Source organism: Rhipicephalus microplus, chromosome 5, assembly GCF_043290135.1.
Source record: "Rhipicephalus microplus isolate Deutch F79 chromosome 5, USDA_Rmic, whole genome shotgun sequence".
NCBI lineage: Eukaryota > Metazoa > Arthropoda > Arachnida > Ixodida > Ixodidae > Rhipicephalus > Rhipicephalus microplus.
The window spans coordinates 18,478,029-18,550,117 of NC_134704.1; the positions used below are offsets into that span (position 1 = coordinate 18,478,029).

General features: G+C 45.3%; 2 protein-coding genes across 2 annotated transcripts in view; one reads left to right on the top strand and one right to left on the bottom strand.

The window, feature by feature from the left end:
- The first annotated feature begins 10,151 nt into the window (after positions 1–10,151).
- On the top strand, positions 10,152–42,588 carry LOC142817213 (uncharacterized). Its single transcript, XM_075894270.1, has 3 exons — positions 10,152–10,295; positions 10,454–10,873; positions 38,805–42,588. The coding sequence occupies exons 1-3, from the start codon at positions 10,152–10,154 to the stop codon at positions 39,168–39,170; spliced, it is 930 nt and encodes a 309-aa protein (XP_075750385.1). The 3' UTR covers positions 39,171–42,588.
- Positions 42,589–68,719: 26,131 nt separating this feature from the next.
- LOC119173985 (uncharacterized) overlaps positions 68,720–72,089 on the bottom strand; it is a 3,755-nt gene continuing 385 nt past the window's right edge. Inside the window, exons 2-3 of the mRNA XM_075894931.1 lie at positions 69,727–71,776; positions 68,720–68,890 (exon numbers count right to left, since the gene is read on the bottom strand). Coding sequence (XP_075751046.1) covers positions 68,889–68,890; positions 69,727–71,776 — 2,052 coding nt within the window. The 3' untranslated portion in view covers positions 68,720–68,888. The remainder of the gene's footprint in view (positions 68,891–69,726; positions 71,777–72,089) is intronic.

A 72,089-nucleotide genomic window follows, 5' to 3' on the forward strand; every position in this document is an offset into this window, starting at 1 on the left:
GCCTGTTTCTACTGATATTGCGAGTGTCTCCATCCAAGACAGCTTGCTTCCTTCATCAGGACCCATCAACATGACTGCGGAGCAGCGCAAATATTCGTGGATTGCGTCTCTAATGGATTACCTATCAAAAAAGTTTGCCCACCTGCCATCTCGAGCGCTACACCGACAAGCCTCTCACTTCGCCATCCGTGATGGAATACTTTATCGCCGCAACTACCACCCTGACGGTCGCAAATGGCTACTCGTCATACCCAGGCATCTCCGTACCAGCATATGTGCTGCTTTTCATGCCGATCCGCAGTGTGCGCACGCCGGTTTGTTTAAAACCTACGCCAGGCTACGTTTTCGGTTTTATTGGCGCGGTATGTACACATTCATTCAAAAGTACATTCGATCTTGCACAGAGTGCCAACGCCGCGAGCACGATCCTAGCCGTCCTACTGCACCAATGCAGCCGTTACCGTGCCCACTGCGACCATTAGACCAGGTTGGAATAGACCTTTATGGTTTTCTACCATATACATCAGCTGGAAATCGCTGGATTATTGTAGCGATCGACCATCTCACGAGATATGCAGAAACAGCCGCTCTACCAGCCGCAACGGCACGTGACGTTGCGTCTTTCCTGCTGCAACGTTTTGTTCTGCGTCATGGCGCTCCACGTGAACTTTTGAGCGACCAGGGCCGCGTCTTTCTCGCGGATGTTATTTAAGAACTTCTTGCAGAATGCCATGTGATTCACCGCTGTACTACCGCATATCGCCCTAAACAAATGGCTTGACCGAGCGTTTCAACCGTACTCTTGGCGACATGCTTTCTATTGATGTCGCCTCCGACCACGCCAACTGGGATCTTATCCTTCCTTACGTAACGTACGCTTTCAACACGGCACTTCAAGCGACGACAGTCTTTTCTCCATTCTTTTTACTTTATGGTCGAGAACCATCATCTCCAATTGACACCATTCTCCCCTACCGACCCGACTCATCCGAAGGCACACCAATTTCCGAAGCCGCGCGGTATGCGGAAGAATGTCGGCAATTAGCTCGCACCCTTACAACACAACAACAAGGGCTACAGAAATTTCACCACGACGATGGACGGTCCAACTACCAGTTTTCGCCCAACTCTCTTGTTTGGTTGTGTGTGCCCCCCAGTGCTGCTCCTGGTACCTCTACAAAGTTTGTCAGCAGGTACCATGGACCTTATCGCGTCATAGAACAAACTTCCGCTGTTAACTACCTCATCGAACCCCTCACGGCCACTGTGGACCTGCGTCGCCGAGGCCGCGAAATCGTACATGTGAATCGCCTCAAACCATATCACGAACCACTTGTCCTCACGACACCTTAGAACACTTACTTGCCACCATCTTCCGCGAGGGGGAAATATGTAATGATGAATGTAGTGGGTCATGCAAATCTCGGCAAACATATTGTCAGTGCTAAGCACAAGACACTCGGCCCGGACTGTCGCTGATTTCGCTAGCTAGGCCTACGCTCTTACCTGGTCTCGAATAACAGTTTTGACTGTCTCAGTTCTTTATTGTAACATATATATATATATATATATATATATATATATATATATATATATATATATATATATATATATATATATATATATATATATCGAATGAACTTGCAGATAGCACATTTGAAAAGGAAATTGTATTTACTAACGTTTTGGCCGTGGCACGGCCTTCGTCAGAGTAAGTAGGTATGATACAATGCAGCCGCTTTTATAGGCTCACGTGATGAACTCTCGGTACAGCAGCTAAGACAATCAAAGTGAAAAAATGGTAATCTGTTAAAACCTTGTGTTGACATGACTGACATGTGACGGGTGCATGAATATACAAGTTTCAAATTTCCTTGCAAATGAGACAAATGTCTGAACCTTTATATCAGAGCTGTATAACGCGATGTCATGCAGGCATATAAAGAACGTACACCATTGCACCGCAACCTTACTGACAGAGAGCAACAAGCAATTGAATCCCTCGCTAGTCGTAATGACATAATTATAAAACCTGCAGATAAAGGAGGCGCCATTGTTGTAATGGACAAAAGCAACTATATCAGCGAAGGCCATAGGCAGCTCAGTGATGCATCATATTACAAGCAGCAAGATCATGACCCAACAAACGAGTTCAAAGATATTGTTCGGGATAGTTTGACTGTGCTCTTTAATGATAAAGAAATGAGCTATGGCACTCTGAAATCCCTAATACCGTTCAGCCCAGTAGCTGGCAGGTTTTACCTTCTTCCCAAAATTCATAAGAGAGATAATCCCGGTAGACCGATAATTTCTGGAATTGGAACAGTGACTGAGAACCTTTCCCGTTATGTAGATAGCCTCATCAACACCATTCCGTCCAGCTTTTCTTCTTACATTAAAGATACCAATAACTTTCTATCAGATATTGTTGACCTACAGGTTCCTCAAAATTCGTTTCTCGTTACGTTAGATGCGCCCCGCCGCGGTGGTCTAGTGGCTAAGGCACTCGGCTGCTGACCCGCAGGTCGCGGGTTCGAATCCCGGCTGCGGCGGCTGCATTTCCGATGGAGGCGGAAATGTTGTAGGCCCGTGTGCTCAGATTTGGGCGCACGTTAAAGAACCCCAGGTGGTCGAAATTTCCGGAGCCCTCCACTACGGCGTCTCTCATAATCATATAGTGGTTTTGGGACGTTACACCCCACATATCAATCGTTACGTTAGATGTCATGTCACTATACACTAATATCCCTCACTCAGATGGCATCGAGGCAGTTATCTGCGCGTACAACGATGGCGACACCGACAAACCAGTGTCCGCATCTACGTTAGCTACGTTGCTTAAGCTCATTCTCGAACTTAACAATTTCGAATTTGATGGGACACATTATGTTTAAGTTAGCGGTACATCTATGGGCACGAGAATCGGACCAAACTACGCAAACATATTTATGGGGCTCCTTGAAAACAAATTTCTTGCAAATTGTGAATATAAGCCATTTTACTATAAGCGGTTCATCGACGACATTTTCCTAATCTGGCACCATAGTGAATCGCAACTTCTTTCTTTCATAGCAGATATTAACAACGCTCATCCAGCGATTTCTTTTTCGCACTCGTATTCACCTGTGAACATAAGCTTCCTTGATGTCATGGTCACTCTGCGTAACAGGAAGCTGATAACTGATCTTTACAGGAAACCTACGGATAGGCAGCAATATCTTCACTTTAGTAGTAGTCACGTGAAACACAATAAAACTAGTATTCCCTACAGCCAAGCAGTCCGTTTTAAAAGAATATGCTCTGATAGCAACGAATTTTCCCGCCACTGCGAACAACTTCGGAGCGCGCTCGAAAAGCAGAGCTATCCGGCCAGCATAATCACAGACGCCATCAAACGTGCCGAAGAGCTCGACCGTTCAGACCTGCTGAGTACTAACAAAAGACCCAAAGATTGTTCGCGGACTAATCTAATTTTGACATATGCGGCCTCAGCTCCAAATGTGGACCATATCTTAAAGAAACATTTCAACATATTAATACAGAGCGAGCGGCTCAAAGGAATCTTTACAGAACAACCACGCGTGGTCTACCGGCGGTCGCGGAACCTTCGTGATTTACTAACCTCATCTAAAACCACGTGTTCACATCATGAAGGCTGTCATCCCTGCAACAAACCACGTTGCAAAGTGTGCGCGCACATGACATCTAAAACAGTTTTAAGTACATCGTCCAGTTTTTCTTTAAAGATAAATGGGAACTACACGTGTGATAGTATCAACGTCATCTGTTTTCTCGAGTGTTCAACATGCGGAGCTCAGTACATAGGTCAAACAGAGACAAGTTTCAGAATTCGTTTTAATAATCACCGTGCACATGCCGTAAGCCTCCCTAATCTACTGCTGTCGACGCACGTCAGTATGCCTGGCCATGGTTTCGACAAAATTAGGGCCACTATTATTCAGTCCGGTTTCAAGACAAATCACGATAGAGAAGTGAGGGAATCCTTCTTGATCCACAAATTCAACACCATTCGTTCAGGTATCAATGAAAACGGAGGAAAGCTCACCTGCCTCACACTATAACAACACGACTTCTTAGATTAGTAAAATATTTTAGTGTATATTAAAATGTATATTAATCAACCATGGTTTCTTTACTTCACAGCTCTTTTACATGTCCTGATTTGATTGATTTGTGGGGTTTAACGCTTTTACATGTCCTGCCAACCATACTGTGCTCCACGTGTTGATGCGCAAGGAAATTTGAAACTTGTATATTCATGCACCCGTCACATGTCAGTCATGTCAACACAAGGTTCTAACAAATTACCATTTTTTTTCACTTTGATTGTCCTAGCTGCTGTACCGAGAGTTCATTACGTGAGCCTATAAAAGCGGCTGCATTGTATCATACCTACTTACTCTGACGAAGTTCATGCCACGGCCGAAACGTTAGTAAATACAATTTCCTTTTCAAATGTGCTATCTGCAAGGTCATTCAATATATAAAATACCCGGACCTGTCGTGCCTTCCCTTCAATTTCTATATATATATATATATATATATATATATATATATATATATATATATATATATATATATATATATATATATATATATATATATATATATATATATATATATATATATATATATATATATATATATATATCACGTGAGGACGACGCATTTAAAGTCATTATAACACCACAGATCACCAAAACGTAGGTACCAGTATGAAATCACTGCGCTGGCACGTGACGTCATGTAAACTGATGACGTCATCACATTACATTTTGCCTTGATCAAAGGGGTCCGTTCCCGGAGGCCCCAGTGCTAAACTGAATGAGGTGCCTCCTATCTCTGAACCAGCGCAAGACCACTTTAGGAGCAGACCTATTTCGGAGGGTAGCAGGGCAGGATCGATCCTTCGAATGCCGGTGTTAAACAGGCAAACTCCGTAGTGGTATTCGATCGTACATTGTTATTGTCGGGCAAGATACCGAGTTATATTACTGGGTGGAAAAGTCTTCCAAGATTTGGCCTATCGCACTACGTTCTTTGCGTAGACTGCATGGGAGAAATGTGACCCGAAGGCCCTATCCTTTAAATTACCATCTTGGGGTATTACCAGTTATCCACCTACCACTAAACTTTGTGCGTAATGCCGCGACGACAGTGGTCAAATTATAAGTAACATCCATGGTGATGGCCATGAATGACATGGGCTAATATGTCCATTAATGAACCTTATGCGCTTTGAAGAATGTTAAAAAAAATTGTGGTGCAAATAGCCCTTACCTTCTCCATCCCCTTCTTTCTTCACTCCTCAATCGCGAAGTTGCCGGTAAGTTGTGTTCCGTCCGGCGAAACTCCTCAGGTGTATAAGCAAGCCCCGCTACAGTACACAGGAGAAGCGAGTGTCAAACAAAAATTAGCAGGTGAAAACGAAATGCGAAGGAAAGAAAGAGTCATTCGGAGAGAGAGAGATAAAATGGGAAAAGAGAGCGATAGGTAAAAAGAACAAAATAAAAATAGAGAGAAGTAAAAGGCATAAAAAGATAAGCGAATAAAAAAAACAGAAATACATATTAGAGAAAGAAAGAAGACAAAAGAAATAGGGGAAGTACGCGATAAAATGAAAGATGGAGAAAATAGAAAGACAAGACAAAAATATAGACATAAAAGAGATAAATAGAAAGAGAAAATAAAAAGAAACAAAAACTGACATAGCGAGAAATAGAAAGTAATACAGATTGAAAGAAAGAAACCGATACGAAAAATAGGTGCAAGAAACAGAGAGGAAAAGAAAGAGAGAGCGTTAAATAATCAAGAATAAAAAGAAACAAGGAAAGGAACGCAGTTGGGCGCTTCAGGCTTGGCAGCACTAGTACGAAACGGCCACAATTGTTCTTAATCTTTTACCCGGATTTAACGTAGCCCTCTCTCTCTTCGAATTCACTGAGGACCACTGTGCGGATGTCTGCTGGTCAAGTTAGACAGGTACGTTGTGGCAGCCAGTACAAATTTTTTTCGTTTCTGTGACACTTTTTTTCATATATTTAGTTTAATATTTAACGACCATTAACTTACCCGTATATACATGAAACAACACACGCATTAACAACAGTAAATTTGAGTTTCATTTTCATCGATGCAAAGTGCTAGTCCTATCGATTTCACGTGGCTCGTGTATTTTTTACGTTTTATTTAAAAGAAGAAATTATTTCCTGTACACTCGTCTTATGCTTTATACCTGCATCAATTCAAGTGGTGCGCTAGTAGGCGCATGTAAAAAAAAACAATGCAGCAGCTTCGCACAAGAGGTGCCAGGCCTGATGGCAGCGTGACACTCACCAGGATTATTTGTTTCTGTTCGGCTTTTACCTTTATTTCCTTCTCCAATTTTTTTTTCTGTTTTTCCGGTCTATATTTTCTTTCTCTTTAATTCTATTTATTTCTTCACCTCTCTTTACCTGTTTCTTTTTTTCTTTCTTGGTTTTTCTATACTTCGCTTCCTACTTTTCCCTTTCTCTTCTTGTCTTTTTCTTTCTTGCTCGCTTCCTTCTTTTTTTTATCTTTATTCATGGTTTCGCTGGCGTTACGTCAAGCGACGAGAGCATACGACGTTCGGAGCCGCTAAAGTTCTCGGTACTTAAAACCATCGTCAAGGCGCTCAAAAAAAAAAACAAGACTTCGCCTTGGCGTGAGCGCGTGCTAAATGTGCTACAGACGATATGCAATTCGCGGTTTTGCCTCCGTTATACCATGTTATATACGACTGCATACGAAGACGGCACACGACCGCCCGGACGCCTAAAGTGCTCCGCGCTTAAAAAAATCATGTTGTACAGCACACATAATGCGTTAACATCTCTGAACAGTCAAAAGACGCAAGCTTATTTCATGTCACTGTTCAAGCTTCACAGTGTCGTCACCTGCCCTTCGCAACTTCGCTTGTCCCTGTCCCATCTTTTTTGTGTCATTGTCTTCATTTGCGCACACCATTTTACCTCGGGATATGTTAACTGAATATCGATATTTAAAAAAAATCAGGTTCCGCAGAGTACAAATGCTTCTTTACATCAGTTCCCGAAGCTCAAGTAAAGATGCAAAGGAATATAAGTTCGTTTGCATCATTACTTTGCATCATTACTCAGAAGCATATCCATTATGGACTCGCTTGTATCTTCGATGACTCACCAATGTCCCTTCGTGACTGCCTTCGATCTGTGGCGCGATTTGGGAAAAATTCATTGTAGCATGCGTGATTGATTAGAGTGGGTGGTACTATGAACGTCTGATGTTTCTATTGTTTCCTACGTCTTCAAGAAAGGTACTTAGGTTTAAAAAATCTACGAACATGCTTCAAAGCGCATTAACAAACAAAACAGACAATAAAGGTAAGCCAGACTTGATTATCGCTCGCATCAAACCAAGGTTCATTCTTAGAAACCCACCAGGTTTTATCTCCCAATGAAAAGCTAAACGCCACACAAAAGCGCATTGGGGTGTGATATCTAAACTAACAACCACATAAATCCTCCCTGATTAAAACAACAACATAATAAAAACAAAACAACTTCGGCATATGATGTCAAAACAGAGGGGACAACATTTTAAGCTTGTCGTATACGTTCCGGTTGCTAATTTATTCAATATTTCAGTGACTTCGTTTATGCGCCAAACCAATGAAAACAGGCACGCTGAAAGACGAAACTTGGGTTGTCCTGTTTTGTTTTTGTGCTATACTCTATTTTGTATTTTTACAGCGAAAGCAGTTATGACATCAAAACTCTGGTCACGCGCGGTGCCGTAGTTGTCCGCCACCGCTGCCGCTGTCCGTAACCACATCACACGACAAAAGAAGCTAGTACCAATGACACAGTGGGACTCGAACCCATGTTCGTTTGGTGCCGGTGGTGTCGGTGCTTCGTAACTTTGTTTACGAAGCACCATATAGGCAAAAACCATGCTCTACTTTATATTGCAAACGACTCATCAAGGTATGCCTCCTCCCAGTTCAATAGAAGCATTTCTGAAGATAAAAAGAAGCCTCACCAGTTTCCTTCGTTACCTTGCTACGGATACAAAAAAAAGAGAGAGAGACCTTTTGTTTAGGTCAAGTTTTCTCAGCAGTGTGTGATCTTAAAAATAGCAATTATATATCAGTATAATGCATTTATTATTCATTTTGATGTACAGTATATACAAATATTAATCGTTGCATTCTTGAGAGAAAGAAGAAGGAAAACAGAAAGGTCAAGCAGGCTTGCGCCCGCTTTACTATCCTACGCCGAGGAGAGGGGATTAATGAACTGAAGAATAACATGATACAAAGACGTGAGCATACAAAAAATTTACGTCAGCTAGAACAATAATTCTGTAGTTAGTGAAGAAACTCAGGCTGTCACGTTCCACTGTAGATAGTCGAGTCATGGGGCCTACTGAAGGCTTGCAACTACTGGACATTAATATCCAGTGCCTCTTGTACGGACTTAGCGTATGTTGATTTCAGTTTGCCGACAAACGCGCAAAAAGTGTCTAACAGGCATTTCAACGAATGATTTGCCTTCTTCCGACAACGTGTGAGTCGGAGGTTCAGTGTTCAGTGTTGCTTATGTGCACTAAATCTGCATGTCACTGCGACTTTGGCAACCTATAGGCCCGTTTGCGTCAGTTGGGTCCATGCTTTCCTTATTGTACGACTTTTCAGCAACCGTCGCAAAGCACTGATTTACTAGGACCACCGTTAGCCGAGGCATGTCATGTTTGCCTCATAATCACATTACATAATGTCGCTAAACATGTTTCCCGCTTACTTATCGTGTTCGAGAGAAAACTATGTAAGCTTTTCACCTCGCGCGTGATACGAAAAAACCACCGAATTTTACTAAGTCAAAGCACATCATAATAAAAAATAGCGAAGCAATAACGCGAGCCACGATCCCCCAGTTTCCATGGCAGCGGGAATGGCATGCCTCCCTAATTCGCGAGACAAGTCACCCAAAAACCTTCGCCTATAAACGGCGCCCGTCGCTACACCTCACGGGAACTGTGCGCCAAAGCGTAAAGTAAGAAATGTCGAACGATGATGACAGCAACGCTCATGTCTGATTTAGCACACCCCACGTTTAACATTTTTCATAGTTTCATATCACGACGAGAATATGAATGTCAATAATAAAAAAGTGAAAACCAAACCAGCTCTCGTTCCCAGCGACGCCTTCCCCCGCACCCGTGTCTCTTCTGTTTGCAGAATGAATTTTGATGAGAGTCATTTATCTACCGTTTTCAGGCAAGTATGGGCAAAAAGCGACGACCAAAAACCGCGATGTTCGTAGCGTTCAATAAAAAAAAGCTGGAGACCTCATTTTTTCGCTGGCGAACCGACATTATTGTTCTATTTGTCCATGCGTTCCCCGCGCCGATCCCTCGAATCATCTATAAAACCCAGGAGGGCACATGTAGGCAACCGTAAAAAAAGCATGCACCTAACAAGAAACGACTGTCACCTAGTCGGGCTATAAGAAAAGTGAAACCTAAAAGCGAAAGTAAAACTGGATAAAGCAGGTGAAACCACATTATCAAGCGAGATGGAGGACCCAGTGTGACCCCCTTCCACTATATATATACTGCAACCGTGCGCGTATGAAAAGCAGTGGGAAAAGGGGCAAAAAGGTTTAGCAAATGGCTGCAGCGGCGGCGGCGACACAGTTGCCAACCAGGTCGCCGGCGCATTTTTCTCTTTCCAGTTTCAATCGAGGCTAGTGCTCGGGTCCGGTGCACGAGTACGGACGTCGTTGCGATCAGTCGCGGGCGACTCGGCTGGACGAGCCGGATGTGGCGAGCGAGAAGACGGGCGGGTCCGGCAGAAAGGAACCGGACGGCGTGCGGCGCCGGCGGATCGTACATCTAGCCACCACACCAGCGGTCACTACTCCTCAAGACCCCACCGGGAGACATTTCGTTCGGCGAGAAGGATCCTAGTGTGTAGAGGAGGTCGGAGATAAGCGTCACACTTTCCCGACCCCAAGACACAGACGTACCGTGAGCCGTGGGACATCCTAGGGAAGCGGCGTATAGGGACAAAAGGAGGAGTAAACGCGAGGAAAAGGGAGAGCGTGTTCGCGTGTCTGTGAAAAAGGGGGATGTGCCGGGAAGGGCTTTCCCCACGGCCGCCGCCTCGCTCGCCCGCCGTTGTCGTCGTCTCAGCTCCACCTGCCTTTTCCTCCCACGTGGTCTGGCGTGAGTGCGTGCGTGCGTCGGGACCAAGTCTTGGAGGCATCGCGCCCGTGCGTGATCCCTAATCGGCCACGTCATGAATAAAGGAAGAAGAGGCGGCTGAAAACGAAGGGGAAAAGGGGAATCAAGGAAGGGCGGGGTGACGGACGGCGAACGAGGGGCGTCGGCCCGCGGCTGGGCCGCGCTGGCGGCCGCGTCGCGTCGTCAGGACGCGCGGGCCAAGGCGCCCGCGGCGGCGGCAGTATTGGCCGTGGCACCGGCGGCCGAAGCCAGAGCGCGCCACTCGGTCTCCGGGCCTCCGACGGGAGCGGCGGCGGCTCGCTCCACCAAGAAGCGGCTCTCGGCTGCGGTGCACGCGACGACCACGCTCGCGCTCGACGCCGGCGTCGTCGCGGCCGCAGTCGGCAAGAAACGCACGGCATCGGTGCGTCCTGAGGTGATGCTGGGCAGCGCGGCTACCCTGGTCGGCACCGGACCCGCGCCGCCTTCTTCGACGACCAACGCCGGAGGTGTGATGGTGGTGGACGCGGCCGGTGCCAGGCGGGCCGGCGCTGGGGCTCCCTCGACGACGATGATGCGGGGAGGAGGAAGCGAGAGGGACCCGAACGTACTCAGCGAGTACCTACAGGTAAGCTGTGGTGGCTAATGAGCGCATGGTGTTCCTGATATCGCAATGTCACCATTACTCCGAACAGCCTCGCTTCTTTAGGCTGGCAGAATTATTTATGTGCACGCCACAGGATTTTTTCACCATGCCCTATGATTCTCGTCAAGAACCTTCAGGTCAGCCTTAGTAATTGCTACTGGTTTTGCTTAGCATAACATACTGAAGAACTTAACTGATTAATTTGAATCGGTAATGCCCGTGTCGGGGTAAGCTACCACCACGGGGCACAAACCATACACCAGAGCTGGTGTGTGTAAAGGGGGAGTGCTTCGGATACACAGAGGTACATTGTTATCTCATAAACGCTCCTAAATTTCGAGCAGACTGATAAATATTCTGACGATCTTCCAGGTGTTCCATAATGAGTTTTCAGCTTTCGTAATCATTTTTTAAACGGGCTTTTATCCGACTACATGGCATCTCAAATTCCCTTCCGCATCCCCATACGCAGTAACATGCCAGCGATATATAGACGCCGGCGAAAATCTGTTTTCCTAATAAACAGTCTCTCCTTTTCTCCCTCTTAAATTCCCGTGAAGCTGTTGTTCTGGCCTTTTTGAGATGTGGAGCACTTTCAGAACTGCTATCTTTGCTGCGTGCTCAGAAAAGCAAAAAATGACTGCACAGATTATCGGACCAGGAGGACGAGGTCAGCTTGTGCGAACGAGAGTACACTTCGGCTTGTACTTCACCTTGCGTATGTACTGCTGACATCTTCATGGTCTTGTACTTTGCCTATCCGGCTTTATACTGTGTTATTCTCATCTTCAATCGCAAGGGACCAGACGTAGTACACCGGGTTAGCGTCTTAGCTAGTCCCTTTATGTTCTCCTTTCACATCTTTATGCCCATCTGTATACACCCTGCCTGTGCACGCTTCCTGTTGAAGATCGGCTCTTTGGAACTTTGACTACGGTAGTTTCGTGCGACCACGGCAACTGAAATACACACCCGTAGTTCGTTATTTGTTGCACGAATGTGTTCGGGAATCTGAGCTGTACACTTCTTCAATAGCTACTTACAGTTTGGTAAATGGCATTTTGGTGGCGTCTTCTCGTATTTTGATTAAATATCGCCATCTGCATGTAGTACCTGAGTGCTGACAGTCCCCACTCCTCACCACCACTCCCTAAAAAAGCACCCGTCTACGGACACTACATTTTCCACGTTGTTTAGTAAGTGAGGCCGCTGAAAAAGGAATGAGGCTTCCCCATCCACACATCACCGCATCAGATGCCCAAGGTGCATAGGCATGCGCAGGAAAGGGGTGGGAAGAGGGCCTGTAGAATTAGACTGGGTGCCACGAGTCGGGAAACTCCATAACTTAATAGGGTGTTGAGGTGAGCTTGCTGGTACGGATCCATTATAAAGGCTACTGCTGGCACTTGGTAGTACAAACCGTTGGCAGTCAGCGCATGTCCTTGTTCTCGCCTTATGTGTTTGGGTGTTCATTAGGCGCTGTTTTTATAGTAGGGAAGCGACGAATATTACGACGTGTATGTGCCGGATTGATAAGAGGGAATAGAAGTGTGGACTTGGGAAGAAGAAGATCTCTCGGCAGTTTTATCCGGTGCGGCCTCGCCATCCCAGCTTCCGTTCAATAAACCCCCGTACCAATAAACCCCCTGTAACAGAGTGGTGGAAGGTGCTGGGTACAGTATACGTCGACGAACCACGGAGCCACAGCTGTTCGAACTTCGCCGGAGCCGTCGTATTGCCGGTCTGCCACCGACACCAACTGCCATGGCCGAGAGCGAAGGTCACGCCTTCTCAACCACACAAAGGTCAGTGCCAGCTGCACCTCGATATCACTATATGGAACCCCGCCCGTTCGCGGGAAGAGCAGGAGAAGATGTGGATGCGTGGCTGACACAGTACAAAAGGGTGAGCCGGTACAACTGCTGGGATGCCACCGACCAACTGGGAAATGTCGCGCTGTTTCTCACGGAAACAGCTCTGATGTGGTACGAAAACCACGAAGATTCCTTAACAACGTGGGATCGTTTCACTGAAGAGCTCAAGAAATGCTTCGGCGACTCTGATTCAAAAAAGAAGAGCGCGGAGCGCACGTTGGCTCAAAGAGCTCAGACTCCTGGAGAAACGTGTACCACCTACATAGAGGAGGTCCTGATGCTCTGCAAGATCATAGACCCGTACATGACTGAAGAGGACATGGTCGGCCACCTTCTGAAGGGTATAGCAGAGGACGTCTACAACTTTTTGATAGGCAGGGAAGACCTCACTTCCGTCTCCGCCGTCCAACGCCACTGCCGTACTTTTGAGAAGCTAAAGACCCGTCGTATTGCCCCGAAATTTGGTAGGCTGGCAAATGTAACAACGGTCGCCAGCGTCGACGTGAGCCCGCCCGCCGACCTTGCCGCTACTATCCGGACAATAGTGCGGGAAGAACTACAGCGACAAGACACACTGTTCCACGACACCATCCGTCATACGCCTACCTGTTCATCCTACTACCCGGCCCCGTTCGCTCCTCTGCCACCATCAGTATGTGTGACAGACGTTCGCGAGGCTAGGGCTTCGTGGCCACGCCGAGACTCATTCGCGTCTGACCAGCGGTATGACCAACGTCTTCGTCCCGGCCCCGCCCCACAGAGGCGCGCAGCTCCCGTTCAGCAATCTGCTCCACCCCGTTCGGTTAGGCGACCCTACACAGCCCAGCGCTCTCAGCAGTGGTTCGGCGAGCGACCCCTACCCATCTGCTACAACTGTGGCGTCGAAGGCCACATTGCCAGGTACTGTAACTACCGGCAGCCGCCGAGGTACGACTGCCCACCGAGATCCCACCTGTCCGACTTTGCACAAGCATCAACGTTCCCTGGAAGCGCATCTTACGAGACACCAAGGCCGCTGCGAAACCGTTCTCCAGCCTCTGACCGCAGTCTGACACCCCCGCCAGCCCCTCGCTCCAATCGGTCGCCGTCTCCTAGGCGCCGCTACCCTTCGCCGCCTCCGGAAAACTAGGCAGAGCGGCCGCTGGGGGTGAGGTCGCTGGTGATTCGCTGCAAGAAGAGATACCTCCACCGGTGCTTATGTTTAAAAACAAAGTGCAAGTTTTTGTTGATGGTGTACATACGATGGCTTTGGTGGACACTGGAGCCACCGTGTCGATCATGAGTGCTGCGTTCAAAGCTCGTTTGGGAAGAAAGGTGACCTTTTTGTTGGAGAAAGCGATAACGTTCTGTGGCGTGGGCGGCAACTCGTTGTGTCCGATTGGTGTTTGTACCGCGGCAGTGTTACTGAGTGATCAAGTGTTTGTGACAGAATTCACGGTTCTTCCGCGGAGCACTCATGACATCATTCTAGGCATAGATTTCTTGCGAATGTGCGGAGCCACTGTAGACTGTCGAAATGGCGAAGTTATCATAAGTGACGCTGTTCCTCATGGACTTATCGAGAATTCGGGTACGGAAAGCGGTGCGCTCCGAGTCTATGAAGATACCGTTATCCCGGCCTTCTGTGCTGTGCGCGTTCCAGTAGCTTCTTCGCATATTAACGACAATAAGACCAGTTTCGACGCGCTAGTGGAGCCTTTCCATCTAAGTTGTATAAAGAAGAACACGTTGGTACCCCACAGCATAGTTTCAGTGAGTGAAGGTCGTTCAGACCTTTGGACAACGAATTATTCAAACGAACCGGTGCTGCTACCAGGAGGACTTAAACTAGCGTCGTTTAAAGAATACTCGCCAACAACAGTAGCTGTCCTCAGTGACGTTCGACGGGATGAACAAGTGACCGCCTGCTCAGACAGTTCGAAAGTTTTACCTATGGTTGATAAGGCGCTGACTGCCGACAAGCGCAGAATGCTTGTGGACGTTTTGTTAAAGTACTTGCAAGTTTTTGATTTCTCCCAGAGTGACCATACGCCTTCCATTCCTCCATTTCGTATACGCCATAGGATAAATACAGAAACAGCACAGCCAATCCGACAAAAACCGTACCGAGTATCGCCGTCCGAGCGCAAGATAATAGACAATCAAGTGCGTGAAATGCTCCAGAAGGGCATCATTCAAGAATCATCGAGCCCTTGGGCAGCTCCTGTGATCCTTGTGAAAAAGAAAGACGGTACCTGGAGATTTTGTGTCGACTATCGCCGTTTGAACTCCATCACGAAGAAAGATGTTTATCCTCTTCCACGAATTGATGACGCCTTGGACTGTCTCCATTCGGCGTCATACTTCTCGTCTATCGATTTACGTTCAGGCTACTGGCAGATTCCCATGCATCCAGCGGACAAGGAAAAGACTGCTTTCATAACTCCAGACGGACTTTATGAATTTAACGTGATGCCGTTTGGATTATGTAATGCTCCTGCCACATTCGAAAGGTTCATGGATACCATTCTGCGTGGCCTAAAATGGAACGTCTGTATGTGCTACTTAGATGACATCGTGATCTTTGGGCGCACATTTCGTGAGCACAACGAACGCGTGGACATTGTTCTGGAATGCATTAGAAACGCTGGCCTTGTTCTTAATTCGAAGAAGTGTCATTTCGGCGAGCGACAAACCTTAGTACTTGGGCACCTTGTGAACAAAGATGGGATCAGGCCTGACCCGAGCAAGACAGCAGCTGTGAAAGCGTGCAAACCACCTCGCTCAACGAAAGAGCTTCGCAGCTTCCTAGGCCTGTGCTCGTACTTTCGCCGATTTATTCCCGCATTCGCCGACGTTGCCTTCCCCTTGACCAGTCTGCTACGTCAAGGTACTAGCTTTGAATGGACACATGACTGTGAGACGTCTTTCAACCAACTCAAGTTCTTACTCACATCGCAGCCCATTCTCCGGCACTTCGACCCTTCGGCGCCGACCGAAGTTCATACTGACGCCAGTGGCATTGGCATAGGTGCAGTTCTAGTACAACGACACAGTGGAAAGGAACATGTCATTGCGTATGCCAGCAGAACTTTAAGTAAACCAGAACGGAATTACACAGTGACTGAGCAAGAATGTTTGGCACTCGTCTTCGCTGTACAGCGATTCCGTTCATACCTGTACGGTCGTCCCTTCCAAGTGGTCACAGACCATCATTCCTTGTGCTGGCTTGTAAGCCTCCGAGACCCATCTGGCCGCCTGGCACGCTGGGCCCTCCGCTTGCAAGAGTATGACTTCACGGTGTCATACAAGAGTGGCAGGAAGCACGCTGACGCTGACTGCCTTTCGCGGATGCCGCTTACTACAACACTTTGCGATGCCGACAATTTCGATCACCTAATTGCGTCAGTGACTCCAGTATTCCCGGACAAGACCACCTTTGAAAATGAACAGCGGAAGGATGTCAGCTTGGAGCCATTATTTGCTGAAGCACGAGCGTCCACTTTGGCCGGACGCTTTTGCGTTCGTGAAGGATTACTTTACAAGAGGACCTTCTCGGCCACGGGTTCCCGCTTCTTGCTGGTGGTGCCGCACACACTCCGTTCCTCCATTCTGCGCGCCATGCACGACGACGCAACTTCGGGTCACCTGGGAATGACGCGAACACTCCTTCGTACACAGGAGCGATTTTACTGGCCACGCATGCGCCAGTCAGTTGAGCAGTACGTGGCCAGTTGCACTCAATGCCAGACGCACAAATCAATCACGACTGCTCCGGCTGGACTTCTACAGCCTGTGACGCCTCCCAGCACTCCCTTTGAGCAAGTTGGCATTGACCTCGTGGGCCCTTTTCCACGCTCGGCAAAAGGCAACCGTTGGATTGTAGTGTGCGCCGATTACCTGACCCGCTACTGCGAGACGGCCGCCCTGCCATCTGCGACTGCTGGCGAAGTATCCTCCTTTCTCCTGCACTCTATCATACTGCGCCACGGACCTCCTCGCGTCATAATAAGCGACCGCGGCCGTCAGTTTACGGCAGACGTTGTTGAGGAACTGCTCCGTATGTGTGGCTCGGAACTTCGTCATTCGACACCTTACCATCCACAGACGAATGGCCTTACTGAACGAACGAACCGGACACTGGTGAATATGCTTTCAATGTACGTGGCGTCCAATCACAAGAACTGGGACGACGTCTTACCGTTCATCACGTATGCCTTCAACACTGCCCAACACGAAACCACCGGCCACAGCCCTTTCTTCCTTCTTTACGTTCGACCCCCTCGTTATACCCTGGACACTATCTTTTCGTTTTATGACAATGACGATCCTTCATTAGCTGAAACACTATGCCTTGCAGAAGAAACTCGGCGTCTTGCCCGTCTGCGTACTATAGCATCGCAAGACCGCTCAAAGCTCCGCTACGACAGCAAGCACCGCCACGTCACATATGAACCGGGAGACCTTGTAATGGTGTGGAAGCCTATCCGCAAGCGTGGCTTGTCCACAAAACTTCTCGCCCACTACACTGGCCCATTCGTTGTCCTTGAGCGCCTCAGTGCAGTAGATTATAAAATAGCACGACTGACAGCTAGTGGGAGACGATCAACCAAGACCGAGGTTACCCATGTGGCTCGCCTCAAAGCTTTTAGACTGCGGGACGATGCATGAAACGCGCGGTGCGCTTCGTCTGCGAAGGGGGAAATATTACGACGTGTATGTGCCGGATTGATAAGAGGGAATAGAAGTGTGGACTTGGGAAGAAGAAGATCTCTCGGCAGTTTTATCCGGTGCGGCCTCGCCATCCCAGCTTCCGTTCAATAAACCCCCGTACCAATAAACCCCCTGTAACAATATTAAGTGCTAACAGGGGAGAGGGTACTTGTGGTGTAATTATTGTAGGAGTAAATATCAAAACATGGGTGGTCAAGCATCGCTGTAAGATGCGTTCATTCCCCAGTGGGCTTAAACAGTATGATAATCGGGGCCATGACATCAGTGACGATGATCGGCACCCCCAATGTCTGTTTTGGTTCGATATATTTAGCGAATAATAACTTGAGCTTGTTATTTTCTCGGAGTTTTATCCCAAGAGGCACTGCAGTTAAACAAGTACGAAGCATTCAGTGATCTTGTCGTGCGCGTAATACTTGTTAGTTCGAGCGCTAGTGAAAGATTTTGTATCAAGTAACCTTGTCTTTTGAATTAGGGTGTCACTTACATGCACTGGTTTCTAATCAGTTACACGCGTAATGCTGGTTTTTGTTCGCTCCAGTCGGTTTACGTTCATTATGAAGCGGAACGAATGGCTTGACAGGCAAGAAAATGAACAGGGCAGCGGCGATGACTGGAGCTCAGTCCTGTTAGTGCTCTCACCTGGCCCATCATTCGTGCAGTTTCGTCGAGCACGTAGGCGTGTTTATGTCTGAAATACAAAAACAAAAGTCTCAAATATATTTAACATTTTCAACACTTGGTTCCTCTTCACCACGTTACATATCTTTAAACATTTACACTTTAGCAGACGTTATTTAACAACACATGCGGTATCCACGAATATTTCCATTTTCGCATTAGAAACTGAGAGACAGAGAGCAGATTGGAAAGACAGAGAGCCCAACCAGAGGAAATATAGTGAGCTAAACCTGTACTCGGGAATAGGAAAGAGACGCAAAAGAACGGAAAGCGTCTGTAAGGCACCACTGGCTACACTGAAATATTTCAACTGACACCTCCCCTTCTAAACATTTCATAACTAACCATTTACAATACTGCATGCATATAACGACGAGTGAACTAGCGAGCTTTTGTCTTACACGCGCATAGACCGATTCGATCATCGAAGCCATGTACAGAGTTTATTTTCCGGCCACAAGTTTACGGCTTCAGTCTTAGCCACGTATGCCACTTTTCGTCGCCGGTCGAAGTTCAAACCAGGTGCACCATCCATGGCTTGCGTCCAAGAACCTCAGGAGGTCAAAATTAGTCTGAACTCCCATATTGTCACGTTTCCCGTAATCAGAACCCAGTCATAGGCCCTCAAAACCTCGTAATCATACTTTGCTTAGGTCGGCGTATAACGAACAGGGAATTTGTGCACCAGTGCAACATGGTTTTCAAGAGAAGCAAACTACTACATCGTTGTAGCGATATATGCTAACAACAATCACTGGGGCTTTACGTGTCTAAACTGCGATATGACTATGAGAGACGTCGCAGTGAAAGGCTCCGAAAATTACGACAACTTGATGCTTTTTAACGTCGACGTAATTCTAAGTGCACGAGCCTTCAGCGTATGGCCTCCATCTAAAGGGCCACCGCGACAGGTTTTCGATTTCACGATCAGTAGTCGAGTGATATAACATTTAGTACACTGCGGTAGGTGCAACAGGGTGTAAACATAAAACAGTTGTTGCAAAATATAATTAATATGTAATGTCCCCTTTGGGCCCTTAAGGGGTATTATGAAGTAAATAAATTAACGTGATAGTATTAAGGGAGTGCCGACACGATTGCGAGACATTGCAAAAGAAACCTTTCACTTTTCTTCGGTATACAGTGTTGACACTGTACGCACCGGAGTAGGACACCACGTATAAAATATTTTACTTTCACCATAAAGTTTTCGTAGCTGAGCATCAGCAAGCCAGCCCCACAGCAATGGACATTAACACGACACGTCAGAACAGTTCCAGTGAGTTTGCGAATTCTGCATCTTACATGCAGCGAAAATCCCAAAACTTACTGTCGAGTTCAGTGGACAGCCTTTCGACAGCGAAGCCGAAAGCATTTTTATAAGGTAGTGGTGTGACAATTTGTTCGATGTACTCCCGGCACTACATTACTCTTTCTGGGATTCTCAACCCCGGTGTTTCTATTTAGAGCAGCAAACTAAAAATAAATAAATTTCACGTCTGTTTTCCTCAGATATTCAAAGGATGGCGTCGGCGCTGTGGCTTTGGGCGAAAAATTAGCCTTGTCCTTGAGCTAGAATTTGATACATATGCAAACAAAGAACTAATAAAAATTCTCGGGTCAAGTGAGTGACCGAACCTGCTTCTTCTGAGTGGCAAGCGATTGTTCTACCACAGAGCCACGCTCGCGCCCAAAATGGCTTCGTACGAAAACACTACATGAAAGTCATCTAGCGCAAGAAGTCTCCTTAACGCATGCAATGTTGCCTGGCAGAACTGCACGATCACGTCGGGTGACAAAGCATGCTAATTGTGCAACTAGTGGCTAGTTTAAAGGCCTACCCACAACAAAGCATGCGAGCATAATTAATCATTAGCAGCGAAAGCATCAACAACGTGCGCAGCTGCGTATGTGCACATGTTGCCTTACGGACGCGTGAAGGGCATTTAGCAAATTCGCAAAAGAAAAAAAACTATGTCGTAATAGGCACTTTGCAAAATTTAGTTGCATATGGCATTATAGGATAGTTTGAAACGGCCGGTTTACACGCGCACATATATCCCTATCCTTGTGCCATGGTTGAAGTATCTACCGATAAGCGAAGCCCGGCTTGCGATTCAGAATGCGGTGAGCACGGAGCCTGATTACGCTACCAGGCTCTGCTCTGGAAGGCGAAGCTCATAATAATGATTGCTGGGATTCGACGTCCCCAAACCACCATCTCACTGTAAGAGAAGCTGTAGTGGAGGGCTTCAAAAAAGTCACAGCTTTGCCACAGAGGCGAAGCAATGAACGCGATAGCAACAATTTGAAAGGTCACGCACAGAATGGAAAGCAGATCGAAGCGTTCCCTGCCTTTTTGGCGCACAAATTGCGCACCAAACGTACTCACAGGTACGGATGCACGCGAATAGGCGTCTCATTTGTTACTTCGCTGAGTCTGAAAAGCGTGCGCTTTTGGCGAACGGAGGCTGCAATGATTGCAGTGACCTTTGTGTGCCCAGTAACTACAGCAGAATCGTTCCACTTAAAGCCTGAGGCCAGCCAAGGCGTACGATTCTCCCCTTCTCGCCACCGCGAGATAAGGGTGCGCGATGGAGCGTAGCTCCCCTTCTCTAAGCCGGGCAAAGTACACGTAGGAGATTAGAGTGGGCGCCGATGCGCGATGTGCCAACGTGTGCTCATTGCGCCATATTTCTGGTAATGCCGAAAACGCAGCAGCGGTAAGTGGTATATATAAATAGCTTGCCGTTTGAACGGTAGAGAACGTTCTCCGGGTCGCTCAGTAGTTAACGCCTCGCTATCACGACGCAGAGGTCCGATGTTCGATTCCACGCGCCGGAGTGCTTTTTCTTATTTTTTTCTTGCGTTTTCATATATATATAAATACGTATACATATACGGTGCTTTAATAATCATATGGTGGTTTTGGAACGTTCTACCCCACATGTCAATCAATCAAATCAACATATACAGTGCATGGCATAGACGCCGACGTCGATGCCAATGCCGGCGGCAAAATCCAGACGGGAGTGTCCATATAACTGCTATTGCAATAAAATTTCGACCACTTGTGGTTCTCTAACGTGCAGCTCAATCTGAGTACATGGACCTCAAGCACTTTCACCCCCATGGAAAATGCGGCCACCGCGGCCATCGAAAAATGCGACCGGAATTCAATCCCGTGGCATGCGCGCCAGTAATCGACATAACCAGTCGCGACCATCGCGGCGGGTTGAAGGCGAAACTTCAGCGTCCTGCAAATGTTTTCTATTATGGTAGATGGTTTTCAGTATTTGCCATTTAGTGATCATCCCTCCCTTCCACTGCAATCAGCGTAGTGGCTTTTTTCTGTACCTTTTCAGAAAGAACGACGTGTGGCGTCCTTGCATCTGCCTCGCGTGGCCATTGGTTACGCAGCGTATAGAGGTCATCGCATCAATAGCGGCGAATGCGTTTTGATACCAAAATATCTCTGACAGCAAGTAAAGTGCACTAACCACACCAGGAGTGCACGAAAGTCACTACGCAACTCTCCCCACCCTTCAACCCCTGCATGTCGAGCGGTGCAAGAGCAGCGTATGTTGTTTATAAGGCTCTGCCTGTAATGAGATTGGCCACCCACGTGCCGCGCGCCATTTTCTGGAACGCTCGTATATACATCACGTGAAAGCCCCCTTGCAGGTGAACTGTGTGCTTTACGCAGAAGCACGTCGCCGTGCACTCACACAAACACGAGCATTGACAAATCGATCAGCTCCCAGCTGACGAGCCGAATGCCCGCACGCCGTCTTCGCCTGATTCTTGTTGGCGACCTTGCTTTCTCCACACATCGAACGAGTTCTTTTTTTTGTTTGTTTGCATTTTTAATATCGTGTACGCGAGGCACCTTCGCGCCAGCATTGCTCAAGACGTGAATCATACAATAGGCTTCCTGCTGGTCCCAACATTTCTTCGCTGTGCTTCATTTTCTTTTTTTTAATTTCCCGCCATTTATGCTTCTTCGTGTATTCTTACACCTTTCTCAAGGCTTTCATTTACTGCTTCGCTACTTGCCTGCTCGGACTCTGTGCGCGTGTGACACAAACGAGTTAAAAGAAACTCCGCGTAATGCAACTTCCAGCAACAGGCTGCTTTCTTTTCATTGAAGCATACAGTCCAAGTCGATAACGGAAGGAGGCCCAACGCACTACAAGTCCCGTTGTGGGTCATTTGCCGATCGTTCAGAGTCGCGGACGCGCGTGGTTGGTCGTTTCCCGACGTGAAACCGGAGTACACCCCCAGTACAGCTCTGTCCGTTCGGAACCGCTCGAAGGCTAACAAAGGGTCAATTATTAACGCAGGGTACCCGGTACAATCGTTTGTTTACAGTTCCTCGATGGAAGTTGGGAATAGACCGAGCTGCAGAGAACCGAAGCTAATATACCATATGCGAATCGTACTGTATTGATAACCGCATTGATTAGCTTAGGTTGAATTCATTTAGTGCAGTGTTACCTTTCAGGTCATCGTAAATAGTGCAACGAATAATAATAATAATAATAATAATAATAATAATAATAATAATAATAATAATAATAATAATAATAATAATAATAATTTATTTAACGTGCCCAGGAACAACCGCAAGGTCGTTGTGCAGGCGCACGCAAAAATAAAACTATAAAAATAAACTATACAATGAAGTAGTCTTCAGAAATATCAAGAAAAAGAACGCGTAGACATAGGGAAATGAACACAAAAGTGGAGGAGTAAATAAGACAGGACAAGAAATATTGAAGGGGAACGAAAAATTAGATGGCACATATAAAACTATATGTGCAAGACGGAGAAGAGAAGATTTTGTACATTGTACCATACTATGTCAAGACAGTGCGAAGTTCAGAGAATAACAATGACTGTGGACCATGAAAAACGTCAAGATCAAGAAAATTAACATTATAGAGACTTTGTATCCTGTGAACGGTAGAGTGTTGGAAGAAGCAGGCAGGTACATGAAACGGTCTATCCTCTCTTGTTAACCTTACGCGGAATGCGAAGGTTAGCACAATCGAGAAGTACAGGGCAGGATATGATACCATGGACTAGCTTGTAAAGAAATAACAGGTCAGAACGATTTCGTCGGCAGTGAAATCGTTCTGATAATAACAACAACAACAGCAACAACAACAACAACAACAACAACACTAATAATAATAATAATAATAATAATAATAATAATAATAATAATAATAATAATAATAATAATAATAATAATAATATGCGACGTTTTACGTTTCCAAAACCACGACATGATTACAAGAGACGCCCTAGTGGAGGGCTACAGAAGTTTTGACCCTCTGGTGTTGTTTTTAACGTGCACTTACATCACACAGTACAAGGCCCGGGCCTCGGCACTTTCGCCTTCTTTGAAATGCGATCGCTGCAGCCGGAATCGAACCCGCGACCTCACCAGCCGAGCACTCTAGCCACCGAGCCACCGAGCCACCGAGGCGGACTAGCGCAACGAAGCGGGATAACGGGAAAAAAAATGAACTCAGAGGAAGTGAGAAAAAATAAAGAAGAATGCTAGTGAACGTTACGTTTCATGAGAAAAGCTGGCCAGGAGTTTGCAGTAAGCGATACGTCGATTCGGCTGTGCAATGCAAAAATAAAATTTTGCTTGTCTCGTTTGATAATTTTCTGTTTTATTATATCTTTGTTCGTTGTACTGATCTGCCTGCACAGCTTGAGGATATATTAACCTGTGGATCCGCTTTCAATAAAACCAGTTTTCAGTATGCGCCAATGTGCGGCTTCTTTTCTGATGTCCTGTTTCGTTGCGCCATTGGGATAAATTTATTTACCAAACGCCGACCCTCCGAACTTTCGACTCTTTGCTGTGTTGCCAATTTCATTACGTGCAACAGCGTTTCGGCCTTCTAGCGCATGCCAGACGTGAAGATTGGGTGGCGTCCTTTAAAGTAGAAGCAGCTTTAAATAATCGGGCCCTTAAAGAAATTTCTTGTCGATGCAGTGCGTTTGAGAAGAAACAAATATCAGGGCGGTGACAACTTGTAATGCTTGCCTTACCCAAAACGCAATGACAAGATTCCATGGTCACAAATGCCTTCGTACGGTATACACTGCTCATAAGAGAGCATATCAGACTTTTATCAATCAAGCCAGATGCCGGACATGTAATATGAACGTCGAGCAGCCAATGGCGAGTGCTACTTAACCATGAGAACCCTCTTGAATTCGACCCAAGGTTTGCTGGCAAGCATTACGATAACAGAATGCGTGCGTGTGCATTTCTATGCCGTTTCAATTAGTAATAATTATTCAAGCGATGAAAATTATCACGCTATGTTGCTCACGCCATATGCTCAGTTACGTAACTAACTAGGAATCAAAGGCCATTCATTATAATGAATTTTTGCTCGCTAAATTCACACTGAACGCCATCAGAACTATGCATTTGAGAGAGATAATGGAGTGTCGGTTGGGAAGTCAGTGACAACATAGAAAATTAACGGTAACATAAAAAAGTGTCTTTTGTGATATACACTAAACATATTTTGTAACTAAGAACTTAGGGCCCCTGTAGTTTCTTCATGCGGTTTTCTCTGTTGTAAAGGTTGCGCATCAGCTATCCCGCGGTGTGCTGTGTGCATTTCTTGCTGATAATATGCATTCATGTAGCACACAAGAGCGTTCGTGAGAAAGTCGTGACTTAAGAAATCATTCGTTATTCGGCAATTTCGTTGTGGAGGCCTTTGACTGCGTCTCGTCGTCGGTCTCTTTCTTGAATCTCGGACATTTGGACGTTTTTAAAATTGTTTGTTCCATGTGACAGACACTGCAGACGACCGTGCTGTACTCTCTGCTCCTCCAATGTTCTGTCCCAGTGTTCGCACGTGCGGCCAGTTAATTGAACACTTGCGACTCGGGCTAGCAGAGGGCAGAAAGGAGAGAGACATTGTGGGCGGGACGGTGGCTAATTGGCTTCATTGTATTCCGCTAACGATTCTGCCGTGCACTGAAAGAGCCGGCGCCCCGGCGCCGCTTTGCACCTGCTCCTCATTATGGAGCCGAGTAACGAACGCAGAGGAAGTTTATTAAACGCGTTGAGTTGTCCGAGTGGACAATTGCTCTTTCTTTGACACTGAACTCCGGTGCCTCGAATATGAATATTCCACGTCTTATTGCTCCGCTAGTTCTTTCCCATAAGAGGTTACTATGGGGCTGTTTTCGTTTGAATTATACGCGTGCATAGGATCATATTCACGCGCAGGGCTCCCCTTATCGGGCGGGGGTGGGGGGGTTTCACAGCACCCCTCCCCTCCCTATTTTGTGGCATTACAAGGTGGCATTCCGTCTTTTCCCGTCTATTGAATTACCATTTGAAAGAATGCGTGTAGGATAGCTAGCTATAACAAATATTGCACGACTAAGGGGGAAAAAATTTGGAAAGATGGTGGAAGAAATTTTGTGCGTGCACCTATATGGCGCACAAATATTAGCGCGTGCGTGTGACGTAGCATAATATTCGAAGCGAATGATTTCTAAACTTTTACCGAATGAATGTTTGTTGGTTTATTTGTCCTTGCATTAATTTAGACCAAAGAACGTGCGATCTTTCAATCTTCGAAAACGGGCAACACAGAAAGTGATCACTGATTATACCTCGCGCATGCGTGCAATCATAGATAACTGCTGTTTTCATTGGTTATATCCTGTCCTCATTTCACCATGTGCTGCTGATACGTTCTGAGCGATTTTGCATGTTCAAAAGGTTTCAAATGTGCACCGAAAAATTATCGCAGCTTCGGACTGGTATTTCGAAGCTTGAAGGAGGGGCGCAGTTGAGTGGCCTTCCTTTTCTTTCTATTTATTTTGCTTTCTTTCTACTTTTTTCTCTTTGTTTTCTGTATAATCTTTACGTTTCTAAACATTTAATTATTTCTCTTTCTCATTCTTTCTTTTCAATTTCTGTTTTATATTCTTCGCTCTTTCTCTGTCTATCTCTATCGTTTTGTTTTTATTCGCTTTATTTGTCTATCTCTTTCTGTTCCCCCTTCTCTCCATCAGTTTCTTTTTCTCTCTTTTCCTAATTCTCTTTGTTTTTCTGTCTTTTTATTATTTTATCTCTTTATTTTCTTTATTTCTGCCTACTTTTCCCTTCCTGATTTTTTTCTGTCTTTTTATTTTTATCTCTCCTTTTTTATCCTTCTCATTTTCCGATGTTCAATTTTTTTATATCACATGCGCCTGCTGTACACGGCAGTGCGGCTTGACCCTTTCCTGCGGCACATATTCATTTGAGGTGTTTTCTTGTTACGCCACACAAACTTGGTCTAGGTGGTCCAGACGTGGGAGTCGCCCGCTGCGCCCTCAATAAACTTTCGCACCCACCCTCCCACATGAATTATCTTTTTCGCATATCCATCGTTCTTTTTTCTCTCCTCTCTTTCTTTATTATTTATTTATTTTTGTTTCATGAATTCGATACTGCCGCACGCTCCGTGTCCGATCCGCCGTAGTGGGTTGTGCCAGTCTTCCGAGAATCATTATCGTCGTTGTCATCATCATCATCATCATCATCATCATCAGTATCAGTATCATTATCAGTGCTGCACAAACTAGGACGAGCTAACATAGTTTCTCTGTTAAAAGCAAAATACACTTTCAAATAATCTCAACGCGTGCATCACAGGCGCTCACTTATGAACGTTGCACATAGTAGTCGGTGCGTGATGGCCCAGAAGTTCAAATTAGGCTAGGTTCCGATGGATCCATATAGCACTCATAAATTGGCATTCAGTGAACACTAGTAATGATAGTATTTAATTGATTATTTAATTATGTGCTTCTACTGCAGTGATTAGGAGATTACCCATTTGGAGAATAAGCGTTGGAGCACTAATTGATTAGGAGATCAGGCTATTAGATTTTGGTTCGGAATGGTTCTTAATTGCTCCTTGAAGAACGTTTTCGCCGCAGTCTTTGTAGTTCCCGCCTTCCGGAATATTCCGTAACTTCATTCGAGAAACATTACATAACTATTCCCGTGATGCTACTGTACGTTTGCTTGGCAATCCACTTAACATGGCTCCATGGTCTCATGAGTAAATAAAGAGCACCTAGGATTGTACTGTAGTACAATCCGATGTATTTTCTCCTTACTGCGTTTATAGTTACTTTCTAGCCGAAAGTAACTCATTAGAAACATATCAAAGCCCACTTTCACTCGTCTCGGCTTACAGTCCCGCCGTATGCTCTTCCGTGACCACGCGAAACGACACACATGTTCACTTCCGTGATTCAGGGCTTGCACAAAAAATTAAAAATGTCCTGAACGCCACTGTTGCAATTACGCCTAGAACAACGATCCGTCCAGCAAATATGTGCCTATTATAGGTGCTTTTGCGAGTACAAAGAAAACGTGTGCTCTGGGAGCGTACACATGCTTTTTATTATTCTTATTATTTGAAGCTGCGCTGCACACTTCTTCAAATGAGACCTTTTAACGGAATTTTTCTCATCGGACCAGTGAACGCAGCAAGCCCCGCCCCCTTCCCAGCGAGATTATACATTATTGAGCGCCCACAATAGGCAATTTCAAACACGTGCGTCAACTTTGTCACGCCTCAATGTGCTCCAGTGAGTGGAAATGGACGCTGCCACTCTCTCTTCAGCTTATTTTATTATATTTTTTTTGCATTGGGTGGTTACTGTCGTTATTTGAAATAGTTCCTGTTACACTATAGCGTGTTCCCAATATGAACCGTTCATCATGCCCGTTTTTTAGACGCCACAGAAGTAGAGCACACATGATGTAACTTTATCACTGATCACTCACATTGAAAAGTATGTTGTAGGCCCGTGTGCTCCGATTTGGGTGCACGTTAAAGAACCCCAGGTGGTCGAAATTTCCAGAGCCTTCCACTACGGCGTCTCTCATAATCATATGGTGGTTTTGGGACGTTAAACCCCACATATCAATCACTGAAAGTATAAGTAACAGTTTCGTGCAGAGTACAGCCGAAGTTGCGAAACAAGATTCGACTGGTATACTATATTTTGAATAACGCTGTTGTGTGCAGTAGCAACGAAGGTAAAATCACTGCTGTGTGCATGCCGTGTGATCTGTGCCCTTACTTGCTTACCGACCTATCATTGGTGTCAGAAGTTCAGGAAAACTTCGATTTCACAAAAATTTCTGACTGCATTCGATCGAACTAAATGCTCAGTAAATGTTACCGTTTTTTTTTTTGGGGGGGGGGGGGTACAGGTTGGAAGTCAAATAAAGGCTACCTGCCGGAAAGAGGAAATCACTTGGTCTCGAAATTTATGGCGCTAACTGTATTTAACGCATGTTCATAACATGACATGATAACCTTATGCAAAGAGTGTTAGAAAATAACAGAGTTTATATCGCAGCAAGGTTAACGGAAAGACGTAATTACTTTTATGCTTACGTATATTGTTGCGGCAAAGAGCATGAGAAAGCTAGCTCGGGCTCATGTAAAAAATGTCTGGCATAGCATTGTTGCAGTGTCAAATAAGTCTGACGACAAGACCGTGCCTGTTATAAGTGTGCTAAAATGCACTCTGTGCAGAATAAACAAGCCCCTGCAGCGGCAATATATTGGAAGGGAGGCGGAGCGAAATGCGTTCAACGTTCTGCCGCGTTATAAAGCTTCCCGATAAGGGGTACACTTAATAATAATACGGCTCTCTTGCTGCGCCCATGTAATTAAGGACGAACCTCACGCCTACCTATCGCAGGTGCCGGCACAAACCTGAAAAGGCCACACACGTGTATATCCATCGGCAAAACAACGAACTAAAACGTGTAAACAACACACTATACTCTCGCAGTCCCTCCTTGCAGAAATGAAACAAAAGGCAAAAAAGTAAGCCGTCTAGCGCGATGAATATCTACATTTTCTTCTCTTCTTTCGTGCGACTCTTCTGTGTATTATATAATTTCTTACACGAGGCCACAACAAACGTGTCGTGTTCCAAAAAGCGACAACTCGGCGAATAATGACTCCCCTTGAAGCGTCGTCCTTCTTGGAGCGTGTACCAACCCGTACTGTTCCATCGATCGGCACTCTAGGCTGAACGCTGTGCTGTCCTTTTCTGCGTATTAGCTGTTGGCAGCGCACTCGCTGTTCCCGCTGCTTTTTCAGTGTAACACCCGAGCGGGCTTTGTGACCCGTAACCAGCTGCCCGCTTACAGGAGGCCTTGTACCTCATTTGGGTGAGAGCGTACGAAGCTGCATGAGGGAAAGGGAACTGATTCTAAAGCGTCTATAAAGGGAGAAGGAGCTCAGTGGAAGAGTTGCTATTAGGCACACGTGAAAGGCCACCAGCATACGTTTCTTTTTTTACCTGAGTGAAAAAAAAAAAGAATCCACGCCGTGAGCACGAGATTTCGCAGCTTGGCGCGACCTACTTTAGAGCAATATTTGGATTTTGTATTGCGCTTATTTGCTTGGCCGCGCGAAGCTCCTGCCTGTGCTCTGAAAATGCGGTGGTTTTGCGAAGGTGCGGGTCCATCGCTGCAACAAGAAGCTCACGTACGGTCTCTGGCGTAGCGTGTATTGCGCGATAGTCTATGGTACATGAAGAAAAATAACAGTAATTGACAGTTACTCGTGTGCATCGTCTTTGCTTTTAAACAATTTCTTTTTCTAGTTGGATTTTTATTTAGATTAGTCGCGCGGTGATTCATGTTGGCTTTGTAATCCTTATCTATGGTCGAATCAATAAGACATGCGCTGAAGGCACGAACGTATAGTGGGCGATGCTTCATCACGAAATCATTACGACGTTTAATTACGCTTCAGGAAAACGGTGGCAAGAATCACATCGTGAGTAAACAAAACAAAGATTGCATAAGCGAAGCATTGATGTTAGATGTATACATATATGTACACATAAATATAGCTAACAAACGTATACATATATGTACTCATAAATATAGCTAACAAACGCACAGCCGAGCGTTGAGCTCGTGTGATTGCCTGCATGACCAGAAGCCGCATTCGGTCTGATCCTGTTCTTTCGACAGTGTACGGTTTGCGCATAGTCGTGCGAGAAAAAAAAAGAAAGTAATCACGTAATGTAAAAGGGAAGCGTGACACATGCATGGCTTTTTTATTTGTTGCTTTCGGGGAGCGCTTATCACAAGCGCGGTGTCAGGATACCGATCGCGAGGAACTACATTGGTGTTTACTTGGAAAGTTGAATGCCAGCGTCAGGGACATGTTGACGGAAGCATGCTGGCGTCGCTCACCGCAGTTTTGCTTTGCGCCCTTTTCTTGTTTTCCCTGGGGCGAGAAGTTTTTGCAAGGTTCTGTAGGGTCGGCGTGATCAACATAGTTTGGCTAGAATTACTGGAGCAAAGAAGACAGAGTTAAGGAAAGAAACATTCTGAGATGCTCTATAAGCAGGAGAAAAAAAAAGAGAACATCAGATGACAAACATGCTGTGTGTACTCTGCAAAAAACTAGGCCGTTTGCAAGCATATATATATATATATATATATATATATATATATACTTCTTGCTCCTTGGTGAAACGCTTATGAGCCAAATTTACAAAGTGACCTTAAAGTGGCAAAAAAATATTAAACAAATTAGGAAGTAGACACGTAATCATACCTAACGCGCACTATTATGTATTTCGCTGAACGATTTCGCTAAAAGGAACATTGCGTTCAACCATGTGCTTACGTTGTGCCACTGCAGTAAGCCTTTGGACAAAAATGAAGCTGTACGAGCAACCATGCGCGAAAAATACTTTTATTGCTGCGAATTACATTTCTTGATGTGTTCTGTGCTGTCAGCATCCATATAATCACTGCGCCTGTGTGACCCTGATACTGGTGAACCACAATCCTTAATTTAGATACGTGCTAAGATAATTGAATCTTGGGAATATTGACCTCAAAATACAATGGCATAATTCAAATAATATTGCAGGTACTGCGTGGTACAGCCTCCTTTTTTTTTTACCACAATGCGCGAGCGGTGACCGTTCGGTCAATATGCGTAGTTTAACAATGCTCTGCGGTGAAATCAACGAGAATGCGTGCATGTGCCTGATGAACGGTCCAGTGCAGCTGCCTTCTGCGAGGCTGTTCCGGGACTGGGACGCCGGGGATCAGCGCTTATTAACCCGGCAGCAATAAAGAGCTCGTAGATGTAGATGTAGATGTAGATTCTAAACTCGTGGCTCACACCCGCTCTGGGGGATCAGTCAAGAATTGTGTAACTTATCAAAAAAACGAATGTATATAAATAATACTGGCGAGATGAAAACTAACAGAAATATTGTTTTTTGTAAATTATTTTTGAGAAACAATTTTGATGAATTAGTTCCTACTGACTGAGCAATAAATTATTGATATCAGAGAAAATATTTCCATAGCCTACATGGGTTAACTGAGAACCCCTTGGCATTGAGGTTATTAAGTAAATCTCTTAGACTGTGCAATGAAATCTTGCATGGCCACGCAGACTGTCCCGTTGCTGTGCCCTAGAGTATGTGCACCTAAGGATAGTAAGTTTGACGTTGTCAAAGCTAAGCCAAAGATTCGTAATGGTATTTCTAGTGATACCTTTCTTAATGTTGAAAACTTTCTACAAGAGATGAAAAAGTGCTCCACTGTTTCCTCTTCTCCACAAAAAGAACAAAGTGGAGAGGGAGTCAAGCCTGCTCTAAACAAATAAAAATTTAATAAAATCGACAGTGAAATCGAGTGATTAAAACTTCCAACCATCGGTTATGACATGAGGAAGTTTTCCAGGGTGTCATTGAATAGTTGAAATCCAGAGAATTTTTTAAATGTGGTGTAAAGAATTCTCGCATCATCACTTGCCTCTGAAATCTAGAAGCTAATATAAAAGCTGTTGTAGGGGTTTTATTGATAGCTGGTCCGTCCAACGCCGCTTTCGCTAGTGCATCAGCTGTTTCATTTAGAGTTATGCCTCTATGTCCCGGCACCCATACTAATCGCACCTGGGTTAAGTGATTCGGTACTGGTGAGTTGAATTCGCCTAATGCTTTCGAATCACCGGATGCCATGAGTGCACTGCAGACTGACAGGGAGTCTGTTATTATTACGGCGGAATTCATTGGTGTTGGCAGTTTTCGAATGGCCAATACTACGGCTAAAAATTCTGCAATAAAGATAGGTGTGAAATCTGGAATTCCGAGGGAAAAGGTGGTGACAGATGCGTGAGCTAGCCTTCGGTGGCCTTTCATGACAAAGAGATCGCGCTTTTAGATAGGGGTTAGCCATTTTATCATTGTGTCTTTTTTTATCGGACACTTTCCTAGAACTATGTCACGTTGCTCACATTTGCTCTTAAAAGGTTGCCTGTTGTATATATTATCATATGTGCCACGAAAAATAAAATCAGTTGGTAGTCAGTGCTCGTGTTGTCCTCTTTGCTTTCCTTGCCTCGCCTTTCGTTTCTCGTTTCTTCTAGCACCTTCGTGCTTGCGCTGCAACCCTTATTACCGAGGGAAAAGGACCAGTCTAGAACAGAACAGAATATACCAATGCCACTGTTTTCGTATCGCTACTAAGCGTCCATCGCAATGATTACATGTGCTAGAGCTCGTGTCTCAGATATTCCGGCGTCATCGGCATTGTCGTCGTCGTTGGTTGTTAGCGAAAAATCATCATCTTGTGTGTTACCGAAAAAACGAGAAAGATGCAAATAACATACATTTTTTTTACAAAATACTGCAGGCTATGTGGCCCATGCAGGAGGGGCAGGGTACAACATAAATATATCTACAAAGCACAATTGATTATCTTAAACGAATCGGGTAACAATAAAAACAACTCTAAATAAAATATAATTAGGAAATAGTGAAGAAGTAATTCAGTATTGGTTCAGTCGAGTCCAGATAACAAAAAATAGTGGGTCCGAGTGGGAATCCAACCCGGGATGTTTGCGTGGCAAGCGGGTATTCTACCACATCGCCACGCGTCTTTTTTTTCGTAGTATTTATTTAGTTTTGTGTTAGAATGAACATAAAATATCACTAGTATTATGGAACATAAGCACAATCACAAAGCGACAATAGGTACTCTATAGTGTTACTGAGGAAACACTCGACGAGTAACGATGTTATCTTCACTGTGTTCACAAAAAAACGCGTGGCCGTTCAGTAGAAAACTCTCGCTGCACTACTGAACGGCCACGCATCTTTTTGTGAATATCGTCAAAGTAACTTCCTCTGCATGGAAATCGAGTGAAAGTAACTCATGCTTTTGAAATACGTGCATCCCGCATACATGCTTCACAATAAAACATGAAATATTGCAGTAATAATGCGTGGTACCAGCGTGCATTGCCAACGGGCGTCACAACATACGAATATCGTAATGACTTCATGGTTTGAAGCAGTTCACCCACTACAAAAGTCACACACGTTACACGTTAAAGCGACGTGGTGGGTTCATAGTAAATTCAAAAAGATTTCCCTCACTAAGTGTATCAATTGCGCACTAGTGGCAGGATATCGCTGTCGCGTTCTTAGGGGCCCCCTATTCGGCTCGGTATAGTCGATGCTCGCGCGTTCAGGTTTATAAAATGGGCGGTTGTACATCAGCGGAGCACTGAAAATGCAGTGTAAGCTTTTAGGACCAACCACGTCAGATTGAAGAAGTTGGATTTAAATGAACTATAATTTTTGTATTTGCGTGATGGAACAAAATCGCCTTACATTTAATAAATCAGCAGCAAGTTTAATGTAAAGAGCTGCAAAGTTCTTGCATATACTGGCTGTTGATTCGTGTCACTTGAATAAATAAAATCGACCACCTTGGTCCTATTTATCTTTCATAGCTCCTTAGCAAAAAGACATAATTTTAGCCGTGCAGAGCCTTTAGGCCTCCACGTACTATCATTAATACCTAATTTAATAAAAAAGACAACTTATATACAAGACAGGCTTTTTCGCCTACTTGAGCAGGCTTCGGCAGTCTTTAGGATTCACGTGTGCCGCATAAGCCTCTGCTTGAAGCCCTGAAAAATCCGGCTCACTGACTTTCTTGGCTTCTTCGTCTGAGGATACAAAAAAGAAAGAGAGAGAGATATCTTTATCATTTCTTGTATCCCGTTCATGTTTTCTATTTTCATGGCCTGTGCCCGCCGCGGTGGTCAAGTGGCTAAGTACCCGCAGGTCACGGGATCGAATCCCGGATGCAGCTTCTGCATTTTCGATAGAGGCGAATAGGCTGTAGTCCCGTGTGCTCAGATTTGGGCGCACGTTAAAGAATCCCGGGTGGTCTGAATTTGTGGAGCCCTCCACTACGGCGTCTCTCATATAATCGTATGCTCGTTTTGGGACGTCAAACTACACATAACAATCACTCTATTTTCGTAGCCTGTGTGTTATAATGATGCTTGATTGGTTGCGCATCACATATTATAGAATAGTTTCACTCATTTTGTTTATTTTGCACTATTGAAGTTGTAGACGTTCACTTGAACAAAGTATAAACTAACACTCACCGACATCTTTAAAAGCAAGCCCCAGCGAGCCGTAGTTAGACGAAAAAGAATCTTAGCTTTCTGAACACACCTGCGGCGGCTGCATTTCGATGATAGCGAAATAATAATCTTATTTGGGGTTTAACGTCCCAGGATCACGATACGATTATGAAAGACGCCGTATAGTGGAGGGCTCCGGAAATTTCGACCACCTGTTGTTTAACGTGCACTTAAATCTAAGCACACCGGCCTCAAACATTTTCACATCCATCGAAAACGCCGGCATTCGATTCCGTGTTCTTCGGATTAGCAGTAGAGCGGCATAACCAATAGACCACAGCGGCGGGACGTTGAAGGCGAAATGCTGGTGAACCCTTAATCTGTGACCGTTAAAGATTTCATTGCACGTGAAAGAACCCCAGGAGTTGGAAATGCCCGAAGCTCTCCATTACGACATGTGCTCAATGTCAAAACATATACTCGTACACGCTTAGCCTCGCCTTCATATTTAATGTGACAAGCAACTGTCCTAGCGAGGATTTCAATGGTCAAGCTGTTAGCGGAAGCCCCACTGCGGAAAGCGTGGCACAGTCGCAATTCTCACATACGTTAGCAAACACGGTGTCACTGGGTGTTCTGCCTGGCTGGTATTGCAAAATATACATCACACGTATCGATTTCTCACACTGTGAGCTGATGCCTTATCAGGTACGTGATATTTTGAACTATGGTACAAATAATACCACGTCACCATTCGCATTTGGCCACCCGAAGAGATTGATTTAAACCTAAAACTTTAGCTTGACGTCTGGCCTGTTTTTTCCCTCTCCCTTTCTTTCTTGGACGCCCGGTTCCTCAATCAGCATGGAAAAAAACACCTCTATGCAGTTTTGTTATGATTGCAGTACTTTTTCGCCGTTACGTCATGGTGATTTTGCTTTTGCAGCATGCGCAATATTGCGGACAACGTATTATTGCGTGACTCCTTACTCAAAATTTTCTAGAGACTTCCCTCTTGTGACACAAGAAAAACGTTATTTTGCCTCCCCACTTTGTGTCGTCAGCCGTCCACCCAACCTGAGTGGCTGAAAGAATGACAACGCCCTTTTTACGGATTCTAACTAATCCATGCGGTTCGCAATCGTGGTACGCAGTTCACCGTGTTTCCCAAGTCCTCCCACGAAATATGATTCCACGTCAGCTCCATTTCCGAAGGCAATTACCAGAATGAATAATAAGACTGTAAGTAAGTTTCCATGCATAGGAGAGATTTTTCAGAAGAATGTCAGTGGTAGTATGCATGCACAGAGTGCGTTTTTCGTCATTCTTGTGAATCTTGCAAGAAGAACACCCTGAAAAATGAGACGAAATGCGAAGAAACGGCTCTTCGAAATTAACCCGTTCCGACTCGTAAACGTGCGCACAATGTCTCAAGACCTTCGTGCCGAGACTGCATTTGGAATACGATCTCGGCTTAAATCTTTTTCATAGCATTCTAGTCACGACTTGTTCCTTCTACCTCCCCGTCAACAAGCGGTTGCCATAAAGCACTTCATATCAGATTGTAACGAGTTTCTTTGTATGAATAATGCAGCATGACCTAAGGGATATGTGTGTGCAGATGGTGACATGTAGCACCAGTTGTTTCCGTGAGAGAGCATATAGCATAATGTAGAGTTCACCGTATCATGTCCAATGTTTCGTTGATTTCAATGTTTCAGCGCGTCTGTTGTAGCAAATTTTGATGTATTCATATATTCTTATCTCTTCACCTTCGTAAAGAATGAATACACGACGCATTCGTGGTCGCACAAGTCGCTTTTCATTTTTTGCATTTGCGCCTTTTGCTACTTTTTTTCGCAGCGATGACTCTTCACCAAACTCAAATTTTTGCAGATGCTGGTTGAATGTTTCTTATATTTTTGTAGTTCCGTAAATTTTAATTTAAAGTAGCGGTAAACTACGAGGTACAAGCCCCTGAGTCGTTGTTTCACTACAAGACAAACAGATATGATGCCACCTGTCGGCATATTTTTAACGCTTTTAGTCGTTACACAAGCAGTTCTAGTGGTTTTTGAGCTTGGAGTGTAGGTAGCTTTCATGTTATGTAGTCCAACAACGCTCATATTGACAGGTTCTCACCGGTGTACTCCCCTCCTCAATCAGCAAAGAATGACAAGATTTCAACCTGCGCTTCATGTTTCACTCTCTTGCTCTCTATGGCAAGTCGGTGCGTTGCAGTCTGTTTAAATGAAAACCAGAACAAAACCTTATACGAACAAACTCTCCATTTGAAAGACCATGCCATGCATCGAGGCGATGTGTTAGTTCTCGCATTCTTGTTTAATCTTACGGCGTGGACATTGTAGTAGTGGCTTCTTGTTGATGCCCGCCATTGCATTAACCGAAAAGGGGATGCTGCTTAAGCCTTCCCAGGCCCAAACCTGCGCAGCTCTTCTTAGGGCACCTTTGCCTTTGGCTGGTCATATTCGCTCACTATATGTCGCGCATCATGGTTTGTTTCTCCCAGAAAGAAGTATAGCTTAAGAGCTTTGTGTGGATACCAGCCATGACGTATAGGGAGCCGAACTCGCAATGCTGTTCTTTCGTTACTGATTTTCACTGTTGGCCAAACCCAAGGGGTAGCTTAGCACGTAAGATATCCCACTACTTCAGCGTGAGGTTGCGCTTTCGATTCACTACCACGGCAGTCACATTTACATAGGAACCAACGGTTTTGGTGCACGATAAAAAAAATTCCAGTGGTCTAAATTATTCTGCATTTATTCTGTTTGGGCTCGCAAAGCACCACCAACCGTTGGCCATCTGATAGCGCTTTCCATTGGGCGAGCATGAGAAAGGGAAACAAGCAGCCAGAGCAGCACACCGGGAGCTCATTCTTACGCTGTGACACGGGAGCAGCCGGGACGTGTGCTCTCGTCTCACGAATGGACAATCACCCTGCTCCGGGAACAAAGCTCCTAACGGGCGCACTTGATGTCAGGTGTCATGTGACCAATTTTTTACCACACCCGCTTCGCTGACATGTTCAGTCGTGCCCACGGTCGTCCCGCACGCTCCATTCACCCCCCCCCCCCTTCGCGCGCTTGTTTCCGCGCCTACGCAGACACAAAACCAAAAGTGACGTGTGCAAGGTCATGTGACTTACTCCGCACTCTCTTTACTCCGCCGTTGGTGCCGAAGCACCGAGAACTGCTCTAGGCTGGCCTCGGCGCCAAAAAAAGTGCTCCTCCTTGACCACTGGAAGTGGCTACAACTTGCAACAGCACATTGAATGCATTTAGAACTGCTCCTGCTCGCCCAAAGGAAATCCCTATAAGTTATCTGATTATGCCGCCGCTTGCTGCGCGCAGGCAATTTTCCAGATTATCCTTTTTCGATACTCTGTATCACTCTAACACATCATTTGCCCGAACGCATATTGTACCACAACCTCATACTTCTAGTCGCACCGATCATTCTTTCAAAGTCAACCCTGTCTTTGCCCGTACAGAAAAAGTCTTTACTTTTATCGATAGAGGAATGGAATGAATTACCTTCCAGGATTGCTACAATAACTGAGCTTTCTTTGTTTAATTCAGCAATACTAACCTATTTGCAGCCTTATTAATTTCATTCATAATTACTTTATCTGGTGTTTACTCTTGTTGTTGTGCTTGCCTTGTCACTACGTTCTACGAATTTCTGTACTCTATATATAGTATTCTATTAACCTGCAATCATTCATTCTCTGTAAAAATTGTGTTCTGTTTATGATTCCCCCCCGCCAACGTAATGCCCCTAGTGGGCCTTTAGGGTACTTGAATAAAAATAAATAAATAAATATGCGCATCGTCTTGAAAGGTTTAAACATCTTAAAAACAGACTGTAGACACAGGAAAACGTGCACATAGAGCGCTGTAACTGTGTGTCCTTCTGTCTGTACCGTTTTTTAGGCTGTTTAAATCTTTCCTAAGTATAGACCGACCCTCCTAAGCATCTCCTTCAGCATCACCAGGAGTCCTTGAAATTTTCTCTTACGAACATATTTGTCGTAAGTCTATCCTAAGGTGTTTTTGTGAATAAGAGCTTCTGTACTGTTTGCGTACCTTAATACACGCCCGCCATCACGCGCAGGTGGAGTTCGACGACGTGTTCGCCGAACCGGAGGGCACGTACTCGCTCGACAGCGTCTGGAAGGCGGCCACGCTCACCTTCACGCACACCAAGAACGTCTGCTACCGGGCGCTGAGCCTCCTGTGCGCCGTGCCCCTGGCGCTGATTGTGGGCATCAGCTTCGCCTGCCTGTCCTTCCAGCACATCTGGTGCATCGGGCCGGCCATCCGCCACTGCCGCGTCAACTGTCACGTGGTGCGCCAATACATGCGCATCATACTCGAGTCGTGCTGCGCGCCCTGCTTCTCCGAGATGGGTCTGGTTCTCAGCAGGATCCGCGTGCTGCACCTTCAAAACGGGGACAGGCACCACATGGAGTCCATCTAGCCTGGCTCCGGATAAGACTCGCGCTGGTCAGCAAATCACGCTTACGCACCGCTGTTCGACATGACAGGGACCAGCGAATTGGCGTTACGTCAACCATTGATGTCCAATGTGATTGGAGCCGTACCAGTCGCACCACTCGACGTCACAGATGTCATGTTTTAACATGCTGCTTTCCTAACGCTGTCGAGGATAAGCTTAGCCTTTGAGATTCGAGCGTTTTGAAGGCAAGTTAGCGAAAAGTTTTGGGACCAAACAACGTCGTTGAAGGGCTTCGGTGTAGTTTAAACTTTCAAATTCTCCTTAAAGCTTCCCTTTTTTGTCTTGTTGGATGCCCCTTACCAACAAAGAGCGTGTCGATTATACCGTACCTCATGTATCCAGCACGTATCGTATCTGCCACCTCTGTTCGGTCTTCGCATAGGTGAAGACAAGGCCGATATGGTACAGTATCATTCCTCTCGCTCCCGCTGACTACGCTCGTTTAAAAAAAAAAAGCTAATAGATATCGATACAACCAGCCTGTTTGACTAGCATATAAAAACAAGAGCATGCTTGTTTCAGTGCTATATCTGCTAAAATTGTCTGCATCACTGCAACCCAGATATCTTACTTACTATATAAGCATATCAATTGAAAGAAGCAAGGCATTTCAACGTCGAGGCATATTATATGCTTACTCATAAATGTCAGTCAGGTGCAGAAATGTACGCCCAATAAGTAAATATCGCGGATCATCCTGAACGCTAAATAGCATACCGAGCGCATGTCCCTGGTGTTTCATAGCTGTTCCGAAAACAAAAAACTGGATTACATACTTCATTCCACACACCTGGGTAGTTTCAAAATAAAGTTAGTCTATCTATTCAACCATGCTTTCAAGTTGAACGCATGCAGTCGTCGAGCCGCTCTTTTCTACAGCACAAAAGCTGCCTTCATCGTATCTGAGCCTTCTGTTTCACCGACACGTAAACAGAACGCAGCTTGCAGCTTGTGTGTATCGTCGTCACTTCGTTAAATGTCGTCGTTCATACTACTCTTCAAGTTGACGTGGATAAAAAATCAGTGTATTATGCTGAGGTGTTTTATACACAGGGACCAAACATGTAATCTAACATGTTCTGTTGTGTTGTCGCTACATAAGGGTGCCAGAGTTTAGCAGCGTCATCCTCTCACCGCTTCACTTCTAACAAATAGCATAATCTACAGAAATCTTTTTTTTATGAAACCACTTCAAGGTGTACCTCGACATTACATATCTGTAGCAGTGACGTTCTTAGCGACCATGACATCATAGATGATGCGTTACGTGGAAACAGTATTGTGTGTTATATACATAAACCTGAGGAGAGTTCGGCTTTGGCTGTGCAAGGCACAACCAAAATTGTACGCAACTAAGTAAATGACCAAATCTAAGTACATGCCACTACGAGTCTTTTTTTTAATTTTACTCGAACCAATCAGACGCCTAGTTTTGTTCATCTAGTCAACGTTGATTGCTTAATTAGTGCGGTTTAACGTCCCAAAACCACCATTTGATTATGAGAGACGCCGTAGTGGAGAGCTCCGGAAATTTCGACCCCCTGGGGTTCTTTAACGTGCACCCAAATCTGAGCACACGGGCCTACAGCATTTCCGCCTCCATGGGAAATGCAGCCGTCGCAGCCGGGATTCGATCCCGTGGCCTGCGAGTAAGCAGCCGAGTACCTTATGCACTAGACCACCGCGGCGGGGCCATCTAGTCAACGTGCTTGTCATCTGTGGTGTGCGGAGTGTGTCATGGTCAAGCATTTGTGTACCCTCGTACGTGTCACTTCATTCTTCACAAACTCATAACTGTTAATTTCCTTGTATCGTGAGACACTCGGGCTGTTTTAACCAAATATATAGCAGCCTTTCAAATTCTCCCTTGAAATGATAACTCAGAACATGCTATCTGCATCGCGAAGCGTAGCCACGTCCCTGCATGCGGTGCAGGATATGCGAGAGTTTCCAAAAGCATTTCCCAAAGGATACGTGCGCACATTTTTTGTGGTTTCCGGATTGTCTCTGTACAGGTGTAGATAAACGAAGGAAATGAAAGTAATTGGGGTTCCCTATTTCGCTAGACGCAACAACAATAGGACAACAGACAACGAAGTAAGGAAAAGTATAGACTGCGCTTTATGTAGGTTTTTACTGGTGTGGTAATTGTGGCATACAGGTAAGCTGAAGTGTACGAATGAACAAGCTGCGGCTTCAGGTATTCGAAGCTACAACCTCCGCATTGCGAGTTTGGCGCACTAGCGATTGCTACGGGCTTTGCGCAGTCCCCCTTTATTATTGTGTACACGTGTACTTATGTGCAGCGTTGGAAATGTTAGCCATCGTCACTTGTAGCCAATGCTACAAATGTGGAGCATTCTTCTTTTTCTTTTTCGATGGCTTTACGTAGGAAAGAAAGTTTAAAACCCAGAAAATGACCAATGAAACGTCACATGCTCTTTTAAGGGATAAAACAGAAGAGTCTAGTCAATCTCCGTGAAATGATTTAAATATTACAAATAATCCACCCGGTGATTTCTTATGACGCTGTCATCCACAGGTTTTTATACGGGTGTTACAAGGTCACTTTAATAGCTATCGGGCCGGATCGGGATCTAATTGCTTGATCGCGATTGGTTTCTTCAAGCAAGCCGCCAAAGGGAGCCAATCACTGCTGATTGACACCAATGGTAATGAATGACGACTACCAGTTCAACGTGTGACACGGGTATTAGTTGTGTACAAGCACGGCCTGGTGCTAGGCTTTCTTCACAAGTGTTGTGGTGGGATGTAAAGCCTGCGCCCTTAAAATTCCCTCGAAGAAAAAACAAGAAAAATAAATAAGCTCATGAATCACTTCTCCGTTGAGTTACAGCTTTGATTTTTCAAACTCGATGTCAAGGGGGTATTTTCTGTTCATTTCATATTGCTATCCGGTGTATTACCTTCAACCGGCATAGCGGGGCATGTAAACGAATGTTTTGTGCACTTAACTCACCGTCCAACTATTTGTTTTTACGATTACTTAAATCTGGAAATAATTTTTGTAGGGAACAACACTGGGTGAATGGTGCCACAAGAACACACTTATTGTTGTACGTACTTCTTGCGTCATGGTTCACCCATCGTTATTCTATACGACGATTCTGCTCCAATCACCCCAAATTCGAGTGAGAGATTATTCATCATTGTAAACTTGTGGGCGTAAGTGCTGGAACACATTGAGTGACATAAGAAATCTGTGGATATACACACACCTTGAGACGTATAGCTGTGTGTGGTACGTGGAACGTGTATGGAGCTGCGTCACCACTATGCCTTCATACTTCATACTGCTGCATGAAATACCCCATCACGCCGCGATTTGTACTGTAATAAAGATGAATGTTATAACTAAGCGAAATGCCTCCTGTTTGATACCACCAATAACTTTACGCCCCCATTACCACTAATAACTTCGTGATCCTCCTCCTCGTCCCCTTCCTGTCCCTCCATCTCCTCCTCCTTTTTTTCGTCTTCTTCTACTAATACTGCTATACTACCACTACTGCTATTACTACTACTGTTACTGCGACTATACTCGTTCTTCTTCTGTGTAAAGATTAACTCGTCAGGAATGCGAGATGACATTTACATTGCGTAACTGCTTACCTGACTTGATAGCTTGAGATGGATGAATGGATAGATAGATAGATAGATAGATAGATAGATAGATAGATAGATAGATAGATAGATAGATAGATAGATAGATAGATAGATAGATAGATAGATAGATAGATAGATAGATAGATAGATAGATAGATAGATAGATAGATAGATAGATAGATAGATAGATAGATAGATAGATAGATAGATAGATAGATAGATAGATAGACAGACAGACAGACAGACAGACAGACAGACAGACAGACAGACAGACAGACAGACAGACAGACAGACAGACAGACAGACAGACAGACAGACAGACAGACGGATGGACGGACGGACGGACGGACGGACGGACAGAGAGACAGACAGACAGACAGACAGACAGACAGACAAACAGGCAGACAGAGATAGATAGATAGATAGATAGATAGATAGATAGATAGATAGATAGATAGATAGATAGATAGATAGATAGATAGATAGATAGATAGATAGATAGATAGATAGATAGATAGATAGATAGATAGATAGATAGATAGATAGATAGATAGATAGATAGATAGATAGATAGATAGATAGATAGATAGATAGATAGATAGATAGATAGATAGATAGATAGATAGATAGATAGATAGATAGATAGATAGATAGATAGATAGATAGATAGATAGATAGATAGATAGATAGATAGATAGATAGATAGATAGATAGACGGGTGGGAGGACGGGCAGACAGACAGACGGGTGGGAGGACGGGCAGACAGACAGACGGACAGAGGGACAGACAGGCAGACAGTGAACTTCGTTGTGGTCCTGAGGGACCACCAGGAAATAGCTTGACCACTAGGGCCGTTAACAAGGAGTCTCCGCGGGCAGATCCCATGTCGGGACGGGCAGGCCATGCGTGCCTGACCTCCGCGTCGTGTGCCCTCTGGACGGCCCGTAGCTGAGAGGTGAGGTGAGCTCTTGAGAGGTGAGCTCTTAAGCGACTTCTCCCACTCTGCTCCTGGAATTAAAGTAAACTTACCACTGGCTCGCGGAACCAAGGCCTGCGCAGCCCCTAGATGCCGTGGAAACCACTTTGAGAAACCATAACTTACACGAATACTGTGTTGCCCTACGTCCCAAGGGAACGTCTCTTTTCCCTCAAATTTGCGCTACTTAACAGTTCCAAAGGAGCCTGTAAGTCTACGTACATAGTGATGCAAAGCAAGACATGAAGACGAGAGATGAAAAGAACGACATGGAACGAGCGCTATCCCGTGTTGTTCTTCCTCTTGTCTGTCGTCTTTACGTCGCACTAGTAAGCGCTATGCATCCACGCTAACTAGCCCAGCTTACCACTTCTTTAACTACCTTTTAAATATACAAACTGGGTATCATGCCAACAAGGGCGCAATAATTTCTTTTGTCTACACCGACGACCTGGGAAGTATTCGTTACTGGGCCTAATAGACCACGTATACAGCACTATTAGTCTGCATTTTTACTGTGACACTCGTTCAGAAACGAGCGAAGTGTATTACGTGCCAATCGCCCTATTGTTCTGCGCTACCTGCAGAGCACCAGTGGGCCAACAGATGAAGAAAAGTCACATGCTGCGATACAGTTGGAAAGCATTTGCGCGAGTGAGACAGGCTCGGAGAAGCAACAGAAATACTGCATGGCTTAAAAGAAACGGGGTCATTGGCTTGAAGCGTTGCAGTCACCGGGGACCCGTGGCACGCAGCGAACGAAGATGTATCTGTAATCATCATGCATGGACGCACGTAGAAGCCAGGCAATCCCCGGGACCCATTCAACGTTTATTTCTTTTTTCAGCAAAGTTCAGAAGTCGCTCCGGTTTATTGCCCCCACCACGTGGTGCATTATCTGCGCAATTTCATTTGCGGCAGGTACGCCCTGTACGTGCTCCAAGCTCGTTAGTTTGCCACTATGAGCCTGCCTTCGGCTACGGCTTTCCTATTCCCTCTGTCTCGACCGTGCCTCTCAATCATAGGGCATGTGGGGCATGTGCGACTGGAGGGAGGACGCAACGAGCGTCACAAATTTGGGAACCGCACAAGGATCCTTGCTTGACTTGAGCATAGCTTATAGCATGTAGTTCACTGAAGATCGTTTGTGTAAGATTTTGGGCTGCTGGACTCGAGAGAACGTACGTTCTCGAAAAGACAGGATGCAATTAGGTCATAACATTTTTATAGATAAACGAAATGGGCTGGTCGTAACTTTGATGTGATTGCTGCTTTGCTGAACGCAGTGGAATGTGGATCATAACCAAATAACTAGCATTAAAGTTGTCCTGATGATGTTTCATGACGTGTGCTAGACTATTTCGTCACTGTTATCAGCCAATCCTGCCAACAAAAAGCACGTTTTTCAAAGATTTGCGCCCGTTGTTGCGTCTTGGCTTAGCTTGCGTTTTCCTTTCAGTCTATCATCAAAGCAACACCAAATCTTTGCAGCCGGTTCTGAACAGTTGGAACCAGACTTGTTAACTCGGGTAACGTCTTATCAGAGATGCGCTTATGATCGAACATCTAAATTGACCTGGAAAGCGAAACGTGAAATGAAGCATCACATTTTCTTTCATGTCTCAATGCATTTGGGAATAATGTAGTAGTTAAAGTGATATAGCAATAAATACAGATGCAAATAAAAGTAGAAATGTAAACTGTAAAAGCTGGGCGCCGAGTCATATAAATTATCCTTGACAAAAAAGCTACGTTGCTTCACAGCCGCTCCAAAGTTGGATGCTATTTTTACTGTCCCTACATCGACATTCGCACAGTCTAACAGTGCTGAGATATCGATTCGGAATGTTTCGAAGCGGAGGGCCTCAACTTCGATTTTATTTCCTTGCGGCAACCTTAAGCAGTGCGATTCTCTTTCAAGAAATACGAACTATAGCTACTTCGTTGGTTCTGCATAAAAGGGTAGTTAGGTTTCGTTTTCCGTATGATGAGTACTGGAGTAACGAATTATATTGAAGTAATATATTATTCAATACTTTATTGAATCATCAATTAATTAAGACATAATGAATAATCCAATTAGTTCATTGACCGATTGAGCGGCATGACCATGTTAAGCTACATGGGTAACTTAAACAGCGACACTCATCAACTGTGGAACGATGTTTTTATTTGTCTAAATTACCCCTTTTGCAATCTATGTGCTCGTTTTTTGTTAATTTTATTACGCCCAGCTTTACCTGGTATAGTAATGCGATCGTTAGGCCACCTGATTGAAAGTCTGGGGCTAATTTACCAGCACAAGCTGCTGTCACAACCCAATGCCCCCCCCCCCTTTCATCTGCCTACGACCAGCACCAGAACTGATAGTTCTATGCTCCTGCTTGTTGTTTATTTATTCGTCGACTGTTTTTCGTGCTGTTTTTTTTTTCAACATCAACCTACGTTCTATCTCGTGCATCGGTGCGGATATAGGCCTATAGGTCGAATCAGATGTATTTCAAGTTTAATTTCTTAATATAGCACATATGTCTGATGTCTTCCTTCGAAAGCTTTGCAGTAAACAGGCGTGTCTGCCAAAATAATCTTATAATTTTTTCACGTCAACTGTTACAACATAGATCAGAAAAGATAAGCCAGTTCATGCTCGATTCATCGTAGAAGAAAGTATGGTGGTAAGCTGCAGAAGCAATGCCCCGCCGCGGTGGTCTAGTGGCTAAGGCACTCGGCTGCTGACCCGCAGGGCGCGGGTTCGAATCCCGGCTGCGGCGGCTGAATTTCCGATGGAGGCGGAAATGTTGTAGGCCCGTTTGCTCAGATTTGGGTGCACGTTAAAGAACCCCAGGTGGTCTAAATTTCCGGAGGCCTCCACTACGGCGTCTCTCATAATCATAGAGTGGTTTTGGGACGTTAAACCTCACATATCAATCAATCAAATCAAATCAATCAAGCTGCAGAAGCAAGAGAAGATAAAGCTTTAGCGTTAGCGTTGTCTTTGCTTCATCTACTGCATCGCTGTACGCGCGTCTATTTCATCTCAGCTTACTCGTACTACGAGTTCGCCTTACCTCTTGTCTGTCGCCACAAACAGTTGAAATTCCTCCTTATCGTCTAATCGCTGTCCACACCTAAGTTACTGGTTAACTACGACTGACAATTTGCCATCTGCATTAGGTAAAAATAGCTGCACCTCATTGCTAAGCCTGTTAACGATACCGTCGACTTCAAGCTCCGGTAACAGTGTGAACTCATGCGATCGGGTCATAGTGTGTTGGAGCACAGACTTTCTTAATTTTCATATGCATGTAAATATCCCTCCTTCAAAGTGAAAAGAGCCATCCTTATCTACTTGAAGCTATACAATTAAACTTATTTTTTTATTGTACTATGATAAATGTTGCAACGTGCGTTTACTTTCTTTCCACAAGTATATACAATTTGGTTGTTGCACAAAACCAAACAACGTAAAATGGATAAGTATAGCAGCACTGATTTTCGTGAACAGCCGTCATTCATTATTGACTCTAAACACGAACGGCTCTAGTTTCACGTGTTTCGCATTGCTTGAATAGTGCGATCGCATGTCTTTCGTCGCGCTATGCTAATGGCCCGACTACACGCCAAGAAAAAAGGGCGACGAGACAGGACCCGAGGTCGACTCTGCAGTCCTCTGCGACCTGTTGTGCTTCCTTTTGTCTTTTCTCGCCCCGCACGAAAAACCCATTCAAGACGCAGCCCTAACCTACATTCCTGCCTGACTAATGTGCGGCTTGTTGTACAACAGAGAAAAAAAGGGGGAGAGTGCAAGGAAGTTAGTGCATCCTCCCTGCACTTCCATGATAGGTGTGTGGGGGTTGGAGCAGGCGTGTACGACCACCACCTCGCAGTACTAATGCCTCGCAGCGTGGTCCTCAATCATGCACAACTCTGTGGGGAGTCAAAGAAGAAAACTGGTATACCGGGCACAACAAAGCAGCTGACATCGCGAATCCAATCTGGGCGGGGTCGCTCTCTCTACGCGCACACCGTCTCGCTAAACGATATTAATGCGCAGCTGTCTGCATTCCGCAAGCAGGAAATCCATTTTCTGCCGCAGAAATGGACCGCAGGCTAACTCAGATGGTACGTACTTGTCCCCCACAAAAAAAAGTATGGAGGCGAATAAAAGGAAGTGCGGCCGAGAAATATGTTCTTGTCACTTCATTTTCTTTGTGGAGTTCAGTAAGTCCGCGCAGGTATCCCTGTCGTCATTTGACGTGCTTTTTTTACTTTTTCGTTTTCCCGCTCGCTTCCTTTGGGACGCACCTCCTCGTGCTTGTTGCGGAAGCACAGGGACGGCTGTGGCAAATTTACAGTGACCCACGTCTTCATGCCTCCCTGTGGTCACTTTTACGTTAGTGCCCGCAAATTCACCAATCATTACGGCACTGCCCCGTGCGAATTATGATGCGAGCTGTTTAGCGGTTTCGATTTTTCGATAAGTTGAACAAATGGTCATGCGCCCAGGTGACGTGGTGTGGCACGAGTGCTCAGTGATTGCGTCAACGTAACGTGATGAACCTGGCGTCACCAACTTGCGCCACCGCAGGCTAATGTGAACGCTACGCCAAACAGGGCCCTTCATGAGTTCGCTAGAGGGTTCCCCACACAAAGTGTCCCTGTGACAAACGCACTTCTTTTAGAAGCGAAGCTTCTCAAAGCGGAATCCGTTCGTCCCTCGTAGTCGTAGTAGTGGTCGTAGTGTGTAACCCGTCTTACGTTTTGACCTGCAAGGTGGTGCCGGTGGGAGATTTCTCCTGCGCGTTGTTGAACAATAAAAAATTCGCAGCATGCGCGTTAACTAAAAGCCGAATTCCCCTGACTCTCATTTCCCATTAGCAGCCATTGGCATGTACATTGAGAACTATCTGACAAGAAATGGTTGTTACGTTGTACTCGCTGGGCGTAACCTCCTTGGTTTTAGACAGGTTTAGCGAGCGTTGGGCCGCTGTGCCATGAATACAGTGAACTAGTATATTGTCGCGAGTTATAAAATACAGGGGGTTTATTTAAAAACTCGGACAGAGGGACTTGCAGAGACGCTCTCAGAGAAGGCCGCTAAGATTATCGTCTTCTTCACTCTGCTGCACTGCGCCTCTCGAGCAAATCCGCGTTCTTCGTTGTCGTCGCTATCTCGCCGCTAAATTCAGCTATGCACGCGGCATTACCCTCCCACCAGAGTGAGCGTCGTCCCGACGCTCAACAGGTAGAGATGCGGCCATCTAGTGTTTACATCACTGAGAGTGGTAAAGTTTCATGCGGACCACGTGCACTGTCTCAGGCAGATGCTGGCGACGTTTCGAACAGGAGGAGGCGTCGGGCACGACTTCGTACGTCACGTCGCTAAGACGGCGCAGAACCTTGTAGGGTCCGAAGTATCGGCGTAGAAGTTTCTCTGAGAGGCCTCGTCGTCGTACAGGAAACCAAACCCAGACTCTATCTCCTGGTTGATAAATGACGAATCGATGGCGAAGGTTGTACCGTTGGGCGTCAAGTTGCTGCTGGTTCATTATTCTGACGCGGGCAAGCTGCATTGCTTCTTCGGCGCGCTCAGTGAAGTCTGCGGCGTCTGTCTCTGAACCATTGCAATCGTAAGGCAGCATGGCGTCAAGCATTGTCGTAACTTCTCTGCCATGAATGAGTGCGAACGGCGTCATTTTTGTTGTTTCCTGGCGCGCCGTATTATACGCGAATGTGATGTACGGCAATATTCGGTCCCAATTCTTGTGTTCTACGTCGACGTACATGCAAAGCATGTCAGCGATTGTCTTGTTAAGTCTTTCTGTAAGCCCATTCGTTTGTGGATGGTAAGCAGTCGTCTTCCTATGCGCTGTGCCACTGAGCGTAAGCACAGTGCGCAAAAGCCCGGCTATAAACGCGGTACCTTTGTCTGTTATGACGACAGCTGGAGCACCATGTCTCAGAACAATGTTCTCAATGAAGAACTGGGCCGCTTCAGCTGCAGTGCCACTCGCGATTGCCTTGGTCTCCGCGTATCGGGTGAGGTAGTCCGTCGCCACTATAACCCATTTGTTGCCGCTGTCCGATGTTGGGAATGGGCCCAGCAGATCCATTCCGATTTGAGAAAACGGGGTTTCTGGCACGGGCACAGGATGTAATAGTCCAGCGGGTTTGGCAGGTGGTACCTTGCGCCGCTGACAGTCAATGCATGTTCGGACGTAATGTTTAACCTCTGCTGCGATTCTTGGCCAGTAATATTTTTCTTTGATGCGTGTCAGTGTTCTTGTGAAACCGAGGTGGCCCGCAGTGGCTTCGTCATGGCAGGCTTGTAAAATTTCGCTGCGGAGAGCTCCAGGAACTACCAGCAGATAGCTTCTACCTGTCGATGAAAAGTTCTTTTTGTACAGAATTCCGTCCCGTAAACAGAATGACAATAAGTTCTTCGAGAACACTCTTGGTGCATTGGCGGCTCGTCCGTTCAAGAATTCTATAAGCGAGTTGAGCTCCCGATCATCTTGTTGTTGCCGAGAAATGATAGCTGCATCAACAACTCCTAAAAAACCTGGGAAATCATCATCCTCTATAGCAGGTGATTCAATCGGTGACCTTGACAAACAGTCGGCGTCTAAGTGTTGCCTTCCGGACTTGTAAACTATCGTCATGTCGTACTCTTGGAGCCGTAAGCTCCATCGTGCTAAACGTCCAGATGGGTCTTTCATGTTGGTCAACCAACAAAGAGAGTGATGGTCGCTTACGACTTGGAAAGCGCGGCCATATAAGTACGGGCGGAACTTCGCAACTGCCCAAACGACGGCCAGACACTCCTTCTCCGTTGTTGAGTAGTTGGACTCGGCGCGTGTCAACGTTCTACTAGCGTAGGCAACCACTCTCTCCACACCATCTTGGCATTGGACAAGAACAGCACCTAGGCCCACATTGCTGGCGTCTGTATGGATGGCTGTTGGTGCATTCTCGTCGAAGTGAGCGAGGACAGGTGGAATTTGTAGACGCTGTCGCAGCTCGTTGAATGAAGCTTCTTGCTCTTCACCCAATACAACTGCGATGTCTTCCTGTAGCGCACGCTCTATTGCGGTGGCCTCCCTGGTGAACTCGTCCACTGTTGTCGGTAGATTGCGCACAAGACCAACAAATAGCTGCTCTTTGACGCCCCTCATGAGGTGGCTTAGCTTTCGAGCCTCGGGCATGTTGGGGTCCGCGCGGTGGCACAAGCGCACCATATCCTCAGCAAACATGGCGACGCTTTCATGCAGCTGTTGGGTGCGTCGTTCAAGAATGCGTTGTGCGTTTTCGCGTCGGTCCGCGTTACCGAAGGTGTCAAGAAACCGACGACAAAACTCCTCCCATGTCGTCAAGGTTGCCTCCCGGTTTATAAACCACGTCTTCGCGCCGTCTTCAAGGGCGAAGTATACGTGGAAGAACTTTCTATCGAGACTCCAGTAGTTCGATTTAGCTACCCGTTCGAACTGCTCAAGCCAGTCTTGCGCATCTTCGTTCGGCCGGCCATGAAATGGTTCAGGAATACGCATATTCTGGACCGTCACCTGTGCAGGACTCCTTGCCATTTCTTGAGTAGGGGTGGTTGTCGGAAGTGTTGCTCCCTTTAAAAGGCCAAATTCTGGTTCAAGACCTTGAAGGCGACGGCTTGAGCGGTGCACAGGCGTCTCCACGCGTGGCTGTCTCGTAGGGCTGGACTCGGGACTTCTCACAGGGGTGCTGATCATAAGGTGGTAGTACCCAGCGCCTCCACCAGTGTCGCGAGTTATAAAATACAGGGGGTTTATTTAAAAACTCGGACAGAGGGACTTGCAGAGACGCTCTCAGAGAAGGCCGCTAAGATTATCGTCTTCTTCACTCTGCTGCACTGCGCCTCTCGAGCAAATCCGCGTTCTTCGTTGTCGTCGCTATCTCGCCGCTAAATTCAGCTATGCATGCGGCAATATACCATGAACTCGAGGTGGTTAAATGTGGGAAGTAGACACGAAGCGCAAGCCGTAAGAAAGTGTGCGTGTGCCTCCTCTCGTTTATTCCTTGGAATGTCCGCTGGATGGCGGTGCTTCTAAATGAGAAATATATGATGAAAAGATCCGAGATGGTGGCACTTGGAGTTTCGAATTGATGGACGAATGGACACACATACAGATGCATGGACGGATGCACGGATGGCTGCACGGACAGATGGACACGTGGACGGACGCAGGGGCGGATGCATGGACGAACGCAGGGACGGACGCACAGATGGACGTGCGGACGCACGAACAGACGCATGGACGGACGGGCAGATGGACGGACGCATGGACGGACGGAAGCAAGAACGAATGGACGGGCGGATGCTTCGTCCCACTCTCCATCATTCACTCCGTGGATATGCTGCCATTTTTTTCTTGTCTGAAGCCTCCCCCCACTTTGTCACGCCTGTGCGCGAGAGCCATTTGCTGTGCTTTCCCGACAAGGTCAAGCAGGCACGAGGCATTGTAGACGCTAACAGCGCGGATCGCTGGCTGTCATAGCGGAAAACTCTCTGAGGCAGTCTTTTTCGTCCTCGTTCACTCCTCTCTAAAGCGCAATGCCGTTGATGCTCCATATGGAGAATTATGAAGGACATCGGCAACGCCACTCAACGCAAATACGTGCTCCAAAAAGATGTGCTCTAAAATTATCTTTGGTTTACCAGTGAAGCTGTACGTGGACAGGCTAAACTAAAGTTCGTCCGTCTTCTGCGTGCAAAACCTAACGCGTATTTGCATCAGAATACGGATTAGCTGTACTCTACTGCCACGGCTGTGCTCATAGTAATAAGGGCTGCAGCGCGAGCACGAATGTGCTAGAAGAAACAGACAAAGTCGAGGCACGGAAGGCAAAGAGGACAACACTGCCTTCCGTGCCTCGACTTTGTCTGTTTCTTCTAGCACATTCGTGCTCGCGCTGCAGCCCTTATTACTATGATTTCAAACCAACTAGCCCAAATCGCCATTCCTCTTCACTGCTGTGCTACTTGCCACTGGTTCAATAAAAAGGAAGCAGGGAGCACACGGTTGGCAAACACCCAATAATATTTCTGGAACGATGTAACCAATAACATATAAGAACTTTAGTGAATATACGGGGTTAAACCAGTAGTTAACATGGAGGCAGCACGCTTTAGATTAGCCTGTTAATAATCGGCATTATATAATACAATTCACTTAATCGCAAAAAGCGTTTTTATGTCATTGAGTGAGGGTCTGGAACGGCTTAATGCTCTACCGTAGTAGAGTACCGATTATACTCGAAATCGACAACCACTTTTTCTAGGCGCAATCTTTTTTTGCGAGTGACTAGTGCCCTGTGTGTGCAACAGCTTATGCGCAACACAAATAGGGGCCAACCGAACCATCTATCATCGCATTGGCCGGTCGATGACTTCGCATCTTTGAACTTACGGTGTGGTGTGACTCAACTTAATATAATACCATTAAGACAGCATCGCAAAGTTCCAAGCATGAAGAAAGTGTTCTGGGCAGGCTTTTCTTTTTTCTATTTTTCGTTGTTCTTGTTTGCTTTTTTGTTTTTTTTCTGTTCTTTTTTTCTTTCCTGTTTTTTTCTTAGTTTTTTTCCTTCTGTTCTATTTATTTTTCCGATCGTAATATTTTTTCTCTTTTTTATATATATTTTTTCTATCTCTTCCCCTTCTTCTTCTCTCGTTCTACTTCGTGCTTGCTTGCTTGTTTTCTATTTTTTGTTCTTTTTATAGTGGTTTTGTCTGCGTTGCGCCAAACGCACTATTTTTTCCACGTTGACGAAAAGTAATCATCATCAAGACACTCGAAAAAACGTCAGGCCTGCGCAGAACGTGCCGCAACAGTCGCAGGGAAAGCTGGAAGAGCGGTCCTTCAGAGCCTTTTTTAAACACTATTTGGTAACTGCTACAAGCACGTCGTGCTGAGTACGCACTATGCCAAAAAATAATCGTAATTTTTTTGTAGTAGGCCGGCATTCACTATACTATCCTTCGTCGTTCTTGGGAGAAGCATGGCATCCGCTGCACACGTGCAAGGAGTTTTGTGCATTTTTTTGTGTGTGTGCAGTGGCTGACGCCGATGACGATGCCAAGCAGGTATGTGCCACTTGGCAGGCGATCAAGAGCAAACTTTCGTTATGAGTTGGAGCATTGGAAGACCCACTCGTTACGCGATTCGCATTGTGTGACGCCTGGCTGTTCCTTTGTCGTACTAAAACACTTAATCAGTCATAATTACTCATACTAACGCGATTCTTTTCCCGACATCAAGCCTGCATACGGCAAGTTTGCGACGGAGTACCGATTTTACTCTGCGGTAGAATACTGGGCTGGTACACAGGTGATCCTGGTTCAAATCCCGCCGTATCCTTGATGTTTTTGTTTTTCTATTTTGTGCGACAGTTACGGACACTGGCGGTGGCGGCAGCGGACAACTACGGCGCCGCACACGACTCTTGTTGTGATCTGATAACAGCTTTCTCTGTAAAACAAGGGGAAGAATTATTACTCCTGCCACGAACGTGTGCTCACCTATCATCATCAAGGCGCTTGAAGAACAATGAGAGGAATAAATCTCCTCGGTGTGAGAGCATGCTCAATATACCATACACATGAAGCGTTTCGCTAAGTGACAACGACAGCACACGGCAGCCTGGCTCCTTAGTGTTCTCCACACTTAGAACCAAGCACACGTAACTATATGGAATTTATAGCTGTCAGCTCAGTCCATCTGGAAGTTGTGAGGACATCGTAAAAATAACACAAAACTACAAAATTGCACCTTCGTTTTAAGATTTATGAAAATCACGCTTTGTATAAACACTTACACGAAAACAGCTGACAACGACATTAGACACTCAATAATCAAATAAACGCGTTTCGTCTCGTCGATTAAACTGGAAAAATAAGAATCAACGCTACATCAATCGCTTCACCAGTTTGGTTCACGCGCCTTGCGCGAAAGTCTCGACATGGCGTCCAGAAAGTCGCCTTCTTTTGCCGAACTATGCTGCAGTGAACGTGGTCTTGCCACGTGGCTTATGGCGCTTCGCCTCCTCGGTGGCTTTCGACTTGTGAGCCTGGGCTTGCCGGTCTTCGTCAATGTCCGACGACGTCGAATCCAGAGCTATGGTTCGAGCCGTGTGCACCGGAAGTCCAACGAGTGCAGCGGCATATTTCCTCGCGCCTCCCGGACTGAGGTAGACCAGAGGAAAGTCGTTTGCCAGGACACGTTCTCTCTCCTTCTCCTCCACTCTCTGTGCGTAGAACACAGTAGCCTTAACGAGAGAAGCATTCTGAGCGAATTGCTAATCCATTACTTCAAATAATTGTGCAACAATAGAAGTGAAATAGATAACAAAAAACAAGACACACTGAGCGCAAACGATTAACTTAATGTATCCTGCCATCTGAACCCGTTTATATATTGAAGCAGTACGAACTGCTTATTAATGTACATGAAAAAAAACAATTAAAAGCTAAGCAATGCCCACGCTGATAAAATTGGATCTTTGTCAGTGAGGGTCACTGAAAGGAAACTATGGCACTGATCACCTAATTTCGCAACTGTTGTTTTCATCCCATGTACACGCATTCGCCGTTAATACTGCTTCAATATATAAATGGACTCAGTGACATACAAACTTAGTTGAAAGTTTGCGCCTAAATGTGTCTCTTTTTTTATTTTCTCGTGTCTTATTTGTTGCTTTCGTTGCGCGAGTGCACTCTAGCACAATTGTGAGCTGATTAAGCCCACTAATAGCCGAAACCATGCAGTTACGTACTGTGCGATAGCCAATTATACGTGAATAGGCACGCGATCGGCACAACTGCTACCGCATCTGCTTTGAGTGATGGCTGCCATCATCATTGTTATAATCACCGAACAGTTCGATCATAATTTTGATAATATTATTTACCATGAGGGCAATTATTATGGAGGGGTTCAAATATTACAAAGTGTCCCAGTTGCTTTTACGAAGGTAACGTCGCCATAGTTCGGTATCGCAGTTGTTAATTGCAGTTGTTATCCTGATAAGTATATAGGTTGATGATCATGGTTAAGATGATGATGAATATGATGATGAAGATGATGATAATGATGAATGATGATGACAACGTCGGTGCTTATAGTAATAGTGACGTGACTGTATTTTGCAAATATGGTCGAAACAGTTCAATCCATAACGCAGACACTGCGGGGAACGCACGACACAAAAATGATCACAGTTGTTGGTTTTCATGGTAGGTTGATCATGCGCACAAACGCATTCGATCAGTGCATGGAGGTGGAGGACAAGGTGCACTTTGATATTGTTCAGAAGTGCAGAAGAGATCATCTGTAAAACAAGAACGTGCACTAGCGAGATCGCGTTGTTTCATCCCCAATACCCCCTCCCTCTCTCTTTTTGTTGTCTGATTAGTTAAATCAAAAGAACCAACAATTGTGGTCGTTCAAAACTGTGTGGGGAAAGTCTGTACATGGGTCTCAGTATCGTGGAGTCCGTAAGTAAAAGTAAGAAAGTGCGAATCATGTGAGGCACAAACCCCTTGCTTACCATTTCTTCTGTTTTCGAATTAGCGTAGTACAGCACGTTGATTGCTAGGGGTGTCTGCAATACAGAAACGACAAATTGAACAAGTATGAAAGATGTGACGTCTCTGATGCTTTTCAAAGGAAGTGTAGCCTATTCAAGCTCCCTTATTCAGCAAACGATAAGGCGGCTGGTTAATAAAAGTTGTTCTCGCTCACAAGATTGTACCAACTTGTACCTCTATACCGCACTTAAATTTAATCAATCCAGACACAAGAATACTTACGGAAATCAAAAGTTTTGATATCCAGATTAGCTTGGGAATCCTTACCTATAAACAAAACAAGAAATGGTTTAAACGTTAAAGCCGTCAGCGATACTTGTCAAAGATGGAACAATTATGTTTATATTTCGTTTTATACGGCAAAAATTCGAGGGTAAGTGTTCTTAATATATACATAATATAGCTTTCATTATCTCTGTATAAATATTTTCAATCGATCCATCGTTCTTCAGGCTTCACGTAAAATTCTCTGCATACTTTAACTACTTCACTTGTTAGAAAGTAAGCATTGAAGATTACTAAGACTGACCACTTCTTGATGGTGTATTATCTGGCCGTTTAAAAGCGCAACAGTCGGGAGGGGGGGGGGGGGATAAACGAGTGTTAACTTGCCGATTTGGGTAAGAAGGGTGGAATGAACACAAACGCCAGTCCAAACATGGCTTCCAATGCGTTGGACGCTGCCAACAGGAGAGCACCGCTGCTCATGCTTCTGGGTACATCCTGCAACATAGAGTCGTCCGTGACAAGGTGGCGTGTTAGTTTAATGAATTACCTGAAACATGATGCAGCCTCATGAACGTTTTGAGCCCAATCCTTGCTTTTTCTTTCAAGAGTTGGCCGTTTATTTTGAACATGGCGCATATACATCGGCCCGGAACTTAGCACACACACACACTCACACACACAAGAAATGGCGCACACACACACACACACACACACACACACACAGACTGACTGAGTGACAGACAGACAGATGTGAGCGGCATGTGTGTGCGTGCGTGCGTGCGCGTGCGTGCGTGCGTGCGTGCGTGTGTGTGTGTGTGTGTGTGTGTGTGTGTGTGTGTGTGCGTGCGTGCGTGCGTGCGTGCGTGCGTGCGTGTGTGTGTGTGTGTGTGTGTGTGTGTGTGTGTGTGTGTGTGCGCGCGTGCGCGCGTGCGTGCGTGCGTGCGTGCGTGCGTGCGTGCGTGCGTGTGTGTGTGTGTGTGTGTGTGTGTGTGTGTGTGTGTGTGTGTGTGTGTGTGTGTGTGTGTGTGTGTGTGTGTGTGTGTGTGTGTGTGTGTGTGTGTGTGTGTGTGTGTGTGTGTGTGTGTGTGTGTGTGTGTGTGTGTGTGTGTGTGTGTGTGTGTGTGTGTGTGTGTGTGTGTGTGTGTGTGTGTGTGTGTGTGTGTGTGTGTGTGTGTGTGTGTGTGTGTGTGTGTGTGTGTGTGTGTGTGTGTGTGTGTGTGTGTGTGTGTGTGTGTGTGTGTGTGTGTGTGTGTGTGTGTGTGTGTGTGTGTGTGTGTGTGTGTGTGTGTGTGTGTGTGTGTGTGTGTGTGTGTGTGTGTGTGTGTGTGTGTGTGTGTGTGTGTGTGTGTGTGTGTGTGTGTGTGTGTGTGTGTGTGTGTGTGTGTGTGTGTGTGTGTGTGTGTGTGTGTGTGTGTGTGTGTGTGTGTGTGTGTGTGTGTGAATCTCTAGTGAGAATGTAGCAACCACAGCCAAGAACATAGCCAAGTTTCGGCTACATTCAATACGTAAGGATACAGCACACATACCACAGGAAGTCGGTTCATTTCGAGCAGCTGATGCAAGCATATCAGTCAATCAACCAACTAAGTTTATCTTTGTGTATTCGAAGAACAGGCAAAAAATAGCGAAGAAACGCTGTCTTCCGACAGCTTGACGAGTCCAACGGCCCCATTATAAGGATTCACGGCAACATAGCCACAGATACGTTTTGAATGCAAATTGAAAGGAAGGTGCGTCATTGTAAAAAGGTACATTAATTGATAGGCCTTCAAATTGTTCATATTGTGTCACGTTCACTTAATGCATAGCGTTGTGGTAACGCGAAAAATAGCCAGAGTAATACTTCATAACTCACGTGGTGCACAGCTCGGAACACCTTGAGGGTGGCAGCAACGTTCACTGCTTGAATCGATAGGCCTACTACTGCTATGCCCCACAAGACTGCGAGAAGAGAAAAAAAAACTTCCTTTATGCACGTGTAACGCGAAAACTACTTTTTTTTTTCTCAATAAGGCGTCCAAACACAGATTCAATACTTACAGGCATTGAAATGTTCTGTTCTGCGGACGTTTCCTGCGTAGACAACGCCGATTTGCTAATGAAGCTCTACGCTGCCCACGCACGGGAGTACTCGCAGAATGCGGCTTATTGGTGGGCTTTGTCGCCCGCAGCAACCAGTGAGATCGTAAACGGGAAAAGCTGGAGTCAACAGCTTTCACGTCAACCAAGTTTCAAGTACTGGACGAGGAGCAACAATCTTTATTTAAAATAAAGAGTTCTTTCGGGGGTTGTTGTTTGTATACTGGAGCATTCGTACTATTAATTCTTAATCCGACCGCCAAACTTGCAAATTGAACCCATGACCTTGGGATTCAAAAGCGAGACCACATAATTACTGTGTCACTGCGATGAAATAGCTCTAGGCTGCAGTGCATGTTCGATTTCTACGATTGCTGTCATAAAAAAGCAAGTATGCCTGGATTACGTTGTCTTCCTCGGGGTAACAGTAAAAGGATAAAACTTCATGCTTAATGAGATCCTGTCACTCGTGATATCTGATCATTTGACTTACCCAGTATCAAAACAAGATAGTCTTCTTTTTCTGCAATACACCAGGCACATTCTCAAGTATTTTGTCGTAATTATTTAGGTGACTAGTGGCTGAAAATTAGTGGTGAACTTGATAGCATAGTTATTGAGCTCTTAATAGCTAATCTTCAGCTTAGTCTAAACGCACTTCTTTAAATATCAATTTGATCGTTTCACCTAAACCCTCGACATTTAGTCTAGCAGTCAGATCACCTTTATCAGCTCACCTATCTTCTCCGGTTCCAAAGCGAGGGTGAACACGAATCCCATGATGACGCCAATCACCATCCAGTGATAAAACTGCAAAGTAAAATGATGACGAAGAAGCTAAAGAAAGGTCACCAACTTGTTGATTGTTAGGTTAATCGAGAGACCACGCTTCTATCGTAACTTTCAGGTGAAAACAAACTATATAGCCTAGAGCTCTATACCATTCCACAGCAGATCAAACTAAATCGTAATGCTTGAAATATCTTCGAGGTAAATCTAGCTGTAGCGCCTTCACAGATGAAATGCGAAGCTAGAAGCTTAACAAGCGTGTCCTGGTAGACTACGTCACCATCAGGAATACTTACTGAGCTCCACACGGCCCAATTTATCGTGCCGGTATAGGAGCACGAGAAGGAAATCTGAAGTACGTACCGGTTAGTTTCCCCTTCACATTCTCATACAACGTATGTAACTAGTCAGCTTGAATTGAAAATAGACCAGTGCAATAACTGCGCGATAGAGACAGCATGACCTTCCTCGCCCGAATGCATCGCTGATCTCACCAGACACAGCATGACGGTGGTGAGCAGGGAGTTACAGCCGTCGCTCTGCTCCATAGAGACGCATGCTCGAAATCTTCCAGAGTGGTCTCAGTTGCTGAAGACTTCTTTCCAGTCGAGGTGGCCCAGGTTTTGTCAGTGCCGACGTATCGCAAATGTTCTTGTTCTTGTTTTTCTTGCCCTTCACTTGTGGCTCATACCCACTGTGGGGGGTCAGCCAATAATTAAGTGGTCTTATAAAGTATTATTCTATATTAGAATAAAGGAAATTACAAATTGAAAACGTTACAAATTTTAGAATAAAATTTGACGATCACTGATCTGTACTTAATATAAAGTTTTTGTATCAGTAATAGATAATAACCTAGATCAGAGCGTAGCTTTAAAAAAATAAATAAAAAGGGATAAGTTATGTGTAGGTCGACACAGAACAATAGTACTAGTTTGTTAGTCTTTTCGTCTCATTCAGATAATTTCGCACTACCTCGCAAACTTTCTTCTTGCTCTTGTTCACCTATTTTCTCGTGGCGCATACCCACTGTGGGAGATTGACCAAGAATTTAGTGGTTTCATCAAATGGCATGCAGTTTTAGAATAATGGAGGTTATATGTAAAACTTCTTGCTCTTCAACATCTACCATTCACCTTGGTGGGGCGTAGATGAAGCTGGAATATTTACCTGGAAAGCACGCATTGTGCTTTCTTGAAGCTTGTCTCGTTTGGTTACTCTCAGCGCACGTTTAAGGTTTGTCCAACAGCAAAATTTTTAAATCAATAATAAGGATGCGAGAGGCTCTACTCTATGGTAAACAAAAGTCAATGTTCTTAAAAGTGCCTTCGTGATGCTTTTAAAGCATGCGAGGCTCGAGAAAACTAAATGTACTCTCAAATAAAATTTGAGTAAGAAAGTCTTGTCCCCTTTTCTTGAATTTAGAACGTCAAACTAGGCACACCTGTCAAGTATTCATTATATAGTATGTCTGTTTCTCCATTGTATAGGCTGTAAATGAGGGTTGTCACTTTCATATCTGTGCGTTCAATGAGAGTTCAATAAGGGAAAGCAAGCTATAACTCCCCTCGCTAACCAGCTGTTACACAAATGAGCTTATCTACACATGTGCACACTCCCGCATCAAAGCATGCAAGTCGCCAGAGAGACCGCATGTATGTTTCCACTTGCGTGTCGTAATAGAACCATTTGAATCGCCGCAGCAATGCACTTACCGACCTAATAGTTGTTGCTGCTGCTGAAATAGAGATATGTCAAGAAGCTGTCGTCTCTGTTTCTTGGCAATGGCTACCCCCTTCCCACTTGATTGTTAGAAATAAAGTTATGTTCTCTGTCCCCTTGTTCTGTCCCCATGTACCTACGCAAACAATTAAAAATTAATATATTTCAACTAGGCCGAACCACAGTTTTGCTTCAAATAAAAAAAAATCACTGTTTCTTTTGTAAAAACTAGCTGACAGCAAAGCTATAAGCACGCAATTGTATAAGGGTAGACGAGAACAGCTTAGTATCAGTTCGAAAATCTTCATTACCATTTCAAACGCCATCATCTCGGACATCAACATCATAACCATATTGTTTTATTGATTTCTTTATTCACTCACCACCTACATTCTCAATCATTAGCTGGCCTGCGTTATGCCGGACAACGCATGCTCGACTGAAAACGTCTCTGCTCTTCATAGTGTTTCACCCAGTGAGTACAAAAGTTCTCGTTTTCATAGAGGCAGCTGTTTGACACACACGAGCACACCACAAAAACACGACGTGGTTAAGGCAGTACTCATTCCAAGTAGCAGTTTCGTCAAAGAAGCATTGAAGGACTTCAATTGCGATTGATAACAAAACTACTAAACTGATCGTTTAACGCCGCCGCTAAGCTTAATTATTCTAATCCCCTAAACCCCGTCAATGGATTAACTTTTCTCACACGGCTAACATCAAGATTTATAAAAGATTCCGTCCTCTCTTTCTTTTTTTTATTCTTAAATATGTGGCATATGGCGCTGTTCTTTCCTCAGTTGTTACTTTTGGCATCAGCCATGAAGGTATATACGTGACGTGAATGAATCGTTCGCAAATGGTTTTGTGTGATACAATTTTGCGGGCTGCTTTCCTAGCTCTTAGGGAAGCCGATTTAAACATTTCGCTCACAAAGCGGGTTCCGGCACGACCTTGGCAGAAACCCACAGGCGTGTTCGCCAGTGGTTTCCATGCGATTGACGTTTTCCGAAGCACTGACGTTTTAGTTCTGGACAAAGGTATACGCCTCACATTAACGAAGTGCTTCTACTGACGGCATAACAATTGGGAAAGACAATCATGTGCATTACGAAAGCATAACAGTTCTAGTCACGAAGGCAATACGCACATTGGAAAATTTTGAGCGTAATTTAAGCTTCGCTTTAACAAAATATACAAGCAACGCCCTACGCATGCTCTTGATGAAACATTGCGACATATCGTATTGAAGCACACTGATTCTGTCATTGTCTAATTTTTTTTTCGTTGGTTTCTGCAAAATGTGTTAACCCTGTATAAAAATCATTCGATGCCACAAATGTCGGGGACACAGAGGCTATCATCCGTGATGAGTAAAACATACTCAGTTCCTTTGTCATGCACGTAGTTATATCAAACACCTTATTTACTATCTACATACACTCAATTGATTTTGAACTGTCAGAAACAGTGTGTTCAAAGCGGCTATTTATTGCACAATGTCCTGACACCAACGTCACAATTATGGTCAAAAAAGTAAAAAAAAATAAGTAATAATCGCGTGCCTCGGGCGTCTTGTTTGCCTCAGAGTCATGTGGGTGAGCACATTGTCAATGTGACAGATTTCCACGAAACCTGATCGAAACTTCTTAACGCAAATAAGAGCTTTCATTAGCCTCATCCTAAAGACAAACTCTAAGAAAAAAAATTGTCCTAAAAGACTTTGTATCGTGGTCACAAAACCGACCTTTTGGAAGAAAAATGATTATTGTAGCTTTCTTTGCTGGTTCTGTAGTGTACGGTGGTATTGTTCAGCCGAGGTTTCCTGTCCGCTAGAATTTAAATTAGAAACTATTGAAACTTATGAGAATAGATGTACCCTTTAGGGAAAACTTCAATTCGCAAATGATGTAAAATATTTGAAACATAACAAGTTGAAATGTACGAATGGTTCCGTATCGCTAGAATTTGATGCAATCATCTAGTTAATTGTTTTACGTCCACCATTAGCTCACCTCTAAGCTTCACGATGAGTCACTGGGGCTTCAAACAAACTTCAGCGTGCTCCATTCTTGTAGTAGACTCAATTAGAGACACTGATTCAAAAAACCACGTGTCCACTAATTAGCCTATATAAGTTGAAGAATGAAAACACAAGCTTTATGAGAATGCTGTAACTAATAAAAAAGCGAGTCTTTAAATTCCACTTCTTCCGTTAAAGAATGAAGACACTTCCAATACTGCAGTGGTCGGCACAGCGCGTGCTCGCCTTAGCACGATAAGTCATTAGCATGCGTTCATGGTCAGATTATGCATATTTCTGGAGGAGCCAGTGAATCGTTGCGGAGACATCCGGACTTCTCTGGTGTGCCTTGTCTATAAAGCAATGCTTTATTATGCGGGGCTTTACGGCTCTTTTTCTATTGCGTCACTCAGAGGTCTTGAAGGTGACCTATTCCGCCACAGTTTCTGTTCCGTTTGTGAACGTGCTTGACCTTCATATTGAACGGGTGCCTGTGCTATAGGCACGTTTCCTGATTCACCAAGTGGGACCGTCTGCAAAACGTCGCAGTGAAGGCATGCCTACACTACCGCGCTCCTGATAGTGGTGTGCCTTGCGTCGTAGTTCACCTGAAACGTTTAAAAAGTACTTGTCTTCGCATACCATAACGATATCATTTACAGGGTCTGCCACGCTTTCGTGGAAGCTGAAATTTCGCGCTCTTCGACATCATTACATGAGTCATTCTACAGCTCGACTTTGATAGAATTTACGTAAGGTCCGATTTGATTCCCATGCGTCATAACCTGACTCAACTGAGCTTGAATTTCGCAGTAAGTGGATGAACTGAAACTTTAACCGGAACAGTAACAGGTGTGACGGTGACGATGCGGACTATAAAGCAAGCGAGAACGGATGACATTCTATTGATAACGGGGACGAGCTGAGTAAGACAGGACATGCAAACGTGACCAGTTTCACAAGCATTCACATGCACTAAAACACTTGGGGTTCTGATGTCAAATTCTCGTTTACTTCTGCACGTTCGACATTTACCTCGGTACGCTTAATGCATGTCATCATCATCAGCCTGACTACGCCCACTGCAGGGCAAAACAAAGGCCTCTCCCATGATCCGCCAATCATCTCGGTATTGTGCTTTCTGCTCTAGGCCCGTGTGCTCAGACTCGGGTGCACGCTAAAGAACCCCAGGCGGTCGAAATTTCCAGAATCCTCTTCTACGGCGTCTCTCATAATTATAAGGCGGTTTTGGGACGTTAAACCCTACATATCAATCTAACAAAATCAATCAATCAATACCTGCAAAGTTTTTTATTCTCATCGGCCCACCTAATTATCTATCTCCCCTTCGTGTGCTTGCCTTCTCTGGGAACCCAGTCAGTTGCCCTTAACCAGTAGTTATTTTGTCTACGTGCTACGTGCTTGACCCCTGTCCATTTCTTCTTCTTGAATTCAATCATGATATCCTTAAACACGATTTGTCCCCTGACCCACTCTGCTCTCTTCTTCTCTCTTAAGGTTACACCTATCATATTCCTTTCCATCGTCGTTCCAGCGTCGTCCTAGATTTAAACTGAGCCATCTTTGTAAGCCTCCAGGTTTCTGCTTCGTAGGTAAGTAGCGGCAAGATGCAGCTGTTATATACCTTCCTCTTGAGTGTTAGTGGCAGATTATCAAAGTACCAATCAATACATGTAAAGTCGATAAATTTACATCTTATTAAAGTAACCATGTGCCATATTGAACGATGAGCTAAACTATTAGTGCACCTAGTAAAAATATTCAGGCCACCAAGGTGCAACGTACTATAGTCTCTGCATAAATTTATTACGGCATGAAGGACCAAATTGCAGTGTTTCTCCCGCAGTGCTGATGTGCTGAAACAGCAGCAAGTAGATCGTTGTGACACAGGGGTGCACCCAGAATTTTATTTCGGAAAGGTCGAAGAAGGTGGGGGGGGGGGGGCGCTTGAGCTTTCGACCACAGCCCGCTCACCAGCTACGCCACGTTGTGGCCCAACGCCAAACCACCGACTCTTCATGTGCCCTTCCTGTATAGCTTGGTACTGCTGAACTTCAAACAGTTGCCACAGCTACGTCGTTTCACCAGCTATTTCATCTTCTTACGACAACGTTTAATCGCTACACAAGAGACTTGCATCAAAGCGTGTAAACCTCCGTTAGACACACGGAGGGGGTATATTATTTGCACACGCGTTCTGATCCCCGATTAATTTTATTTTAGAATGACGTACTTAAATCACCTCCGCTTTTTCTTTACGTAACCCCCGCACGGCAACCACAAGATGGTCGCGTCATTCATTCAGCTGCAAAAAAAAAATATGTCAATGTGATGGCGCCATAGACACGTATGACACAGAGATCTAGGCCAGCTTTATGACTCTACTGCTCGCGATAAAACATCGACTAGTTAATTAAATATATATGAGTAAACGTATTGCGTGGCTCTTTTTTTTTTATCCTGAGGCTGCTCTCATTTGAAGAGATGACCTATAAGGTCAAGCGCTGTATTTCCTAAGAAAGCGGTACCGGAGAGCGGTGAAAAATATAGAATGTAACGCTTCGTTACTTGGGGCGCTTGCACTTGTTTCTCATTCGCTCCGCGCGCGCAAACTATTTTGACTTAGCGCTTTGATGAAGTGAAGGAGCGTGGTAATATACCGCACTGCGACGCCAAGCACTTGTTTTACGATGTACAATGGAGGGCTGGAAAAAGAACATCTCGCGACTCTTTCAAATGTTCCATGGGGTCAAACTCACTGCGTCTATATGGCTGCGCTTGCCAAAATTCAGGAAGCATGGTCCCTTATGCTCTAACTGCGTTGCCCCCTGTGGTGACTAGTGTCCCGTACATTGATCTAGGCCTGCTTCCTACATTGGCTTCATTAGGAGGAGGAGGAGGAGGAGGGGGATGCGATGAACATTTGCCCACCCCGAAAGGACCCCAGCGCTGGTTTATGCAGTCAACGTATGCCAGCCCGTGTCATACTTTACAACATGAAGACGTACCAGCTAGCTCCCGTTGCATCCTAATTAACCGAAAGTCATACGTTTTACTTCTGATTCGTATGCATAAGAACATAAAATGAGCAATATGTAAAATTATGCTTCTACGACGTAGATTAGAGTACCATGACAAGAGAGAAACCAATCAAGATGTTCAAACTGCATGTAAGCTCTTACGGCAAGAACACGGGATATGAGCAAATAAGCAAAATGGAGAGAGGCTTGAAATGGGGGATAAAAACAGAAATGTTCCACTTTTGTCATTGTTTGTGTACAAATCAAAAAATTATTTCTAAGTTTCTGAATTTATAAACATAATTCGACGTCTTGCAAGCGTACAGGTGTAAAGTTCACATGTATTCTATTAATGTGCACATATACAAACATACCGATTCAGGCATACATAGGCAATCAGTAAACCTCCAAACATTTTATGTCTGAGCTAGCCGTCAAAACTAACCATCTTAGGCATCGATTTCAAAATGTTCAGCAAGCAAACGGCTCAAAATTAGTGCTTAAACATTTGCACACTTATGAAAAATTGGAAAATCTACTCTTATGATCAATGGTTCAAACCAATTACAAAATTTCAGTTCATTAAAACGATATGATCTTAAACTCTCTCACGTTCAACTTCAACAGTGCCGGCAGCAAAACGGAAACTACCGGCAGACCACGTAGCCCGTAATAAGTGCGCTAAACCATTGAAAAAAAAATAGTGTGCTTGTACCAGAAGCGCTTCTTTGACAAGATTGAGCTCAATTCAAAATTATGTTGCTTCGGGATTCGGGTAAGGATTTTCCAAGGTTTCACAGTTCTCTCGGGTTTTACTTTTTCTTCTGGCACTCACGTTTACCATCACATCAGGATCTGCTCCATGCCTGGCAGTTATTAGCCGCCTAAGTGTTGTGCTCGTCTCGCCGTTTTTCCTGCTGCTGTGGTGGCTCATACAATTTCGAAGTTGAATGACGTACTTGAGAAAAATCTCGTATTAGTTTTATATTTGCTCAACAATAGCAGCACATCAATTATTCTCACACACACACTCTCTCTCTTTCTCTCGCTTTGCCTGGGTATTTCAGTTTGGCCTCTAGAAGTGTTCAAGATACACTCACCGTCCCATACTTCATAAATGTGAAAGAGAGAGAGTGAGTAATCGTTATTATGATGCAAAAGTTTAGACATTAAAGCTACTCTACACCGAAGTTGTCACCAGCGATGTTAGAGCACACCACTAGGCAATAGAAATACTGTAATAACTGTTAGGCTTCTACGTCCTGAAACCGCAATATGATTGAGGGAAGCTGTAGTGGAAGGCTAAGAAAATTCAGACGACCTGCACTTCTATAACGTGCGCTGAAGTGCGAGTAGACTGGCCTCTTACATTACGCCGCCATCTAAATGCAGCCGCCATGACACCTCTGGGGAAAACGTTTGCGTATGCCACTGGGGCGCTGCCATCGCTTCTCCTGTATTTACTTCATTCATAATCATTCCCTTTTATGACCCCTCGTGTTCTCAGTGAGGTCATCCCGCGTGCATTTAGCTTCAACGTTGCACAAACCGCCTCAACAAGGGCATCGTAACATCAAATTAACAGTTGAATTCACAACAGCTAAACTTCGCAATCCCCTCATTAACTGTGGCACGTGAAACGCATTTATTTGAAAGCAAACATGAGTCACAGCTGCGCATAACCTGCGAAGAGACCTTCTTGAATGCGAAAACCAAATGAAAAGGAATGTACTTTGGCTCTCGACGTAAATTCAATCCTGGGATTTCATTGCCAACGTCATTACTTTGTATTATATTTTTAGGCATGCCGGATTTGGGGGAAGGGGGGACTTCAAAATATATGTGGCCATCTGAGGTTCGTCAATTCACCCCTGAATACAATACACAAGCATGGTGTATAGTAGTATGAAAAAAAAGGGGGCGGGGCAGCCTCGATCGAACCCATGACGTCTAGCCTTGAAGCATATCGCTGTAGCCACTGACCCAAAGCAGCGAATCTCAAAGCGACTCTTAAACATGTCTACAAGTGGCGCTGAAAAAGCCATGTTTCTTGTTTCTTGGAGCTTTGTACACGACTACTATTTTAGGAACGACGGATGTAAATACACATTCTGTCCTACCAAGGCCTGAAAGTTCTCATTCAGAAGACTACAAAAGTTGATGAAATTCTTGAAGGCAGCCAAATGGTAGGAGTAAATTTGTCTGTTAGCGAATGTTTCACTTCAAATGTGTCCCCAATGAGCGACTTTATTATTTACCTATTCTAATCCTTTTTTTTTATTTTCTCTCCTCAATCATCGTATAGCTAAACTAATCTGTCCATGGTTAACCTCTCTTTCCTTCCATTATAATAAATCACAATTTCTGGAATTACCTTTAGCAAACCTAATGGGAAAATGAATCTACGAATCACATATAGTAAACATTTATTCAACCACCACTAGCAGCATATTTTGCTCTTGGTCGGAATGTTTTGGTTCACAGGCGCTGATAGGTGAGCCTCTTCCAAGCAGTTGAAGACTGTACGGTGAAATGCGGGATGATCTGGATGACTTCGATGGTAGATGTCATTTTTGGTTTCTGCAAAACACAATGGGAAGGAAGGAGTAAAGTGAGCAGGTATTGAAAAAAAAGTATCATACGACGACTGGGTAAATAACATTAATGGGCGTAACAGTGGGCGTAACAATAACATAACATTAGTGGGAAGGTATTGAAAAAAATATCTTACGACGTCTGGGTGAATAACATTAGAAAGAGCAGTAACACTGAATTAACAATTTGTCATTAGCACTATCAGTGTGCATGACAGAAACGTCAGCCGCACCCAACAAGTACGGGACATAAATGTCATGGTCAGAAAACACCACACTGTGGCACATGCTGCGGGCTCAGTTCACAGGAATGCAACTTCATGCTAATACTAATGGTTTTCATTTATTCTCGTGTCGCACTCCCCAAAGGTGAAGTCATGGTGACACCCCTAACTGCGCATGCGCAAGATCCGAAGATATGTTCATCTACGAGCATGACACCAGCGTTGAGAAAAACTATGTAGTTGCCATGGTACTGTTTCTGCTGCTCAGTAACAGTTGTCTCACATGATGCGCCGTACCTCAGCAGTAAAAGCCTTGGCACAACACTGAACATTTCTATCGCATTAGGAATGTTTTGGTTCACAGGCAGTGAAAAGTGAGCTTCTTCCAAGCAGTTGAAGAGCGAACCTTCGTGCGAAACTGCCTGTTTTACGGCGATATATATATATATATATATATATATATATATATATATATATATATATATATATATATATATATATATATATATATATATATATATATATATATACTGCATGTTTTATCGCGACACTTGAGTGAGAAAACGTCATTGTTTCGACAACACCTTGCAATACTTACATTTCTTTCTACGACGGAGGAGTAGTGCATTGTAGTCGATGGGGCCAAGGCCATAGGCGTAGTTGAGCCCGTAGTGTGGGAACGCGTAGCTAAGTCCAGCACCAAAGGGAGCCACACCATAACCGAGGTTTTGCACGCCATAACCATACGCAGGAACGTAGTCAAACGCCGGTTCAACGCCGTACCCTGCAGTGAAGGGCTGGCCAGAATGGACACCCGTAAATGTCGGGCCAGCCCCATACGCTGTGGCTACCGCGGGAGCTGTGTGGATAGCCTCTGGCACGGGGAGTCCAGCGCTGGCACCTGGAACAGTGGTCACGGATGGAACAAAATGATGTGCGCCGACGCTTGTTACGCTAGCTGGTGACAGTGATGCTACTGGGGCGGCATGGACGCTAGCCAAAGATGGAGCAAGCTCGTGAACACCAGTCACGGCAGGCGCGGTGGTGTGTGCCGTCGTGACAGCCGGGGCACCTTCGTGAAATGTGGCCGTAGTCCCTCCCGGTGAAGCGACATGCAAGCTGGCCCTGGCAGGACCAGTCTCGTGAACGGCAGTCTCGGCTGGAGTGGTCGAGTGAACAGTGGCCACAGCTGGAGTTGCTGAGTGCAGCGTAGGCACTGCAGGGGCGGCCTCGTGAACAGGAGTAACGGTTGACGTGAACGGTTGAACCGCGCCTATGACCTGGGACGGCTGGTACGTGCCTACTTTTTCCACTCGTGCCGCTGCGGGAACAGTGTGGTAGGATGGAAATGCTGGAACATCGTGAAAAGTGCTTACAGCAGGAGCTTGGTGAATGTTAGGAACGGCGTGGTCAACGGCTTGGTAAGTGGAGGCCACAACTTGACCGGTATGAGGGGAACCGGCTTCGGGAGCAGCCATGTAGGTGGGCGAAGCAGCACTAACGATTGGAGCTGAGTGTGAAGTCGTTGTGCCTGGGGTGGAGTGAACCATGACAGTACCTGGAGCAGCCTGGTACGTGGTGTGCGCGGTTGCGACTCCAGGTGCCACGTGATCTCCCGATACAGCTGGAGCGGAGTCACGGTACATAAGTGAAGCAACGGGAGAAGCCTGGTAATTGCCGATCATTGTAGACTTTGCAACGGACGGCTCCTTCATAGCAGTCACGGAGCCAGTGTGGTGGGATTCCGTAGCTGGTGACGCAGAGTAGGCGGGAAACACTTGAGACGTCGGGTATGTTGATGGCCTACCGAATCCGGGCACATAACCTGAGTAAGGGAATGGCTGATAGTATGCCGCGTTACTTTGAGGAGGTTGATACACGCTCTGCACATATGGTAATTCGTAGACAGTCTTCGAGCCCGATGCACCACCAGCGTTGACAAAGGGGAAGGGTTGGTAGTACGGATTGAACGCTGGCTGCGGATTGTAGTAGACTGGGTAAGCGGAGGGATCCTGGTATGTTGGCACCACGGGCGCAGGATACGCAGTAGTGGTAGTGACCTTGGAAGCATCAGTTGGAGAGCTTTGCGCTGTTGTAGCAGCCGATGCATCGGTTTTTGTGGTCGTGTCAGTCGGCGAAGCGTGGGCAGTGCCCAGAGTTGGGGTGCCCACCACAGAAGTCTGCAGCGTCCCGATGGCCGGAGTGGATACAGCTGGAGCAGCGTGCACATTGGTGACGCTCGTCGAGGCACCATGACTGGTGCTCACAGCAGCCGGTGCACCGGAGATCGTAGTGGGCTTCGTGCCGAAAACAGGAGCGCCGTAAAGAGTGTGCGCGGCCGGCACGTCATGAACGGATGTCACGCCTGTACTGTCACCGTGAACAGCCGTCACTGTCGAGTCGCCATGCACAGTCGTGGCTGCTGGTGCCACCTGTACAGAACCAACTGGAGCCGTGCCCGTTGTAATGGCCTGCACGCCAGCATGAACATCGCCTTGCACACTAGTCAGAGCTGCATGGCCGGTGGTCACAGCAGCTGTGTTGTCGGCATGGGACACGCCGATGGGGGCAGCTGTTTCAGTGACGCTGGTGTGGTAATCCCCGGCGATGGCACTGGATGCCAGTGACAGCAGCAAAAGCGCTGATATCTGCAGACAAGCAGAAAAAAACACCAATATGAAGCAAAGCATAAACTGTTATCTTTAACTACAGGACACGAAGCCTCTGATTATCATAACTGAGGACTTTAGAGCCTTATGAACGATTACTTTTGGCTTTGTTAGCGATCGTCTACTTCAGCAGTAAATTCTTTACGAGCCGTTACATTTGTCACTTTCTCCTGTTTATCTCGAGATTATCATAGTTCATAACACCTTTTTTAACCGAAAATAAAGGGTGAGAAACTACAGTCATGGTGACCGCTGTTCGCGAAAACTCACTTAACGCTGTCATCTTACTATT

What these genes read in the sequence shown, in the direction of transcription:
- LOC142817213 (XM_075894270.1), top strand. Translation starts at nt 10,152, where the DNA reads ATGTGCCGGGAAGGGCTTTCCCCACGGCCGCCGCCTCGCTCGCCCGCC. An exon ending in GTCTTGGAGGCATCGCGCCC is followed by an intron (nt 10,296 to 10,453) that starts GTGCGTGATCCC and finishes TCGCGTCGTCAG; the next exon opens with GACGCGCGGGCCAAGGCGCC. An exon ending in TACTCAGCGAGTACCTACAG is followed by an intron (nt 10,874 to 38,804) that starts GTAAGCTGTGGT and finishes CATCACGCGCAG; the next exon opens with GTGGAGTTCGACGACGTGTT.